Source organism: Gopherus evgoodei, chromosome 1, assembly GCF_007399415.2.
Source record: "Gopherus evgoodei ecotype Sinaloan lineage chromosome 1, rGopEvg1_v1.p, whole genome shotgun sequence".
In the NCBI taxonomy this organism is placed as follows: Eukaryota; Metazoa; Chordata; order Testudines; family Testudinidae; genus Gopherus; species Gopherus evgoodei.
This window is the reverse complement of record NC_044322.1, coordinates 221,391,104-221,463,192: the sequence shown is the minus strand read 5'-3', so window position 1 is coordinate 221,463,192 and position 72,089 is coordinate 221,391,104. Positions and strand designations below refer to the sequence as shown.

The window sequence follows — 72,089 nt, the reverse complement described above, 5'->3', positions numbered from 1 at the left end:
GAGGTTCAGGGTGCAGAAGCAGGCTCTGGGTTGTAGCAGGGAGTTGGGATGCAGAAGGGGGTGAGGATTCTGGCTGGAGGTGCAGGCTCAGGACTGGGGCTGGGGATGAGGAGTTTGGGGTGCAGGAGAGGGCTCTGGGCTGGGGCCAAGGAGTTTGGAGTGTGGGAGGGGGCTCAGGGCTGGGGCAGAAGGTTGGGGTGAGTGGGAGTGTAGGGCCTGGGAGGGATTTAGGGTGCAGGGGATTCAAACTGGGGAAGGGGGTTGAGGTGTGAGAGGGGGAGGGGGAGAGGGCTCTGGGAAGGAGTTAGGGTGTAGAGGGGTTAGAACCAGGGCAGGAGGTTGGGGTATGGATAGGGGTGCAGGATCTGGGAGAGAGTTTGGGTGCAGGAGGGGGCTCGGGGCTGGGGGTTAGGGTGCAGTTAGGGGTGCAGGGTCTGGGAGAGAGTTAGGGTGCAGGCCGGCAGTGGGTTCTGACCTGGAGTAGGATGTTCGGGATGTGGACTCGGGGCAGGTGGTGCTTACCGGAGGTGGCTCCCCGTCAGCAGCACAGTGGGGCTAAGGAAGGCTCCCTACCTTCCCTGGCTCCACACTGCTCCCGGAAGCGGCCTGCATGTCTGGCCCCTAGGCAGAGTGGAGGCCAAGGGGCTCTGCATGGTGCGTGCTACCCGTGCCTGCAGGCACTGCCTCTGCAGCTCCGACTGGTGCAGTTCCCAGCCAATCGGAGCTGCAGAGCTGGTGCTGGGGCAGCACCTGAAGCTTCCCTGATTGCCCCTCCACCCAGGAGCTGCAGGGGGAGCGGGGATAGCGCTGAATCTCGGGCCTTCCAGCCTGCTGCACAGATACTTGCTGTGGGCTGGATTAAATTAAGCAGCGGGCTGGATCAAGCCCGCGGGCAAGAGGTTCCCCTGCTCTAGAGCTAAAAGGAAAGGGATTCTACCCCCAATATTTCTTAATACCGAAGGCCAAAGGGAGACTCAGGTCCATCTTAGACCTGCGTCACCTCAACAAGTATCACAAAAAGTTGAAGCTCCGCATGGTCTCTCTGGCCTCCATTATCACCCTCTCTGGATCCAAGAGACTGGTACACCGTCCTCGACTTGAAAGACGCCTAGTTCCGTATTTCCATTTTCTGCAGACACAGGAGATTCCTCCAATTTATAGTAGGCCAGAGCCATTATTGGTTCACAGCCATACCCTTCAGCCTCTTAGCAACTCTGAGAGTATTCACAAAGTAGATGGCAATGGTAGCAGTTTACCTGAGACGCTGAGGTGTCCCAATCTACCCTTACCTCGACTAGTGGCTTATCAGGGCAGGTCTCAAGTCCAAATCCAACACATCCCTGACAGTCCGAGCCACATGTCAAGAGCTAGGCCTGCTGATAAACAAACAATTATATTCTGACCCCAGTTCAGAGAATAGAGTTCATAGGCATGTGGGCAGATGATGGCTGCATGTGTGTTCATTTAGTGTGCTGTCCCAGCTCTGCGCAAATAACGGAGATAGCAGATCTCCCTGAACTGCCCATTAAATCCACAGATTTGGTTCATAGCAAAGGAACTTGGTCAGATATATTGTCAACAAAGGACAGTCCTAATGTCCTGGCTCAATGGTTACAGGACCACTAACGCTTGTATGCCCATTGCAATAGACTAGCTCAGTTAATAGTGAGACTTTTCATTCTCCCTTCAGCTAGCCAAAGACACTCTCTCTGTGATACATGTTTATACACTGATACAAACAAGTTATGTATTGCTTTTCTGATGTATCTAGGTGGCACCCTCTGATGTACTCGAGTGTCATCCTCTGATGTTTTCGGGTGCCACCCATTGCTTTGTACATGTTGGTTCGATCAAAACATCTCTATCCATCATGTTGTCACCCTGACCTTATCTTTATGATGGGTCAGTGTGTGTTCTTGTTATCTTTGGGGAATGTTTTTAATATTGAGGTGTTTTGGTACCACCTTTCTGGAATGTGTTTGCTTATATATTCTTATGCCTAGTACTACTTAAGAACACTAGGAATCTATTATCGACCACCTGACCAGGACAGTAATAGTGATGATGAAATGCTAAGGTAAATTAGAGAGGCTATCAAAATTAAGAACTCAATAATAGTGGGTGATTTCAATTATTCCCATATTGACTGGGAACATTTCACTTCAGGACGAAATGCAGAGATAAAATTTCTCAATACTTTAAATGACTGCTTCATGGAGCAGCTGGTACAGGAACCCACAAGGGGAGAGGCAACTCTAGATTTAATCCTGAGTGGAGCGCAGGAGCTGGTCCAAGAGGTAACTATAGCAGGACCGCTTGGAAATAGTGACCATAATACAATAGCATTCAACATCCCTGTGGTGGGAAGAACATCTCAACAGCCAAACACTGTGGCATTTACTTTCAAAAGGTGGAACTATGCAAAAATGAGGGGGTTAGTTAAACAGAAGTTAAAAGATACAGTGACTAAAGTGAAAAACCTGCAAGCTGCATGGGCGCTTTTTAAAGACACCATAATAGATGTCCAACTTCAATGTAGAACTCTTCAGCTTGGAAAAGAGGAGACTAAGGGGGGATATGATAGAGGTATATAAAATCATGAGTGATGTTGAGAAAGTGGATAAGCAAAAGTTATTTACTTATTCCCATAATACAAGAACTAGTGGTCACTAGATGAAATTAATAGGCAGCAGGTTTAAAACAAATAAAAGGAAGTTCTTCTTCACGCAGCGCACAGTCAATTTGTGGAACTCCTTACCTGAGAATGTTGTGAAGGTTAGGACTATAACTATAACTGGATAAATTCCTGGTGGTGAAGTCCATAAATGGCTATTAGCCAGGATGGGTAAGGAATGGTGTTCCTAGCCTCTGTCTGTCAGAGGATGGAGATGGATGGCAGGAGAGAGATCACTTGATCATTGCCTGTTAGGTTCACTCCCTCTGGGGCACCTGGCATTGGCCACTGTCGGTAGAAAGATACTGGGCTAGATGGACCTTTGGTCTGACCCAGTACGGCAGTTCTTATGTTCTTATGTAATGTGTATTTCTGCAATATTAGCCCTTTTCTTGCTAGATTACGTGAGCAGGGCCTGCCTCTGGCTCAGAACTTTAATTTTGCTTTATATTAGCAAGTTTTGACCACTACTTTAGTACAGGCTTCAAGTCTCATATCAGGCCTCTGATAAAAGTGCTTATGTTTCAGAGAGCTTAGGGCAATACATCTAGCCTGCCAAGCATCCTTTCCTTACTTAAAGGACTCAACAGTGCAAATCTTGATGGACAACGCCACCGCCATGTTTTACATCAACAAGCAGAGTGGAGTCCAATTATCTGCCCTGTGCCAAGAGGCTCTCAGGTTGAGGCATCGCACCTCCTGGGAGCTCAGAATTTGCTGGTCGATCTATTCAGCAGGTCCTTCTGATTTCCCCACAAGTGGTCACTCCACCCAGAGGTGGTCAACATGATCTTCCAAAGGTGGGGGACTTCCCAGGTGGACCTGTTTGTGTCCAGACTGAACAGGAAATGTCAGCAATTTTGCTCAATTCTCAGATTTGCCAGAGGCTCCCTGTCTGACGCCTTCCTGCTCACATGGACGGGACACATCTATATGTTTTCCCACTGATACTCCTGGTGCATAAGGTCCTCTTGAACATCAAAAGAAACAAGGTAAGAATCATCATAGTGGCAGCATTGGTTCAGCACAGCATGCTTGTGGATCTCTCCGTAGCACTTCACTGGAACTCCTGCACTGGCTGGACTTATTCTCACAGAACCAGGGACATCTGATCCACCTGAACCTAGCATCGCTTCATATCACATCATATCATAGCGTAGCTTCTGCGTGGCTCAATGCTGAGGAACAGGCCTGCTAGGCACAAGTCCAGCACATCATGCTGGGTAGCAGGAAGCCCTCCACTAGGATGACCTACCTGGCCAAGTGGAAAATGCTTTACCTGTTGGGCCTCGGGCCAAGGGGTTTCTCCCTCTAGGTCCTTGCTTCAAACCATCTTGGACTACCTGCTTTACCTCAGACTCCAAAGTTTGGCCATTTCATCAATTAAGGTGCACTTGGCAGCTATCTCAGCCCTTCATCCTCTGATTCAGGGCAGATTGGTCTTCTCTCATGAAATGACGCTCAGATTCCTGAGCTTGGAGAAAGGCTTGGAGAGGCTCTGCCCTCAAGTCTGCAGCCCGATCCCTCCATGGAACTTAAATCTGGTCCTCTCTCAGCTCACAGGTCCCTCTTTTAGACACTGGCATCCTGTTCCCCGCTTCTCTTCTCATGGAAGGTCACCTTCTTGATAGTGATCGCTTTGACCTGACGGGTCTCTGAGATCAAAGCTTTGATCCTCACATAGTTTTCTATAAGGATAAGGTCCAGCCATGCCTCCATCCAGCCTTCTTATCAAAGGTGGTGTCGCAGTTCCATTATAATTAGGATATCTTCCTCCTGGTCTTCTTACCAAAGCCCCACAGGTCTAACGAGGAGTGCAGGCTGCACTCTTTAGATGTTAGATGGGCCTTAGTGTTTTACAGTGAGAGGACTAAACTCTGCCTAAGTTGACTTAGCACTTCATTGCAGTGGCAGACAGGATGAAAGGCCTGCTGGTTTCCTCTCAGAGGATCTTGTAACATTCTGTACGTTGGGGGAGTGTCTTGTAACCCCCATATTCCTCATCTGTATAGAATTATGATCTTGCATATAAAGCATGCCATGTGAGGTATCAGGGAAAAGATTATGATCAGCTGAAAGTCACTGTTCTATCTATATATGTATATCTTTAGTGCATATGAAGTTATGAGATTGTGTTGTATGGTTGTCACTAAAATACACTGTAAGTTGGAGAATCAGATAAATATTAGCTCCTCAGAAACAACTGCAAGGAAAGTAACCAACGCCCAAGCAGGTTGTCAAACAATCACCAACAGCCATTGTCCAGCAACGGAGCTACAATTCAATGACCCACTTGCATGAGGCCACATCAGGGGAATTGCTCAACCTTCCCTGGGGACTGAGCAATGCCCACCAGACATGCCTGTACTTGTGTTCTCCAAGCACATGGGACTGAGGGTATAAAACAGAAAACAGGGGCCCCATGCTTGCCCTTTCTCCTGCCCACACCTATGATGCAAGCCACAAGCACATTGAGAAGATTTAAGACTCCAACAGAGCCCAGGTTTCAAGGGTGAAATCTATATACTATGAACTACAATATCCAGTGGGGTGAGAAAAACTACTTAATCTAGATGTTGCCCAGGCTAATAGGGTTGAGAGTTTAGACTGCATGCTTATATTTATTTGATTTGATTTGATTTTGGTAACTAACTCTGACTTTTTGCCTTTCACTTATAATCACTTAAAATCTATCTTTTGTAGTCAATATATTTGTTTAACTGTTTATCTTTACCAGTGAGTTTGCCTTAAGTGTGTAGCAAAACTGCTCAGGTTTGTAAAGGCTGGTGTATATCCATTTTCCATTGATGAAGTGATGAATCAATTAAAGATATCTGCAGAGCTTCCACCTGGTCTTGGATTCATATCTTCACATCCCACTACACCATCACCCACCAGGCCCAGGACAATGCCTGCTTCAGCAGAGCAGTGTTGCAAGTAGCACGACCATGAACTCTGAGCCCACCTCCAGGGATACAGATTCTGAGTCACCTAACTTGCAAGCATTCGAAGAAAAAACAGTTACTTACCTTTCGTAATTGTTGTTCTTCAAGATGGGTTGCTCATGTCCATTCCATGATCTGCCGTCTGTCCCCACTACTGGAGCTGACGTGAAAAAGGAACTGAGAGGGCATGGGGCCAGTGGCACCCCATATACTGGCACACGGATGCGGGGCTCCAGAGGGTGCCATAGCTGGCCCTACGGATAGCACTAAGGGAAACATTATCAGCAGCTGTGCACGTGGACACACATATACCTAGCATGGAATGCATATGAGCAACACATCTCAAAGAACAAGTTATGAAAGGTAAATACCCATTTTTCCCCAGAGGATTTCAATCCAAACCCACAAATCTCTTTATGTCCTGGGGGTCCTGGAAGGCACAGAGCATATGCACCAAGGGGATAAAATTACCAGCACCACTCAGCCCCTTAAGGAGCCAGGAGAAGAAGACTCAGGCTGGCACTCCTTCCCCTCAATAGGTCCAAGATTCCCCCTTCCCTTTCCATATCTTCTGGCCTAGTTCCTAGGTGGATTAGGAAGAGGCTCACACAGCTCTAGTAGTAGGCAGGAGAAACCACCACAGACAGAGAAATCACACACAGCAGGGGCAAAGGAGGACGCCAGTCAGCACACAAACAGGGATGACTAGATTAGCCCAGCTCATTACTTCTCCTCCACCCGAGGTGCTGCCAGTTCAGGTCTCCATGCCTGGCCTCAGCTATGAGCCTTTCCTGTTGATATGAAATGAAAAACACAACTTCATGTAGTGGAATCCTTTGTATCATCTTCAGAGAAATACTGAGACCCCAAATCTCACTTGTTTGTGCCAAAAATCCCCCAAGCCTTCCATTTGGGCACAACTACAGAACCAGGCCTTTGGGACCTATCTTTAAACCAGCATTAGAGTATATTGTGCAGTTTTCAATCCATCATGGCCAAATGCCAGGTGTTAGGTGGGGACAACATGCCCCCTGAGGCTCCTGGGAGCAGTCAATACACAGAATATGGATGACGTTCCAAACTCTAGCTTCCTCATGCTGCATCAGGCATTTGTGACCCAATCACCTACATACCCTTCTCCTTCTGTCCCTGAAGATGAGGTCCAGGCCCTGGATCTCCATGTTTCCCAGTAACTACTGGGCATCAGGAATATAAAGGGATCTCTTCCCATAGCACTGGCCTGGGATGCTGCAGGAGTTGACACAACAGGAAATGCAAAAGCATCCTGGATCCTAGGGAGAATGCCCAGGGGATGAAATGGGATTCCCAGACCTGGGGCTTAGCCAGCAATCTGGGAGGAACTCCCAACTCCTGTAAATGTCCACCAGAATCTTTATTTCCTGCAAATGGCCAGAACAATCAGCCCAGAGAGTTGTGTTTAGTTTCCCAAGTGGTGTAAATGTTTCTAGATGAGGGATGAGAATGGTGTGTGTGTGTGTGTGTGTGTGTGTGTGTGTGTGTGTGTGTGTGTGTGTGTTCCCAAGAGGTTGCCACGAGAACAGTGAGGTGGTCCATCAAAGCACCTTACTCAGGGGTGGGGAGGGCCAATGTTACTAAACTAATTTAATTGATGGTAAAACCAAAGCCGTACAGTCAGTCAGCAGCAAAGCCAACAATAGAATTGAAAAGTCCTGACTCTTAGGCCCTACTCTAACCACTAGATAGCCATGCTCCTATTCTTTATTGTATTTCTTGTTCTAAAACAATGATACAATAACCAATCAATCAGGATTGACCTGAAAATCATGAAAGGGATGACTAGGCAGATGAGGGAGCAACTGGGACCCTCCTGTCCCTGATATACCTCATCAAAGCAGATGATGAAACAAAGCTGTGACAGCAGTACCAACCCTCTGCTGCCTAGCAGCCCCATGACATGTTGGTGTAAAAGACCAGATCAGCCAGATTAGACTGGGGAAGTTGGTGTAAATTCATTCAAGTACTGGAGAGATCTCTCCATGGGAACACGCTGACAAAAAGAACATACAAACACTAGAGAGAAGAGTTCATGAAAACCACAAAAGGACCACACCAGGGAGACCTATGACACCAAGGGATGGCACTGGGGATCCCAAAGAATGGAATCAGGGAGACCCAGGATGCCAAGGGATGGCAACAGTGTGAGGATTCTAAGGGAATACTCCACAAAGAGCTAGGGCCAAGATACTATCCCAGGGAGACCAAAGATGCCAAGGAATCATTCCTCAGAGAGTGAGGAAACCCAGGGATGGCACCAGACAAGAGGTGTGGATGCCTGGGGATGGCATTGGTGACACCAAGGGAGATTGCTGGGCAGCCATGGGACACCAGGAGAGTGCACGCGGCAGATGGAGGACTCCGGGGAAGTGCGCCAACCCCTAGAACTTAGGAGTTGTACCATATGACTGGAGAACATCTAACATAGTTCCTATTTTTAAGAAAGGGAAAAAAAGGGATCTGCATGGTCTTGGAAAACATTTTGAAGGAGAAAGTAGTATGATAGACCCAGGCCATTTGGAAACAGCAAAGTATAGAATCATAGAATATCAGGGTTGGAAGGGACCTCAGGAAATCATCTAGTCCAACCCTTGCTCAAAGCAGGATCAATTCCCAACTAAATCATCCCAGTCAGGGTTTTGTCAAGCCTGACCTTAAAAACCTCTAAGGAAGGAGATTCCACCACCTCCCTAGGAAACCCATTCAGTGCTTCACCACCCTCCTAGTGAAAAAGTTTTTCCTAATATCCAACCTAAACCTCCCTCACTGCAACTTGAGACCATTACTCCTTGTTCTGTCTTCAGGTATCACTGAGAACAGTCTAGATCCATCCTCTTTGGAACTGCCTTTCATGTAGTTGAAAGCAGTTATCTAATCCCCCCTCATTCTTCTCTTCTGTAGACAAAACAATCCCAGTTTCCTCAGCTTCTCCTCATAAGTCATGTGCTCCAGCCCCCTAATCATTTTTGTTGCCCTCTGCTGGACTCTCTCCAATTTTTCCACATTCTTCTTGTAGTGTGGGGCCCAAAACTGGACACAGTACTCCAGATGAGGCCTCACCAATGTCATATAGAGGGGAATGATCACATCCCTCGATCTGCTGGCAATATCCTTACTTATACAGCCCAAAATACCGTTAGCCTTCTTGGCAACAAGGGAACACTATTGACTCATATCCAGCTTCTCGTCCACTGTAACCCCAGGTCCTTTTCTGCAGAATTGCTTCCTAGCCATTCGATCCCTAGTCTATAACAGTGAATGGGATTCTTCCATCCTAAGTGCAGGACTCTGCACTTGTCCTTATTGAACCTCATCAGGTTTTTTTTGGCCCAATCCTCTAATTTGTCTAGGTCCCTCTGTATCCTATCCCTACCCTCCAGGGTATCTACCACTCCTCTCTGTTTGGAGTCATCTGCAAACTTGCTGAGAGTGCAGTCCATGCCATCCTCCAGATCATTAATGAAGATATTGAACAAAACTGGCCCCAGAACCGACCCTTGGGGCACTCCGCTTGAAACCGGGTGCCAAGTAGACATGGAGCCATTGATCACTACCCACTGAGCCCGATGATCTAGCCAGCTTTCTATCCACCTTATAGTCCATTCATCCAGCCAATACTTCTTTAACTTGCTGGCAAGAATACTGTGGGAGACTGTATCAAAAGCTTTGCTAAAGTCAAGGAATAATACATTCACTTCTTTCCCCTTATCCACAGGCCCGGTTATCTCCTCATAGAAGGCAATTAGGTTAGTCAGGCAAGACTTGCCCTTGGTGAATCCATGCTGACTGTTTCTCATCACTTTCTTCTCCTCTAAGTGCTTCAGAACTGATTCCTTGAGAACCTGCTCCATGATTTTTCCAGGGATTGAGATGAGGCTGACTGGCCTGTAGTTCCCCAGATCCTCCATCTTCCCTTTTTTAAAGATGGGCACTATATCAGCCTTTTTCCAGTCATCCGGGACCTCCCCCGATCACCATGAGTTTTCAAAGATAATGGCCAATGGCTCTGCAATCACATCCGCCAACTCCTTTAGCACCCTTGGATGCAGCGCATCCGGCCCCATGGAATTGTGCTCGTCCAGTTTTTCTAAATAGTCCCGAACCACTTCTTTCTCCACAGAGGGCTGGTCCCCTTCTCCCCATAGTGTGCTGCCCAGTGCAGTAGTCTGGGAGCTGAGTACATTAGCTTCTTCCACATCCTCTGTCACTAGGTTGCCTCCTTCATTCAGTAAGGGACTCACACTTTCCTTGACTTTTTTCTTGTTGCTAACATACCTGAAGAAACCCTTCTTGTTACTCTTAACATCTCTTGCTAGCTGCAACTCCAAGTGTGATTTGGCCTTCCTGATTTCACTCCTGCATGCCTAAGCAATATTTTTATACTCCTCTCCAGTCATTTGTGCAATCTCCCACTTCTTATAAGCTTCTTTTTTGCGTTTAAGATCAGCACAGATTTCATTGTTAAGCCAAGTGAGTCGCCTGCCATATTTACTATTCTTTCTACACATTGGGATGGATTTTCCTGCAACCTCAATAAGGATTCTTTAAAATACAGCCAGCTCTCCTGGACTCCTTTCCCTCTCATGTTATTCTCCCAGGGGATCCTTCCCATCAGTTCCCTGAGGGAGTCAAAGTCTGCTTTTCTGAAATCTAAGGTCCATATTAATAAGTAGTCTTATTGGTAGCCAGGAAGTGGGTGGGCAAAGACCGCCCACTGCCAAAGGACCTCCCCGCAGCCTAAGGGGAGGATTCACAGGACCTGGGTCACCAAGTAATTCTGTGGGACAACAAATGAAATAACAGGGACAGGAGTATGGTCAAGCAGCTAAATGTAGGGAACCTAATGGGGACACCGAGCAGAAAATCCCAGACAGTGCCCACTGCTCCTCGAAGGCGTCAAGGGAGCCAGCGGACGCCGCCCAGAGGAACTCTGCCCAGAGGCATGAACGGATTGAGGAGCGGAAATAGGCCCCAGGGTCACAGGAAATCCCATTGGCCAACCTCCTTTCAGATGGCCAGTTTGGCCAGGGCCAAGAGGAGGTTGACAAGGAGGTCCTGTGACTTTGTGGGGCCTCAGATGGGGAGTGCGTAAATGAACAGGTGAGGGGAAAAGTGCAACCAAAAATGTAATAATATATCTAAGAGGAACTGGCATAGGGGCTGCAATCTGGTGCACTCCAAATAAATGTGTGCTAGGGTTTCCCTCACACCACAGAAGGGGCAGGTATCCGGGATTACGGTGAACCATGCCAAGTTCACACCCATGCTCAAGGCCCTGTGAAGGAGCCACCAAGTGATATCCCCGGCAGGCCTCAGAACCAGGATAGAGTATAGGCTGGCCCACCAGGGCTCCTCACCCTCGAGAGGTGGCAGGAGGTCCCGCCACTTTGTGTCAGGGCGGGACGCCAGGGTGAGGAAGTGAAGGGTGTGAAGCATGAGCGTGTACAGATGTTTTCTCGGTGCAGTCTGGAACTGAACCGGCTGCAAATCGTGCATCTGGCTCATGGTGAAAGGGCGGAGGGGCTGGTTGAATCCATGGGGCAAGGGCACGATGAAAAGGTCCAGAGAGCCTGGGGTGAAGCGTGGGTGGGGCGTTCCCTCTCACAGGACCCGGCTGAGATAGGTCCAAGCAGCAGACAGCAAAGCAGCCTTCACCTCCTGAAGTACGCGTTGGGGAGTACGAAGTCTGGAGAGCCCCATGCGCTGAGCGAGCGTCAGGGGATCCAGCCAATCTCCCCGGTCTTAGTCCAGGAGGTCTCCAATACTGGTGACTTCTGCCAGGACCAACCTCTGGCGTACCATGGGGGACTCTGCCACCTGCACACGGAGCTGGGGGTCGTGTAGCAGGGGCTCTGAGAGGAGATCAGCCCCCACGGCAGCCGCCACAGACTTGGTCATTGAAAACAGCTTCCAGGTCCAGAGGAGGTCTTGGTAGAAGACCGGCAGCCAGAAAAGGTTTCGTGGAAGACTTCTTGGATGGAGATAAAGGAGCTGCCAGTCATATTGGAGCCCTCGGAATTGGCGCAGGAAGGCGTGCGCCAGTACTTTCCACGCCGGAGTACCTGCACCATACAAGAGCCTCCACAGGGCCTGGAAGCAGAAGACATGGACCTGAGTGCATAAGCACTTCAGGCCCTGCCCTCCTTCCTCCAGGGGAAGGTGGAGGACCCCTGCAGGGACCAGTGCACTCCTGGCCAAAAGAACTCCAGAACCGACTTCCAGAGGTTGGCCAGGAACTCCAGAACCGACTTCCAGAGGTTGGCCGGGACCAGGGTGTTGAGCCGGTACCAGAGCATGGACAGCACTAGTTGATTGAGCATTAGTGCACACCCATGGAGGGAGAGGCATCAGAGTAGTCCTGTCCATTTCCGGAGCTGCTTCATCACCCTGCCCTCCAAGCAGTGCCAGCTCTCTGGCTGAGACGAATGCATGGCAGAAAGGTAAATGCCAAGATAGAGCAGCAGACCTGCGCTCCACTAGATAGCCTGAAGCGCAGGTGAGAGGGAGTTCACCTGCCACTCTTCCCCAACCACCCGGCCAGAGCTCTTGACCCAGTTGACTCGGGTGAAGGAGGCTGCCGAGTAGATGACCTGGCAAGCCTCCACCCACGCCAAGTTGCCTGGGTCCTGGACCACGAGGAGCATGTCGGCGGCGTACGCCAACAGGATCAGTCGCAGCTCTGGATCCTGGAGCACCAACTCCTTCAATCTCCGGCAGAGGAGACAGACGAAGGGCTCAATCGCCAGAGCGTACAGTTGGCCCGAGAGGGGGCACCCCTGCTGCACTCCTTGCCCGAAGCTGACTAGCTCTGTCAGGGTCCAGTTGAGCCTGACCAGACACTCTGCAGAAGCGTACAGCACCTGGAGAAAACCCACAAACTGGGGTCCGAAGCAAACGCTTACAGAGTGCTCAGGAGATACCCGTGGTCCACCCTGTCGAACGCCTTCTCCTGATCCAGGGACAGGAGGGCGAACAACAGACCATCCCTACACCCAAGCTCCAAGAGATCCTGGACCAGATACAGGTTATCAAAGATGGTGCGGCCTGGAATGGTATAGGTCTGGTCTGGGTGGACCACATCTGCCAGCACAGACCCTAGCCACAGCGAGATGGCCTTCACTATGACTTTGTAGTCCATGCTGAGGAGCGAGATGGGATGCCAATTCCAAAGGTCGCGGAGGTCCCCCTTCTTCGGCAATAAGGCAAGCATGGCTTGCGTGCACAAAACAGGGAGGACCCCGCTCTGCAAGGATTTGGCCCAGACGGTGACTAGGTCTGGGCCGAGGACGTCCCAGAACACACGGTAGAACTCTACGTTCAGCCCGTCCATGCCCGGAGATTTATTGGTGGGCGTGCGACGGACGGCTTCTGAGAACTCGGCCAGAGTGAGAGATAGCTCTAGCCAGTCATGGGCGCCCGCGCTGACCATCGGGAGTCCATCCCAGAGCACTCTGCAAGCGTTAGGATCGGTCAGATCCAGGGAGAAAAGATTTGCTTAGAAGGCCTTGGCCCTCCCGCACATCTCCTCCGGATCCGTGAGGGGGTGCCGTCCTCCACCAAGAGCCAGCTTCTTGGCCCCCCTCTTTTTCTCCAGGGTGTAGAAGAAGCGGGAGCCGTGATCCATCTCCCAAAGGAGGCATATGCAGGATCGAACAAAGGTACCCCGGGCTCGATGGTCTTCAAGGACCCGGAGCTCCTACCACTTCTTATGGCATGCTCCACAGAGGGATGGATCCTCGGGGCTGGCAGCCAGATGCCTCTCCAGCTCTAAGACAACCTGTTCCAACTGCCCTATCGCCGCATCCCTCCATTGGCTGGCGCCTCGGGTGTAGTCGCAGCAGAAGAGCCAGGTGCAAACCTTCCCCAGGTCTCACTACTGCCGCACCAAGGGAAAGGCGGGCCTCTGCCCTCGCCAGGACAGCCAGAACTCCTGGAAGGACATCACAAAGCCTACATCCTCCAACAAACTGTTACTGAAGTGCCAATAGGCCGGACCCACCTCTCCGTGCAGAGAGAGGCCATCACAGTGGCAAGATGATGATCTGAAAACAGGGCTGGCCGAATGCTAGAGGAGTGGGTCTGTGAGAGGTGGAAACGTGGCAAGTAGATGCTGTCCAACCAGGAGTGACACGACCGATGGGCCTTCACCCGGACAAAGGTGACTGTCAAGAAGTCATCCGGATAGTGGTCGTGCCAGACGTCCACCAGGGAGTGATGTTCGATAATCTCCCAGAGGACATCCACAGTGGCCGTGCACTGTTCGGTCCCCGACCGGTCCTGCTCCTTGAGGGTGGTGTTAAAGTTCCAGTCCAGGACCAGGCACTCACGAGGATCCAAAGAGCCGAGGAAGGTGGACACCTGCTGATAGAATTGCAATCATTCCAGGCCCGATGTCGGGGTGTAAACATTGACAAGATTCACCACAAGCCCATCCATGCGGATCCGGAGGTGCAGCAGGCGGTCCAGCACAGTCTCAGCAACCCCCAGCATCTCGGGCCATACATCAGGGGAGAACAGGGTTGCCACTCCAGTCGTATGAACTGTGAGATGGCTAAAGTAGACCCTGTCCCCGCTTTCCAGCCGCCAGCTAGCTTCAGCGGCCAGATCTGTATGGGTCTTCTGCAGGAAAACCACAGAGTACCCTCCCTCCCGAAGGAAGGAGAGCACCTGGCTCCTGTGGAGACCCATCCTACAGCCCCAGCTGTTCAATGTTGCAAAGATGAAAGGTGCCATAAGGAGGGCTGGGGGAATCCTTGCCCACAGAGTTGCCCACAGCCTCCATCGGGCCGTGCAGCAAACCGTGACCTACCCTGTAGGTGAGTAAGGAGTCACGGGAGAGGTGGACCTGCTGATAGGCCACGGAGGCCTGCTTCCCGGTCCTCTTACCCTCCCCCATGAGGGCCCTCGCGGCCCGGAGAATTTGATGAAAATCCCCCCATTGCTGGAGAGCGAGCTGCACCTTGTTGCGGGAGCCACGGGCATCTTCAAGGAACTCCCACAGCTTTTCTTGCAGCACATGGTGGGCCAGGGTCACTGGCCCCCGGCTATTCTCTGTAGGGGCCTCTGACACAGCCCTGTGGCCCACCAAGACAGGCAAGCAAGGGGCAGACCCCCGATGAGGTGCCCGATGGGCTGGCACCATGAGGTCTGCCTCAAACCCCAGCTAAACAGGGGGCAGTGGAGGGAAGATAGCCCCTGGTGAGTCAGGACAGGGAAATACAAAGGCCTCTCTCTTGGGGTCATCCTCTGGGATATGAAAGGAGTCGGCCTGAGGAGCAGCGATGGCATCACGGGAGGTGGAGGGGATAAGGACGGGACTGCCATCAGGGGCAGGACAGGGATCAAGAGTAGGGGCAGGATAGGAATCAAGAGCAGAGTTGGGGAGGGGGACAGAGACAGGATCCAGAGCCCCAGGAGTTGGGTCGCTGGAAGGTGGCCCCTCTTGGTTCAGCTGAGGGATCTGGGGGGTGCGAGGGGGACCCTCAATGATGCCTGGCTCAGATTCCATGGCTGGTGTGGCAGCCACGGCATTGGGAGATGGACAAACTTCAGTGGGGTCCCCACCCAAGAAGGAGGTCGGGTGCCCCACACCTAAGAGGTGTATCCCATGGGAATCGGGTCCTGGCCACGTGGCACCGGCCATCGCCTCAGAAGGCTCGGCAGCCATCAGCGGGGTGCCACCTGTGGCCGGGTAGATGGAAAAGCCCTGGGGACCCTCGGAGGTGGGAGCAGAAGTAGCAGTTAGGGGGATGAAGCACGGGGAAAGAGGGGGCTGGAGTGAGATCGCCTATATCGAGATCCACTGGCAGAGGGTCGTCCTCCCCCAAGGTGACCAAAGTCAGACCCAGGGTCTCGATTTCCTCATAAATAAAGGGGAGATCACTTTCCACCACCCCAGGATTCACCCTGCCAGGACCCGAAGTGATGCTCACTTTGAGGCTCTCTGGGTCCTCAACTGTGAAGTGGCAGGAAGGGTTCCATCTGGGGCCTCTGATGGGAGAGACACCAGGGGAGGGACGGTGCTACCCTCCGATGCTGCCACGTCTTCCCCAGCTGGCACTATTAAATGGGAGATGCCAGAGAGCAAAGAGGAAGGCTCGGCATTGGTGCCCCCCTTCAACATTGGTAGAAAGGAGTGGAGCTTGAGCCTTCCACTTGCCCCACTTCCCCTGTAGTAGGGACCAGCCTTTCATGGCATCGTCTGGGGGCTGGTTAACAGGGGTCGGATCAGGGAGCAAGGGCGATGGCTCGGGGAAGCAATGGTGAGGCAGCATGAGGAAGGGAGGATTCTCCCTGGGGCAGGCCCTCTCCCATGCCCGGCAGTATCCCCGCCGCACCCTCCTCCACAAGCCCCGCCAAATCGCAGACAGTGGAGGCGGGGGTCTCCCACTCATCCAGGCGTGTTCCGGGCAGTACCCCTCGGGCCCGAGCGGGATCAATGATGGACTGGGAAGGAGGAGAGGCAGCTCCGGGTGCCTGGCAGCCAGGGGTGCCAGCAATGATGGGGCAGGCACCCTGCCGGGCCTCGGGGGTCCCAGATGCACCCTGCCGAGCCAAGGGGCAGTCCCTCCGGACGTGTCCCATCGGCTGGCAGAGGTAGCACGGGGCCTCCCACGAAGAATAATGTACCTGGTAGAGGACTCCCTGATAGGGGACCAGGAAAGACCCCTCGAGCGCCTCACTGTCACGCACCGCTGGTGACAGTTGAAGCTGCACTTGCCAGCAGAACAAGAGGACATGATGGAGGGTGGGATCATTGCAGCCCAGCAGGAGAGGGCTGATAACAGAGATTGGTCGCCCCAGGGTAGAAAGGGAGGGCAGCAGGGTGGCATTGAGAAAGAAGGGAGGGACGGAGGTCAGGACTAACCGGACACCCAGGTCTTCTAATGGCTCCAGGGGGACAAACACGCCCCCTACTGCCAGGCCCTTCTCCACTGCCTCCTGAGCGGTGGCATCCAAAGCTAGGAAGAAGATGACTTTTCCATACATTTTGGAGGCAGCCACAATGGCCGTGGGCCCCACGACCCTCACTAAGACCCGCACGTAGGTCTCCACGTGGGGCAAGGCAGGCACTAGGAGGCAATGGACACCGTGCTTTCTGGGCAAGGTGAGAAAGGGGCCCCAGTCGCTATAGATGGTGGCGGAGGCGGTGGTCGGGAGAGATGACATTGCGGCAGGCAAGGGGGCTGCCGTCACCTGGGGGAGGGGCACCCGTAGAGCTTGTGGAAGGAACAGCAGGGAGGGCTGCGGCAGCGAAGGTTGCCTCTGCCATGGAGGGCCCGGCCTTTTTAGTGGGGCCCTTACCCTTCTTCTTTCCCTGACCTTTCCTGCTGGCTGGAGGGACTCCACCAGACTCAGAAGGGACGAAGGACCTGGCAGCAGCGGAGGTCTCCCCAGTACTCACCGCTGCCGGTGCTTCAGCGGGGGAGATGGCAGGCGGTTAGGCGGCAGCTGTTGAGGTAGAGGCTAGGGGGATGGATGCAGGGGCAGGTAAAGGAGGGGCGGCGGGGTCTACTTGAGGGGTCTCTCCCTCTGTGTCCCCTGCCACAGCAAAGGGGAGGGGAGGGAAGGGAGGCAACCACTCCTCCTTGCTAGGCTGCAGGCAGGGGAGGAGGGCTCCAGAAGGGGAGTTCTAAATGGGTGGGAGGAGGGGCAATCAAGAACTTAGGTGGTGTCAGTCACCGACTCGAGGCGGAAAACCGGCTCCTATAGCTGCACTAGGTGATTGGGGGATACAACAACATGGGACGGGTGGCAGTGAACAGGGGTAAACTCAAACAGGGGAGGGGCACAAGCACATGGGAGGGGGCATGGGTGTATAAGGGGAGGGGCTAATCAGGGCTGGGAGACCACGAGGGTAGGGGAAACAGCCGGGCTGGAAATGAGGCAAAGGAAACAAGGGGCTGGCTTCAGGACTGGGGCGGGACAATCAAGGCTGCAGAGGGAAATGAGTAGGGCAGATAAAATGAAGCTGGGGCTGCGAGGGCCAAAGGCTGCAGGGGTAAATAAAGTAGGTAACAAGGGGTAAAGCTGGGGGACCTATTGCAAAGGGAAAGGGGGTCAGTTCAAGGGGGGAGGTGCACCCACAAGCGCTTGCACTTAAAGTCAGTGTTCGGCTGCTGCAAGCCCAAACAGTGGAAACGGGCGTGGCTAGCCAAGCGAGCAACGCAGTCCCAGAGGCAGGAGCTCAAGGCAGATGGAAACAGCCAGTGAGGGTGGTGGAGGAGGCAGCAGTGGTAGTGGTGGGGGGGGGGCAAAGGGGGACATGGATGGACCAGGGGGCAGGCTCCACACCACACCCCTGGTGTCCCCACAAACACAGTCCAGATCCCCACCACAAGAGCACAGTTCAAAAATTACTCAGTCCTTAAGTGCCCCATCCATGGTGGTCTTCAGAGTCTCTTTGCGGTCCCCCAGCAGCAGACAGTTCTCTTCTTCTCCTCCTCGGGGCTCCAGCAGCTACCCAGCAGCAAACACAGCAGCTCCAGCAGCTCCAGGTGGTGGTCTGGTGGCCAGGCAGGAGGGACTCCACTCAGATGGTGGTGGTGGTGATGGTGGTGTCCTCAGCAACAAGGGCTGGAGCTGGGGTCCCGCACTCCCCTCCTCTGGGGAGAAGGCCAGCAGCCTCCCCGCCCCCCGGGGCTGTAGTTGGAGTAACAACAGCAACCGAGGGTGGGCGGGGTCCACTAGCCAGCCAGCAAGCAGGTAGCAGAGAAAAGGGGTGGGTGGTGGTGTCTAGCTCAGCCTGGGGAGCAGCTGGAGCAGCAGCAACAACGGCAGCAGGCTGTTAAGCACCTGACTCTAATTAAGGCCCCTCTGATGCTATAAAAGGGCTCACTCCAGTCAGGCCAAAGAGAGCCAGGGACCAGAGGAGAGGAAGTGTGTGTGAGGAACTGGGAGCAAGAGGCGTGCAAGAAGCTGAGAGTGAGTAGGCATACTGCTGGAGGACTGAGAAATACAAGCGTTATTTCTTGTATTTAAGAAGGTCCATTGGTGAGGACATAGAAGGTGTTGGGAGGAGGCCTTGGGGAAGTAGCCCAGGGAGTTGTAGCTGTTGTGAAACTGTACCAGGAGGCACTCTAGGCAGCTGCAGTCCACAGGGCCCTGGGCTGGAACCCAGAGTAGAGGGCAGGCTCGGGTTCCTCCCAAACCTCTCAACTCCTGATCAAACACAGGAGGAATTGACCTGGACTATGGCTTCTACCAGAGGGTAAGGTGTCTGGGCTGTTTCCCGACCCACAGGGTGAATCTGTGAGGTGAGCAAATCTGCCAATAAGCACAGGAACCACCAAGGTAGAGGAGGAACTATGTCACAGTAGTTAAGGACATTGAGGTCAATGGTAATTGGGACAAAATACAACAAGGTTTTACAAAAGGTAGATCGTGCCAAACCAACCCGATCTCCTTCTTTGAGAAGGTAACATCTTTTAGAAAAAGGAAACGCAGTCGATCTAGTTTACCTTGATTTCAGTAAGGCATTTGATACAGTTCCACATGGGGAATTATTAGTTAAATTGGAAAAGATGGGGGTCAATATGAAAATTGAAAGGTGAATAAGGAACTAGTTAAAGGGGAGACTATAACAGGTCATACTGAAAGGTGAACTGTCAGGCTGGAGGGAGGTTACTAGTGGAGTTCCTCAGGGACTGGTTTTGGGACCAATCTTATTTAATCTTTTTATTACTGACCTTGGCACAAAATGTAGGAGTGTGCTAATAAAGTTTATGGATGACACAAAGCTGAGAGGTATTGCCGATAGAGAGAAGGATTGGGATATGATACAAGAAGATCTGGATGACCTTGTAAACTGGAGTAAAAGTAATAGGATGAAATTTAATAGTGAAAAGTGCAAGGTCATGCATTTAGGGATTAATAACAAGAATCTTTGTTATAAGCTGGGGACACATCAGTTGGAAGTAACAGATGAGGAGAAGGACCTTGGAGTATTGGTTGATCACAGGATGACTATGAGTTGCCAATGTGATATGGCTGTGAAAAAAGCTGTTGTGGTCTTGGGATGCATCAGGCGGAGTATTTCCAGTAGAGATAAGGAGGTGTTAATACCGTTATTCCAGGCACTGGTGAGACCTCATCTGGAATATTGTGTGCATCTCTGGTCTCCCATGTTTAAGAAAGATGAATTCAAACTGGAACAGGTAAAGAGAACGGCTACTAGGATGACCTGAGGAATGGAAAACCTGTTTTATGAACGGAGACTCAAAGAGCTCGGCTTGTTTAGCCTAACCAAAAGAAGGCTGAGGGGGGGATATGATTGCTCTTTATAAATATATCAGACGGATAAATACCAGGGAGGGAGAGGAATTATTTAAGCTAAGTACCAATGTGGACACAAGAACAAATGGATATAAACTGGCCATCAGGAAGTTTAGACTTGAAATTAGATGAAGGTTTCTAACCATCAGAGGAGTGAAGTTCTGGAACAGCCTTCCAAGGGGAGCAGTGAAGGCAAGAGACATATCTGGTTTCAAGACTAAGCTTGATAAGTTTATGGATGGGATGGTACAATAGGATAGCCTATATTTTGGCAATTAATTGATCTTTGACGATTATCGATAAATATGCCCAATGGCCTGTGATGGGATATTAGATGGGGTGGGAACTGAGTTACTACAGAGAATTCTTTCCTGAGTGTCTGACTGGTGAGTCTTACCCACATGCTCAGGGTTTAGCTGATTGCCATATTTGGCTTCGGGAAGGAATTTTCCTTCAGGGCAGATTGGCAGAGGTCCTGGGGCTTTTCAACTTCCTCTGCAACGTGGGACACAGGTCACTTGCTGGAGGATTCTCTGCACCTTGAACTCTTTAAACCATGATTTGAGGATTCCAATAGCTCAGACATAGGTTAGGGGTTTGTTACAGGAGTGAGTAGGTGAGATTCTGTGGCCTGTGTTGTGCAGGAGGTGGGACTAGATAATCATAGTGGTCCCTTCTGACCTTAAAGTCTATGATTCTGTGATCTCTCCCTCTCTCTCTCCTGCCCCTCTTCGGAGTCCTCTTCATCACTCAGATTGATCCCTCTTCATGGCTTGGCCCTCTGGCCAGGTCACTATAGTCCTCCCCTTCTAGGGTATCAAAGTCCTACTGGACAAACTGTCTCAGGCAGTCTTCTGCTCCACTGCCTAGTCTATGCCACTTCGTCAGTGGATGGTAGGGGATCTTCCACTACTCTGGGTTTCATCTCAGGGGACCCTCTGCCCAACAACCATAGTCTGCTCAAGCTCTGACCATGTTGCTGTTTCCCTGGTCTTCTTCCTACATTTTCTTCCTATATTCTGGCCCCTTTCTAGGTTACCACTGAATCTTCCTCTGCTCCCTGTGGCTATTTCATCTCCTCTCAGGTTCTTGCCAGAGTCTGTATTCTAAGGCAATATTCTAGGACTTATTCCCTGCTAGAACTCCTCCTGGTCTGTTGCCAACTCCCATCTTCTCTAGAGAATGACTGCAGGGTTCCTCTCTGAAGTCCTTTCTTACCACCAACTTCCCCTCTTTTTGCCTTTTCCAACTCTTCTCCCAGCTGGACTTCATCAACCATTAGGCCTTATCAGCCCTGACTCTCCTCCAGGTGCAGTCTGTAACAGAGTTAATTGGTCCTTTTCCCCTAGTCAGGGCTTGTGTGGGGTAGATGCCCCATCACACCATCTAAGGATGGTGTTGTTCTGCCTATTCTTGTCCATGGGGGAAGAATGATCCAGTGATGAAATGATGAGCTCTGCAATGGATCCTTCTCCTCTTTGTTCTCATGATTTAGAGTAGCAGGGAGCAGTTGTGAAAACTAATGATAAACTGGAGTGAATTGCCCAGTCAGATCCATTGCAATCTCTGGTCTTCTAGAATGAAGGAGACCAAGTCAGTTCCCTCCATTCTGGAAGCACAGTCAGCAACGGAGACATGTATCCGCATGTTACCAGAGTGCGAATCAGGCTTGTTCCCTGCACTGAGGAGCCCTCCTTCATGACCAAGAGAACCTTCTACTCTTATGGCACTGACAATGAAGAATTCATCTCAGTCCATTCCTTGTTCCAGATCTAGAAGCTTTTGTCACTGAGGCTCTGGAATTATCATTTTGATCCCTGAAGAGGGCCTTGCAGTAGAGGATTTAGCTGCTAAAACATTTTTCAAGAGAAGGCCCTGTAAGTGGTTCTTCCTTTCTTTCTTGGAGTCTGGTGGGAAAGATCTACAAACAAAGCACTGGAAAGGGGAATGTCCCTCCCCAAAGCAGCTGGGAAGGCCAGGATAGAATAGGAGATGCAATGCCTGAACTCCAGATTCTGGATGGTCTTCCATACTAGATCCAACTGGGAACTGCTTGCAAAAGGCTCCAGTGATCCTGCAGCACCACAAGGGATCCATCCAGACTGAGAATGTGCAGAACTCACCCTAGAAAAACTGCAGTTACTGATAAAATGTCCCCCCAAAACTCTCCTTCATTTCCATCCCCATCTCCACTGCTTAGCCCAAAAGCCTCAAAGCAGCCAAACACCAGACCAGCTTCTCAAGGGAATGCATCCTCCTTCTCCTCCTCCTGGTGCTGAATGAACCAACTGAACTGAAAGATGCAGTTCCAGTTTCACAGCAATCCCAGTGCTTCCAGCCTCAAGAGAGCAAAAGTCATGAGATTTGGCCTCAAATTTATAACATTTTTAAAAAATCACTTTCTGGTTTTAGACTGTCATCTGCCTTTAAACTCTCCTCTATTCCTCTACCAAAGTGTATGTGAGAATTTCAGTTTGAAAAGTCAACATTTAGTGCACACAAAATGGACACCTCCCACTGGCTACTCAGATGGCGACTCTCCTAGAAGATTGGAAAATTTCCATCCATTTCCTATTACTGACTTGACTGGACTGTCTTCCCTCCTAGTTTGATCCCTTTTATAGAAGGGCTGGCTGGTAAATAGTTTATGACGGTTCACACTTGCACATAGAACTTACATTACTTTTTAGGGTTGAAGAGTTCCAGATATAGATATTAAAGAACTTCAAACTTATATCTTTCCTTGACTCCACCCCACACCTTGTCTGTCTGCATTCCTCCCCTGGTTTCCTTGGTTCTAGACCCCTTTCTCCCCTCCTGCCCCTCACATTCCCCTGAATGCCATTTCCCTGCAACCATTACATCTGCCTCCTGCCCCCGAAGGTCTCTGCTGCTCCTCACAATCCTTGAGTCCTGATCAGCCCTCTGAGTGATACAGGGGAGCCATGTTGCTGTGGGCTTCAGACTCAGAACAGCGGAAAGCAGAAGCCAACTTTAATAAGGGTGCCCTAACTACCACTTGCTGACAGACTGTAGGTTGATGGCAGCATCTTGCTGGCTTCAACCCCATTGACAGTAACAAGAGATGGTGGCAGTTTTGAATAAGGGAAAATCAGTGAGTTGGCGCCTTTCATCGTGCAGTATTGCCAACCACAAAAGATCAGAAATTGTGAGTTGGATACCTCAGAATCATGAGATTGGCCTAAAAAATAAGGTGTTTTTTCCAAACATTCTTCTGCAATATTGGTGTATTTTCACTGTTGAATGCCCCCCTACCCCAGCGTGTAGCAACTAGTAATGTGGCCCACTTTCACCAGTGTATTGGGTAAGATGATTTTGGCCTCAGCTGTGGGAGCTGTTGCACCCACATCTGCCATAAATATCCTACCCCCAGCCCCCAATCAGTTATTTCCCCCGCAGCTTCGCCTAGTCTCACCTCTGCTCCTCCACAGGCTCTTCACCCCCTCTGCCCTTTCCCAGGTTGGGTACTGTAGGGGAAGGGCGAGGAGCAATGATGCCATCCTATCTGTGTGGCTCACAGGAGGGGTGGAAGTGGGGTGGGGGCAAAGCCACCGAGCTCTTTGCTCCCCTCCTCCCTTGCTGGGAGAATGGTCAGTGGATGGGAGACTTTGCCAGCTTCTGGCATTGCTAAACTTCACAAAGGGCTGGACTTCTTTGTGTCATTGTGAGATGAGCTCCAGCCACCTCTGAAAACCAGCAACTGCACATTACACAACAAAAACACTAACCCAGGAACCAATCCCTGCAACAAACCCCATTGCCAACTCTGTCCGCATATCTATTCAAGGAACACCATCATAGGACCTAACCACATCAGCTACACCATCAGGCGCTTGCTCACCTGCACATTTGCCAACCATTTGCCCGTTTGGCTGATGTACATGGCAGAAAGGCATTGTGCCAGCAATGCCTCTCTGCCATGTACATCGGCCAAACTGGACAGTCTCTACACAAAAGAATAAACAGATACAAATCAGACAGCAAGAATTATAACATTCAGAAACCATTTGACACTGGCACTTTACAGCATTGAAACTTGCAGAGCTCAGGGGAGTGTTTTTTCAGTGATCGATCCAGCGGTATAGACACAATAAATCAACTGCTGAGCACTCTCCCAGTACTCCACCAGAATGAGAAGCGTAAGCAAAGTCGATGGGAGAGTGTCAGCTATTGGTAAGTAGATCTAAGTACTTCAACTTCAGCTACGCTATTCATGTAGCTGAAGTTGAATATCTTAGATTGACCCCACATCGTGCTGTAGTCAAGCCCTAAGATTCCTGACCCCTGATGTTTTACCTTCTCTGAGCTTTTGGTTTTAGAGTCCATCTGAACCCCCAGATTTATTGTTGTCTTTCCTACACATTAAGCAAAAAGATACTCTATGGGAAGGGAAGAAAAACAAAAGGAGCAACTAGAAAGTCTGTGTGCATTCTAACAAGCTGTACTAGCAACTCTACCTCTCAAAATGGCTGTTTCAGCAGAGTTCTTAACAATTAAATGGTGCAGTACACAGAAAGCAAAGGTATGACAGCTACATAGCTACATTCTTTGGTTATTTTTAAAACTAATGGGTAGGTTGTTAATAAAACAGTGGTGTAACAAACATCCTGTTTTGTTCTAGTCTGAGAATCATATTTGGTTTGGCACTTTGAATTACATAAACTGGTTTGCACCTCTAAACAAGCCAGCTGTAGGTTGCAAAAAGGAAGGCCAGACCACCACAAACACCTACAGCCCACGTACCCCAGCACATCAGTTAAAGTTTTATGATTCATGCCTGATAATTTATTTTAACGTGTTTTTTTTAAATATAGAAAATTAATGGTGAACTTAAATATTTCTGCCCACCCTCCCTTTACTGCCTGATTTTTTACATTAGAAGTTTTAGGTCTTCAGATACCTTTCTTTGCTGAAGAACTTTGACATAACAAGAAAAAATTAAAAATAAGTATAAAGATGTCTTTATATATCATAAATAAGCACTAAAGTACTGTTCACCTTCAACAGCACTTTCTGAATAGTCCCCTCCTTAAACTGTTTTGCAAAAGAACTGTAATGTAAGCAAATAAGAATTCAGAAATTATCACTTAATATTGTCAATATTAATACATTAACTAAAATTCCTTTAAAATGCAGTTCTACTTTGAAAATGGTCTTTGTGAAAATAACATTTTCTTGCCCATCAAACCTGTTGTCACCTGTTTTTTTGGATAGCATTGATAACCCAGAAAGATATAGAGGAACTTGTCAGAGACCTAAATGAGATTCTGGCAAGGGTTCTGAATTCCTAGTGTGCACCCTTGCTCTCTCTCAACTCTTTGCCCTCTTTCCTTCTGTGTAAAAATCCTCAGTAGGAGTGAATAGTAGCAGGTGGTTATAAAAATGGTAAGATCTTAGAAATTCCATAAAGGAGTTCAGAATAAGAGCCTTTACTCCAAAATTAAGTATTAGATCTCCCCTAAAATACCCCAGAGCCCTAGGTCTCATGGAGGACAGATGCATTAAACAACTCTAGAGATTCAAGTCAAAAACATCTTGAAGATATTTCAAAAACTAAACAAAATCTTTCAGAATGTGATAAAATCTCAGTATTGTAAATTCCACAAGTGAAATCCTGGCTCCAATGAAATCAATGGTAAAACTCCCATTCACTTAAATGGCGTTTAGGATTCAGCTTGTCTCTCTAAAATATTTTGATTCATGTGAAAATTTGTACACTCTCAAAAACCCAACCACTCCTTGTGGCCAGAGATTGTGAGTGAGAAATGTCAGGCAGGTTGGTTTTGATCTGAGGAATTCAAGAAGAGGGCTTCAAATCTAGCATATATTGGAAAGCTAGATATCATAAATGTTTGATCAGTTGATTGATTTTGGTTGGTTTGTTTGTGAGTTGTATACTTCTTTTCATAAGAACTTGCTAATGCGTGAAATCAAAAATTAAATAGAATGACTAGTTAGACTCTATGAAGCCACATATGAAAGATGTAAGACAGTTTCCTTCCTTTTAAAAGAATGACCCTTCTCTAGAGCTATAGCAGTAACTGGGGTAGGGGGTAGGCAGGCGCATCATAGATACATCCCTCAACCCTATGAAACCAGTTTGCTTTCAAAACTCAGAAGAGACTAATCAAAAATGGCAAACAAGATTATATACGTAGACAAAGATTTTACCAAAGGCAAGAGAGTCTCCAACTTCAGATTCAGGTAAAGAACATCTTAATACTATTTTTTTATAAAGGCAAAAATTAAAAAGCTTTCATTATTTGTTGAAAGGGGTTTTCATTTTGTCATTAGAAGTATTGCATAGTTAAATAATTTCGGATACACATGAGACTGTGGTAAGTAGCAGCAATACATTTGCAGCCAAAATGCTACCCAGCATTTCTAGTAACAGATTGAAAATCACTTTTCAACTAAGGTTAAAAAATTACAAACACAACAACTTTTCTGACCATAATTGCCACTCTGATCTGAGATCACAGCTGAAGTCAAGAGCAACCTCCGGTCTTTTGGATTAGTTTGTTAAGCTCCAATATTGTATTCAAATTCAGTGTTGTGTCTCCATATTTCTAGCCAAAAAGACACTAACAGCAGCTAAAGGTGTGGATGATGTCTTTACAAAGAAGGCACTGAATGAAGAAAATTGTTTGTTTCTTTTTAATATTAAGTTTTTAACCAGGGGGATTTAAAAATAGCACAATGTTAAAAGGTCTTTCAATATCCTTCTCCTTGTAATAATCAACAAAGCACCAACTGTATAGCTTTTAAAAAAATCCAGCACTGAGATTATTATATTATGAATATTAATGATAGCATTTGAAATATGACATTTCCCTTGTGTTGATGTGTTTTAGCGTGTGATAGTCCCTGTATATATGGGACAAGATTTTCAAAAATAGAAGTGTAAAGTTAGGGTCTCCAGCTAGGGTTTTCAAGGTGGCCTATGGGATTTGGGCACCCTACTCCTATTAAATGTCAGTGGAAAAAGGACATTTAATTTCCAAAGGCTCCTTTGGAAATTCCAGGCCAAATTCCATATTTAAGCATCTAAATAAGTGGCCTCATTTTCAAAAGAGCTGCTCCCTGCAGCTGCCATTGACTTTAGCAACTGCTACTGAGTGATAAGCACTATTGAAAACGAGGTCACTTTCTCAGCAGTGGCACCAATTAGCAGTCACTGGGGAATGCTCCCCACACTACAAGATTCTTACACTTGCTCAACGTTCCAGAAGAAGGCTACTATCTGCAGGCCCAGATTAACCAGTATGTACTTGGTGCATGTATTTAGGGCCCCCATCTCAGGACTGGGCCAGACTTGAGTGGCAAAGGGCTATTTACAGTTCTTAATTTGTGCCCGGGCTCACCCAGGCTGAGCCCTGGCACCTGTACGCTTGGCAGTTCATAGCCCCAGCATCTCTGGACTTGCTGTGTCTGTTATGAAAGTAAAAAAATTGCTTGAACTCTAGCATCTAATTGCTTGAGCCCCAGCTCCTCTTTCATTACAAATTAAGCACTGTCTTTGTGTGGGGTGGGCAGCCAGGATCAGGATTGCTGGTGAGTGGCCAGGAGGGTTCTGAGGATGGTGGGTGAGGGGAGGGGGGTGAATGAGGGATATTGGGGTGGTGGGACTTGGGGCTGAGATGTTGGGGGGCAGGGAGTGGCAAATGTTAGGAGCTGTGGCCAGTGGAGCTGAGATGTTGGGGGCTGCAGCAAGCACAATGTATGTCAGGGCTGCTGGTGTGTGTGTGGGTGCAGTCAGGATAAGTGGGGTCTGGGGAAGCGCTGTTGGGGATGGCAGGGCATTTGGGGGTGAATGTGTGTGGTGAGGTGAGGGACCATTCGGGGGTCAGATCAAAAACTATTACCCTCAAGAAATATCTGAATTGGTGCCACTGTTGCTTAGGTGCATAAATACAGTTTTAAAAGCCTAACATTACTCTTATTTATGAAAAACTTAGTCATATTTTTTTCATTTTTGTTTGGAGCTGGGGACTGTACATTTGTGAAACTATAAATTATAAAACCCTTTTGTGCCACATTGTGGGTGACTGGGATAAAATGAATAATAGCAAACCAACTTTCATGGATCAGAAAATGTACCATGGGTAAATGTATCAGATCCATAAATCCAGATGGTATCAGCAGAGCCTGACAAGATTGTTTTCTAAAAGAGTAGCCCCAGATTATTGGAGATAAGGGCATAAGTGTCCCTTTGAGTATCACAAACCAGCTTCTAACTCTTTTAATAATTAAAATCTTTATCGTTATCAGCATTCTTTCTTCTTTCAGGAGACAGGAACACATATGCAGCCTCAGAACTTGGATAGCCCATCCGAGACTTCCCCATCTGGTAACTCTGCAGAGATATACATTTAGTTCAACTTCATTTCATCTGGGGCAGATCTTGAAGTCTTTACACAAGGGGAAATCCTGACCCATTTTTGCATGCACAGATGGCCCTGAAACATGGCAAAATGTATCCAGTGCCACAGGGCAGTGTGGGGTAGGAGTCTGAGAAAGTGTGTAAAGTGTCTGCACCTAGTGGAGCATGGAGCACAACTTCATGGGGGTATCAGAGTGGAGGAAGGTTTTGGAGTGGTTGTGGGGACAGGGCTGGTGAAGTCATACAGCCATAGAGCTCCCTCTCACACTCACTATTCATGTGTGTAAGTATCTGCGTCTACAGGGGCTACTGCAGACCCACCTGAGGCTGTAGTAACAACCCCAAAGTAGTTCTGCTACTGCTCTGCAAACTGGGCGGGGGCGGATTCCGTCACTGTTGAAGGCTCCATTGCACAACCCAAGTTCATGAGCTTAGCATGAGTTAAGGCTGCAGGATTGCTGTTTTGTAATTATCTTCACATAGTATAATTTTAACTGCAAATACAAGCAGTTTCCAGATGGTGTGGGATCCCATTGTAGATGAGTATTTCACTGAGAAAATGTTTAGCTTTCTGACTGCTTCTACAAGGTGAAGGAGCGTTGAGTAAAATTTATCTATCCCAGAGACAAGCATATGAGACTAAATGAGGATTATTTATTAGAATAAAATATAGATTTATGTTATTCATTTTATCCCTAGTCAGCCACTATGAGGCTAGGTCCTGGCTTCTGTGTCCCAGCACAACCCACTACAGGCTCCTAGTCTAGGGCCTAGACACCTCAAACTTTCTGGGGGAAATGAAGACAGATTCATTCTAGCAGCCTTTCCCCACTGGAGGCTAGATACTCTTTACAAGCACCTTTCTTCATATTGCAGCATGACTGCTGTTGGAGACTCAGGCTCCAAAGGGATCCTGGCATCCTGTCTCAAATCCCAAGGAATTCCCCTGGGTCCTAGCCTCTCCTGGAGCACTCCTCTTCCAGAAACCAGTCTGAGGGCAACTCTTTTTCTTAAAGAAACTGGGCTGGGTATGCATGAGGATTATGAGGACCCCAACATGTCTTTACTGCTTGTCACACAGTCCCAGGAAAAAATCCCAGAGAAGCAGGGAAATGTCCAAGGAAACTCTGTGGGGTTGGGATCACAGGCAGAGACTTTCAAAGCCAACTAGTAGATATACCCAGGCAACTCCCATTTTTAAAAAGTGAGTTACATGGCTAAATCCCCATGTCAGCCTTGAAAGTCTCAGCCACAGCATTTCAGCTGGACATTCTCTCCAAGGGGTTTTTCCCTTATGAGGCCCTGTGGACCATGCAGGAGGAAAGACCTCCAAAGGATCCTTAGGTCTGTCTTGTGTATCCCAGGGTCTCTGTTCAGGAAGCTGGCATATGTGTGGTGCTTTCTGTTCTCACCCATGGCAACACAGCATCTGTATGGCAGCAGCTTCTTTCTATTAAAATCCAACCATTTCTTTATTATTTGCAGGCCCTGGCTCTCAGTGTTCAGGCTGACTCTATGTTACTCTAGTCCTGGGAATTATTGCACTGAGTCTGCTGCATGCATTGATCTTCTTGTCTATGCAGGTGAGTGCCATCACTGTCTGGATAACACTCAGCCCATGATTCTATAAGTTCTTGTGCTGCACGATGCAGCAGGATGTGCAAGATTGTAACTCTACATCCTATGGAACTAAAGGATATTTAGATCTCTCTTGTGTACCCCAAATATGACCTGTTGGCACAAAGTAAGGTTAAGGTGTAAGAATAGTATCAGAGGGGTAGCCGTGTTAGTCTGGATCTGTAAAAGCAGCAAAGAGTCCTGTGGCACCTTATAGACTAACAGGCGTATTAGAGCATGAGCTTTCGTGGGTGAATATCCACTTCGTTGGATGCATCCGGTGAAATGAGTATTCACCCACGAAAGCTCATGCTCTAATATGTCTGTTAGTCTATAAAGTGCCACAAGACTCTTTGCTGCTGGTGTAAGAATAGTCTTTCAGCACTGAGGGGCAATAAGTCTCAGCCCCCTATGTACACATATATTTTTCACAAAAGTGCTGGGTAAAAGAAAGCTGGATTATGGGCAGGTGAAGAATGGGTGTATGTGAGTAGACAAGGCTCTAGTATAGTCCATATGTGCTATTTGAGTGTCTATCTGTGTGTTCTTCTTAGGCCTAATTCATGCTGTTAGGCAGAAATAATTTGGTGACTACCCAGCAGCCCTCTCGTTAATGATAGATTTGGTTCCTCTTCATTCCCTGCCCATCATCTTTTACCTTGTGCACAACACTCATTTGTACTGTGCAGAATCAAGCCCACCCTGCTGGATTCATTTTATCCTATGGTTTATTTGTTCTATCCTGGAAATGTACTTTCCTGGGCCATTATAGTAGGGGATTCCATATCATCCAATTTTGTTAAAATTACCTTTCAACTCCCCAGCATTGTCACTAGTAGTAATGTGGCTTTGTGTAAGGCCTGTGCCCTGATGCCTATGACAGAATGGAGGTAACTGAGTGAGCTCTCTGCTGGCATCTGCTGGAGGCAAGGGGAGTTGACTGAGTGAAGCAGGTATCTCAGTTAAACCTCAACTATGTTATTTGCTTGTATCTGCTGGAGAGCAAGGAGAGTCAACTGAATGATGCAGTACCCCATTTACATATTAATCGCAGATAGTTTGGGGACACTGGGGTATTATTCAGCTAAATTTTGTACTTGGAGACAATATTTTAGAGAGCATCCTGTTGGGAAGCACCTAGGCAAGGCCGGAACAATGACTAGGTTCAGGGTCACCCTGATAACTACTGATGGTTGCTGAGATTGGATAAAAGGCCCTAGACAGTCCTCTCTTTCAAGAAAAGAGAAATTGTACATTTGTGGTTTATTTGCAGGGCATGCATAAAATTTTGCAGTTAGAGACTTTGGGGTTCCCCTTGTATCTAAAAGAGCTGAGAGTTGCAATTGCTTTATGTGGTCATAGCTTAGTAGCAGTGGTCAGCAGAGGACAGATCCCAGCAGCAGTTCCAGTCACCTGGCCACCAGTGAGCTACGCAAAGTAGTAGTTGGGCCCATCTATAGCCTCCAGGAGGAGAGCAACAAATTGTGAACAGTTGTGTGGACTATGGTGGGAGCAGAGGAATTTACAGCATCCGTCTATACTGACCTAAAGACTCTGGTGATGCCTCCCTGTTCTTGCTGCTGAAATAATTCTAGCAGGAGAAGTGCTAGAGCCCAGAGCTTCCTAAGAAACAGTGCCCCTGATTTTGCTGGGACTCCTGGAACCACAAACTATGAGCAGGGAAGTTGAGGATCCACTGCTGGGGGGAGTGGCAGTGCTGGGAGATAGAAACCTGCATCAGCCACTCAGGGTCCAATTGTTCGGAATGGTAAATCTTGCATCCTTAGGAGGTAGTTCACTCTGTTCTGTCTCTTTCTTTTCCCCAATAAAAATTAAACCTCTGTTGAATGTGCTTGCAAATGTGTACTGATTTGCCTACCAAAGATGCCAGAAGTGTTGATTCATTCCCAGATACTGGGTGGGGGATTGACCCAAAGTGAAGCAAATTCTAGAGAATCCCCTAGAAAGATGGACCTTTTTGCTGCCAACGCCATTGGCAGAAGGGTTACATCTGTAATAAAGTTTTTGTATCACTTTGAGATGTCCCTTAAAATACCTTAACTTGGTGACTGGGTAAGATTTATAGCAAGTCTATTCTTAATAAAGAGGAAGAGTTTGGTCTGCTACTTTCCAAAGAACATCCAGCTTCAAAGAATATGAATTAAGTTCCATAGGTTGTTATTAATTCCACAGAAATTGTTCTAATTAATTATCTTTGCTTTCAATAGCTTATAAAGGGGTGAAATAAATGTTGCTGCTGAGTCTGTATTGGGTAAAGCTGAGTCTTGCTTAGGGTGTGGTTTAATTAATTCCTGATAATTATTTTCTGTAAGCCATCAGCAGTAGTAACTTTTAGTTCTTTTTTTCCATCCTCCTCTACCAATAGTTTTAATTCATACATGTTGTCAGTTGTTGGCTGCAGGGGCGATGGAAGCTTCCTAAAATTGGGGGAGGCCACCAGCACCCCAACTGTGGTGCCGCCACCCCATGCCGCCCCTGTTCCCCTCCCCTCCTGCCCTTGTACTGCCCCTTCTCCCCGAGCTCTCATGCTGCCCCTTCTCTCTGAGTCCCCTCTCTCACGCTCCTGAGGCCCACCCTCATACCATCCGTTCTCCATAAGCCCCTGTCCTCACACCACCCTTTCCCCTGAGACCCTGCCCCCATGCCATCTGTTCTCCCAAGGCCCCAGTCCTTTACCATCTCTTCCCCACAAGACCCTGAACCCCGCTCACTTTTCTCCACGCCCTCCCCCAGCTTTCACTCACCCTTATGGCCTGTAAAAAGTGGGAGGGCATACTCCTTCCACTTTTAAAAGGGATGCGGCCATTGCCCACTGGCCGCCCTGTTCTAGTGGCCCTGGTTTTCTGCACTTGTGTTCTCTCTGTCTGTTGCACCAGCTCTGCACAGATAGCTGATGCAGTGGGCCTCAGTCAAACTGCTCAAGAAGACCACAGACTTGGTTCAGTAGGGAAGGATATATGGACATTTCAATCATTGTTTATGTCATGGTGGGAATCTGGTACTAAACAGACTTTAGAGATGGATTTGGTAGCGATCCCTAACACTTGCCATTATAAAAAATTCTGGAGAGCTTTCTTTGAGCAGCTGTCGGACCTCCATTGTTTGAAGCAGGGCTTTGGAATTCGGTAGCCATTTTCCTCCCTTCATTTCTGTTCCTCAGGAGAATTTTGGCATTGTGCTCAAACAATGACTGAACATGAACAAGGTAAAGAACTGGGCCCCCACTGTCATAGCAGCAGCAACACACACTGCTCCCAGGAGTGCATGGGATCTGCCAGGGCAGTAAAAGGGGCAAAGTCAGGCTCTTCACTCCCAGTTGTCCATCCTACCCTCTGGGGACACCACAGAGGCACTCTCCTAACTTCTGGTGTGGAGTGAGAGGGAGAGCACCACAAGCCAGACTTCTCTCATCCAGCACATGGTTCTAGTCTCACACCTTCTGCTACCAAATAATGTAGCTAATCCTGTAGCTCAAGTGCTAGCAGTGTGTGTTTGTTGCTAAAATCTTGAGGTGCATATAGGAGGAGGGGTTTCTACAGGGACATCTAATAAAGTTTGTTTTTAACTTTTTCTTTAGTAAAAATAGGAATCTACGTGTAACAAAATGACAGTAAAAGAAAGTTATTGAGGTTGCAAAGCCAAGCTCTTAAAAGTTGGGAAGTGCCAGATTTAAAGTTGCTTGTGAAATCTTAATTCTTCTTCTTTGTGCATATGTATTATGATACAGTCTTTAATTACATGATCAGAGCCCTTTCCCACAGAATCCCTGCCTCATTCAGTGCCCAGGATGGACACACAAGGAGGCAGAATGGGGATTGCATAGGCAACCTTAAATCTGGCATTTGCTAACATTCAAGTGCTTGCTTTTGCAACTTAAATGAAGTTTAGCAACCTAACTAATTTTTCAGTTTTAATGTAATAATATTGACACTAACAAACTAGTGCACTAAATAGCCACATCCCATTATTCATTTTATAATACTAGTAGTAAAATACCTTCTTATACCAGCTCTAAATGTGTCCTTATTAACCATGCTCCTTTCCATCAAGGTATTCTCTCCTTAGACTGTCACATAGTGACAATGACCCTTTAAAAGGGAGCAAGGCCAGTGCACCTGTGCTGGTCAGTTGACCCCAGTTGATCTCTAAAAGAGGGCACTTGGGCTTGGTGAGAGACAGTCTAGATGAGTCAGGCTAGGAACCAGTCAGGAAAGGGGTAGAGAGTAGATGTGGCTCTCACTGCCTGCTTCCTGGGAACAAGGAGCCCTAGAAGTGGAAGCAGGGAAACCCAAGCAGCAGGACTGCTAGAGTCCCTTGGGAGGGTAGGCAGAAGAAACCTGAGAACTGAAAGAGGAAATAACAGGGTGAGTTTCAAAACTGTGTTTCTGTTGATTTGACCTAAGCTTGTGTTATGCAGGATTTTCAGAACCCAAAGCAGTGGTAACTTAACTGTTTCTCTGCAAGCACTGTCAGGAATAAATCTTCTATTTTCACAGTACATTAACTTCTTGATCCATCCTCCCACTCTGATTAGCGGAACTGCAAACATACAGCTGCACCAAAATATACAGCTGCATCATCTTGCCTCTCAGGGTCCTAAAAATTATTCCTAGCTATGTGATATTTGGGTTTCAGCTAGCAGTGGCTGAACGCACAAAAGGGCTGACTTGCAGTACTGTCAAGTTCTGGGCTAACATGCAGGAATATCAAATTCTGGGTTACATTTGGATAATAAAACTGCATAAAAAAGACTGTGGGTATGGCAGTGAGCCCTTACCAATCTGGAGAGAAGTCCTACTGTGTTAGTCTCCATGCTAGTCCCCTACATGAACTGTTATGTTACACACCTCTTGTGAGCCCTACTGTAAATTCAAAACTGTTGTTTCATTCAGCACCAACTTTCAATTTAGCCATTTGTGTGCAACAGATTCAACAGGGGAAGACATGTAAAAGAACGTTAAGATGGCAATCCAAAACACCCCAGAGCTGGGTATGCTTAAGGTTGCCATCACAACTTTAATTGTGTAGACATAATGCTAGTCTTTAACAGTCATGACTGTTCTGTTTTTCTCCCCTGAACTCCTGTTTCACTCAGTATGCATTACTACCACATGATGGAATGTGTTTGGATATTTTATTTTTATTTCGGGGAAAAAATAGAAAATTTTCATTAAAAGAAGGTTAGTCTTAATTCTTTCTCCTTGTATGTATGCATTATAATAAGTCTCTAATTACTTTATCACATATTTCCCACACAATTCCTGTCTCATTCAATGCATATTTTTTCTCTAGGGAATATCCTAAATTTTCTTTCAGGTTCCTACTGCCTCATGCTGAGGTATATGAGCTGCTCTAGAAAGGTCTCACTTAAAAATGCACTTTCCCCATTATATTTTTTGATCATTCTCTTCATCTTGAAGGAGCTGAAACACTTTTCCTGAAACTTTCAAAATCAGAAAGGGAAAAAAAGATCCCAAGCTAAGAAGAAATGTACATATTTTCATCCCCCCCAAATAAAAATGACAGTTATAAGCATCTGAAAATTACACTTTAGAATGAAGAGATCTGCATCCTTAACTATAGATATTCTGTGTGCTCTGCCTGTAATACAGATAGGAAAGTACATTTTCCATGTATTTTTTCCCCTACAATCAGATTTCAGCTGTCCTGATAATACCCAAAATTCATTCAAAGAACTCCATGTAAATGCTTCAATGATGCTGACCAAATTAAAAGAAAACTTGTGTGGAAAGGAAGAGAGCAGGAAAGCAGGTAACCAGTTATCATAGAATATTAGGGTTGGAAGGGACCTCCAGAGATCATCCACTCCAACCCCCTGCTCAAAGCCAAATGGCCCCCTCAAGGGTTGAGTTCACAACCCTGGGTTTAGCAGGCCAATGCTCAAACCACTGAGCTATCCCTCCCCCTTCTTAAGTCATGCTCTCTTTTATAATAGTTATTTATCTTATGGTAATGTCCAGATGCCAAATTGGAATTGGGCCCCAATGAGCTATGTGCTGTACAAATTGAGGTGGAAAGTCCCAGATCTGAAGAGTTTACAGTCTCAGAAAAAGTATATAATCATTACTGCCTTGGAGGCAAGAACGGTGTACTAAAGAGAGAAACAGTTTAGAACAGGATAAACAAAGAGATGGAATGATAGGAGGGCGAGATGTCACCATGAGATGCTCTGTTGATCTCTTTCTTTACTCTGTAGAACATGCCCGATGTGAGTACTGCCCATTCGGCTGGGTTCTGCATGAGAGGAAATGCTACTACTTCTCTGAGAAGAAGAAAACTTGGAGTGATAGTGAGAAGTACTGCGGCTCCCAGACAGCTAGCCTGGCTGTGATTGACAGTGAGGAGGAGAAGGTGAGGAAACAACTGGTTCACACTTCTAATGGAGTGAAGTCAGCAATATGTATTTATCAGGGTGAAGGGGTTCCTTCGATTTCCAAGACAAATCCCTGAAAATCGCTTTTCCCTCAGTTTATTAACTTGCAGAACAAGAAGTGCATTAGACCACTATCTATCTGCCCTTGTGCATTAAGACATCATGTTCAGGTGTGTTATATCACTTAGCTATGCTCTTGTCAGCTCTTATAAACTGGATGAGGTTATGATGGGTTAGCTCTTGGATGGGAAACTGGGTGCCCATGGATTTGTTGTTGGCAATAAGTGGTAGTACTGAGTCAGTACTATACCAATGCCCCAGCTCAGTGTTACCATTCTGATGGAGGGACCATCTTTTTTCATAAGATGTAAAAACAAGACTACAGACCAAGAGTCAGTTCAAACTTATTTCCTTTTAGAAGTATCGCCTCTCTCCCTCCAGTCCAAACCCTTCTCCACTTACATAAAAATGTCCCTGTTATGATGGCTGTGCTATATTTTTATGCCCAAACTGCAACTCTATACTTTAATTTGAAGTGACTTTTATTTTAGGTTATGGAAAACAATAAGAACGAACCAAAGTAAAATCTCCATGACAGAGTAGATTGTGGGTTTCTCTTTAACAATCTAAAACAACTCTGAGAACCAGATACGAGCTGTCTCTGCATACAGGCAGAAAACTTCAGAACTGTTAACACAGAAAACAAAGGTATCACAGTTTCATAGCTACACATACACCAGAGACTTTCCCCTCCTTGAACAACTTCATTCACACTTTCATATTGCCCTGACACCCTGTTTCTTTATTACTGTTATTGTCATGATGTATTTGTATAGTGCCATAAGTATACATGGTACAGTGTTTGCACTGTATCTTCTCCAGAACTTTATAACAACCGTGCTGACAAAAGCACATGGCTATAGCTGGCCTGGATTCACTAAGGAGAACAATAGATGGATATGGGTGACTGAAGATGTATTACTACCAAAAATATATGTTTTCTTTTTACTATTAGAAAAGTGTTAAAAAGAAAATTAATTGTCATGTTTATGCAGCTACTGTCTAAAGTATTTATATGGCCCCATGTTACAGCTGGGGAACTGAAGCAAAGAGAATAAGTGACTTGTCCAAGGTCACACAGGAAGCCTGTGGCAAAAAGGCTAATTGACTCCAGGTCTTCCAAATGCCAGGTTGGCATCTCAACCACTGGGCCATCCTTCCTCTCAAAGCATAGGACCTGTCTCTCAAGGCCTGGGTCCTTACTTCACTAGCAACCACCTGAGTCTGTGCCTGGAGAAGAAAGGCAGAGAAGATAGTGTTGAAACTTTCTTGTTATAGAGGAAAGGCTCAGTCAAAGAAGATGATTTTGTAACATCAATTAAATACTATGTAAAGTAGTTCAAAATATTTGTTGTAAATACATCATACTGCAAGTGAAATTTTCCCATAAGTTGGTATAAACTATGTTCTTCCAAGAACTAAATATTTAACTGAATTTAATAGTATTTATGATGGGCCAAATCTTGCTTTCCCATCTTTAGTCAGTTTCTCTTCAAGCAAAATCTCCATTGATGTCAGTGGGGATTTTGCCAAGAAAGAACTGTACTATTTCATGAAGCACAAGTATCACAATATCTGGTGTTTATGTGTGTGTATTTTTTACAAAAAGCTCCAAGTCATTTTTAAGCCCCTCATGGTTTCAGAGAAAACCTTGAGCACTTAAGGTTCACAGAGTGTTATATCCTTGGGGGCAGCCAGTTTAGCAAGAAATCACTTGAGGCCAGACAGCAGACAGCTAACAAAACTACCATTTATTTACACACACAGAGCTCACCTAACCGGCTGAAGCAGGCTAGGCTATCCCCTAATAATCTAACTCAGTTGCCATGGGAACAAAAACCACGACAACCAAATACACAACATATTCCTCTCCCCCTAATAAGAACATCCCCTAAATAAAACACACACTAGACTAGAGAAGGAGGGTAGACTGCCTCCATTCCCAGCTAAACCCTGGGGATTATTTTGCCCCATAACCGTGGGTTTGCCCTAGCTAAAGATCCAGCCGATGAGGAGGCCTTCTGTCTCTAGGTGGATTATGGCAAACTCCTGGTGTTGTTGCACCCGAAAGTACCATGGGCTCCGGGTCCACAGCACGAACAGGTGAGGAGGTGGTATCAGCTCGTGCTGGGCAAAGAGGAATCTCAGCCGCTAGCAGTAATGGAGGAGAACAGTCAGAAACAGGTGATTCGTGATTCAGTGTCTCACCAGAAGAGATGAAGTCAGACCACTCAACTGCAGATGTGTCCTGAGGACTGGCATGACCTGGCAACAGCTGATCTACATGTCGCTGCCAGGTAAGATTCTCTGCAGTCCGGACTGTGTAGGAAACAGGTCCTGTTTGAGTGATGATCGTGGCAGGGACCCATTTAGCTCTGGAAGTATAATTCCAAGCCAAAACTGGCTGTCCCGGGCTAAAGGTTCGGTCTTTTGCTCTGGGTGCCCATCTGATGACTTGATATTACTGCTGATGTTGCACAATTTGTCGGGGTTCAGAAGGTTTCAGCAGATCAAAGCAAGTGCGCAGCTGTCGTCCCATCATTAGAAAGGCCGGGGATGCCTGGGTCGTATCATGAGGTGTGTTTCTGTAGGAAAGTAAGAAGGTATCCAGACGCTTTTGAATGAAGTGTTGTCCCCTTGCTGATTTCAAAGCGTGTTTCATTGTCTACACAAATCTTTCAGCTAATCCATTGGTGGATGGATGATATGGTGCTGACGTGATGTGGTGTATCCCATTTGCCTTCATAAAATTTTGAAACTCCTGAGAGACAAACTGCGGTCCGTTGTCGCTCACAAGTTGTTCTGGCAGACCGAAACGACTAAAGAGTTCCCGTAGTTTTTGGATAGTACTCTCTGCAGTAGTGGACTGCATTATAGAGACTTCTGGCCATTTAGAATGGGCATCTACTGCCACCAAGAACATGCTTCCTTCAAGGGGGCCAGCGAAGTCAATGTGAATACGTTGCCACGGGTTTTCAGGCCAGTCCCATGGGTGTAGGGGCACCCACTGGGGTGCATTCATCACACCCTGACATGACAGACAAGCTTTTGCCTTCTCTTCAATAGCACTGTCCAATCCAGGCCACCAAAAATAGCTTCGTGCAATTTCCTTCATGCACACTATTCCACAGTGACCGGAATGTAGCTGTTTTAACATCTGTGATCTCAGTGGTGGTGGAATAATGACACGTCTCCCCCACAGCAAACAACCAGATTGGACCGATACCTCTGTCCTCCTGGACATGTAGGTAACAAGGTCGGGTGAGACCGGAGAGGTTTGTCGAGATTTTCCATGCATCACCAGGTCCCTAACTTGGGACAATACTGGGTCAACGCAAGTTGCCTTCTTTATCTGAGCAGCAGTGATGGGTGTATTCTCTACCTGTTCAAAGTAGAAGATTTCCTTTTGGGCACTATCTTGATGTTTGACTGGCAAAGGCAACCTTGAGAGGCCATCTGCATTGCCGTGCAGAGTGGATTTCCGATATTTGATTTCATATGTGTGTTCTGAAAGTAACAATGCCCAACGTTGCATATGACTAGCAGCTAATGGGGGAATGCCTGTGTAGGGTCCAAAAATTGATGTCAGAGGTTGATGTTCTGTGAGAAGAGTAAACTTTTGCCCAAACAGGTACTGATGAAACTTCCGAATTCCAAAAACAATTTCTAATGCCTCACATTCTATTTGGGCGTAGTTAGTTTCTGCTTTGCTTAGAGTGCATGATGCAAAAGCAATAGGTCTCTCTTCTCCCGAAGGCATAATGTGTGGCACGACTGCTCCCACTCCATAAGGGGAGGCATCACAAGCCAATTGTAGGGGTAAGGATGGTTCAAAGTGCATTAGAACTTCAGAATTTAGCAATGCATCCTTAGCTTTGTTAAATGCAACATCACAGCTTCAGTCCACTTCCAGGCCTTGTTCTGCCCAAGGAGCTCATGAAGTGGTTTTAGCAGTGTGGCTAACTGTGAGATGAACTTTCCATAATAGTTCAGTAGTCCTAGAAACGAGCGCAGCTGGCTTACATTTCGAGGTGGAGGAGCCTCCACAATAGCTTTAACTTTTGCAGGGGCCTTATGAAGACCTGCAGAATCAATGATGTGTCCCAAATATTCAACAGAGGGCTTGAAGAATTCATACTTGTCTTTGTGAACTCGTAGGCCATACTCTTCCAGTCTTTGTAGAGTAGCCTCTAATCTTTAAGTGATCCTCTTCATTCCTTCCAGTGACCAGGATATCATCCAGATAGCACTGAACTCCTGACAAGCCACACAAGATCTGGTCCATACCCCTCTGGAACAGGGCGGGAGCAGACATTATTCCAAAGGGTAGGCGACAGTATCGATAAAGCTCCTTATGAGTCACAATAGTCAACAGCTCTTGGGACTTTTCATTGATGTGCATCTGTAAATATGCTTGACTCAGATCAATCTTACTGAACTTTTGTCCTCCAGCCAGGCCTGCGAAGAGGTCATCGATGCGGGGAAGCGGGTATTGCTCTGCACACAACACTGGGTTGACAGTGACTTTAAAATCATTGCAAATCCGGAGAGAGCCATCTTTCTTCACTATTGGGATGATAGGAATGGCCCATGAGCTATGGGTAACTGGTATTAGGACTCCATCGGTGACCAGGCGCTCCAGGTCTGCTTCAACTTTTGGCCTGATGGCATATGGCACAGTTTGGGCTTTCAGATATTTTGGTGGACCGTCAGGTTTAATGTTCAATGTCACAGTGATTCCCTTTATACTTCCCAAATCATCTCCAAAAACAGCAGCATGTTTCCTTAGTATAGGGGTTAGACTGGTTTCTTCTTTAGTCATCCAGTGCACTTCTGCCCAGTTCAGCTGAATCTTCCCAAGCCAAGACCTACCCATTAAGGCTGGGTAGTTACCTCTCACCACAAACAGTGGCAATTTAGCAGCCTTAACATTGAGCTCCACCTTAACATCAATAGTGCCCAACATGGGCACAGCTTCTCCCGTATACGTCTTCAGAACAGTTTTTGTTGCCTTAAGCGGAAGATGCTGTAGCTTTTCTTTATACACAGTCTCGGAGACCAGCAAGACAGCTGCACCGGTGTCCAATTCCATGCGTATAGGTTTGCCATCCAACAACGGGGTTACCCAGTATTCATGTGAGCCCACTGCCAAAGACAAAACATGCAGTGGCACTTCCGCTTGCGATGAGGTCACCTTGATCATCCTGGGTTTGCTCTAGGGTATGCAGGGTTCCTCTTTTTGTCGGCCAGACCACAGGCCTCTTTTCCTTTGGTTTACAGGCACACTCAATGTGTCCCTTTTTGCCACAGTGTCGACACACCAGGTCCTTACACCAGCATTCTGATGCCTGATGACCCGGCTTACCACAGCGGTAACATTCTTGACTCTGCACAGTTTTGTGGGTAGGTTCTTGTGACACTTTTTGCACCCTAGGGGATGCACCGATGTATTGCGCCTCCCTTGTAGCCAGTTCCATAGAGACAGCAATATCAACAGCCTTCTGTAATGTAAGCTGAGCCTCTGTCAGTAGGCGCTTCCATATAGCTTCCCTGTACAGGCCACACACTAACCTGTCATGCAGAGCATCATTTAACATCTCTTTAAATTCACAGTGTTCTGCTAGATTTTTTAAAATTGCTATAGATTGTACAACTGTTTCATCTTCTTTTTGATCTCTTTTGTGGAACCTATATCTTTCAGCAATTACCAGTGGTTTTGGGGAAAAATGGGACCCCAGGATTTCCACAATGTCATTGTAAGATTTAGTCTCAGGCTTAACAGGGTGTAGTAAGCTGCATAGCAGGGAGTAGGTTTTAGTCCCTACAACACTTAAGAATATTGGCACCTTCTTCACTTCTGTAATGTCATTTGCAATAACAAAAAGCTCAAAACCCTCAGTATACACATGCCACTGCTCTATATTCTCATCAAAAGGTTCCAGTGGCCTGGTCAGAGTAGCCATGATTTTTAGTTTCACTTTCACAGTCAGTGCAAACAAGCAGGTTTTTTTTGTTTGTTTGTTTTTTTACCTTGACTTCTACTTCCTTCCGGAATCCCATCCATCGTCGCCACTTGTTATATCCTTGGGGGCAGCCGGTTTAGGAAGAAATCACTTGAGCCCAGACAGCAGACAGCTAACAAAACTACCATTTACTTACACACAGAGAGCTCACCTAACCGGCTGAAGCAGGCTAGGCTATCCCCTAATAATCTAACTCAGTTGCCATGGGAACAAAAACCATGACAACCAAATACACAACACAGAGGTAATATTTTCAAAGAAGAATTGCTCTGTGCAGACTTGAAAGCATATCTTTCTCACCAATAAAAGTTGGTCCAATAAAAGATATTACCTCACCCACCTTGTCTTTCTAATATCCTGGAACTGACACAGCTGCACCAATACTGCATAGACTCAAATAAAAGAACACAAGATGTATTAAGCTTTTAAAATATCTCATGATTGTGGTTCATGATTTCTGAGTGCTTGGGGATGGCAACACTGAGTATTAACAATTATGCTAACACTGTCCCAACTAAGCACCAGTCACTATAATTCACTTTAATCACTAAACTAAGTCCATTTCCTGGTAGATGTCCCAATAATACAGCCATCCCAATACAGCTTGTCCCAGATGCTGGTGGCAACTTGGAGAATTTTTGTTCGCTTCTCTGAGACAGGGTAGTACCTCAGTCTCCGTTTTACAGTTCTATTTTTTACTCCCTTAGGTTTCATATGAAAGAGGGCAGCAGCAGTAACTCCACCTGTGCAGTTTTCCATGTGACTGGTATTCAGGCTGAGAAGTGCTTCAATCCCAACAAATGGGTCTATGAGAAAAACACCATGGAATTTCCAACCCTATTTGAAAGCCTGCAGGACTGAAATTCCCCTGATACCACTGCTTTTCCCATGACAGACACATTCCATTATGCATGCAGGCCTGAGTGCTTATCAAGGACTGAACTGAAAAAAGTAATTTCCTCTGCCCATTACATTAACTGCTCATATTCACTCGTGCCTGTCTGTGCAGTGCTCAGAAAGCACAGGTCACTTCAGCAATGTTTTGGCTACACATTAAAAAGAGAAGTGATCCTTGTTAGGACAAGACTAGGAGCGGTCTTATGGTGCACCCTGTAAGGCCTGCATTTGTTGATGTCCACTGTGAGTAGCAGAGCACATGGTTGGATACCAATGCACATGACTGAATGAACACCTCTTTTATGAATACTCTAGAACAGGGGTGGGCAACCTTTCAGAAGTGGTGTGCCGAGTCTTCATTTAGTCACTCTAGTTTAAGGTTTCGTGTGTCAATAATACATTTTAACATTTTTAGAAGGTCTCTTTCTATAAGTCTATAATATATAACTAAACTATTGTTGTATGTAAAGTAAATAAAGTTTTTAAAATGTCTAAGAAGCTTCATTTAAAATTAAATTAAAATGCAGAGCCCCCGTGTGAGTGCCACTGAAAATCAGCTTGCATGCCGCCTTCGGCATGCATGCCATAGGTTGCCTACCCCTGCTCTAGAACTTAGTCTGAAGAAAGAATGCATGTGTATGCACTCCCTGATACTGGGGGGTTGGGCCCCTTCAAAAAGCTCATGATAGTATATAAATTATATCTAGTTAATAAGCTTCTGTCTCATCTAAGAATATTCAAACTGCATAGTTTCATAGATGGCCTGTCACTGCTTTTTGAAAAGTTGTGTACTTGCTCTTTCCTATTAAAATGGATTTTTGTATTTGCAAAGGCAAAATAAATAAATAAATAAAATAAAATAAAAGAATAATCACTGCACCCAATTTCATGAGAATAAATAGGGATTTCAAATGTGCAAAAAATCACATACTACAAATGCACGAAACTGTGAGGAAAATTGTGGGGAAATGTTTTAAACAGCATTAACAAAAATAAAACTATTGTAGGACATGGATTCTGTGTAATAAGATAACAATGACACTATAAGAAGGACGTGGAGTGGAAAGAGTCAAGCAGAGGGCAACAAAAAAGATTAGGAGGCTGGAGCACGTGACTTACCAGGAGAGGCTGAGGGAACTGGGATTGTTTAGTCTGCAGAAGAGAAGGATGAGGGGGGATTTGATAGCAGCCTTAAATTACCTGAAGGGCAGTTCCAAAGAGGATGGATGTAGACTGTTCTCAGTGGTACCAGATGACAGAACAAGGAGTAATGGTCTCAAGTTGCAGTGGGGGAAGTTTAGGTTGGATATTAGGAAAAACTTTTTCACTAGGAGGGTGGTGAAACACTGGAATAGGTTATATAGGGAGGTGGTGGAATCTCCTTCCTTAGAGGTTTTTAAGGTCAGGCTTGACAAAGCCCTGGCTGGGATGATTTAGTTGGGAACCGGTCCTGCTTTGAGCAGAGAGTTGGACTAGATGACCTCCTGAGGTCCCTTCCAACCCTGATATTCCATGATTCTATTGGGGAGTAGGTGGAGGGTGTGCAGGGTTTCATAAATGATATTATTTGTAACTTTGAAAAATTTATTTAATAGGTATCATAGTAGTTATGCCATTAGTAAAGGTTCCTAATATCTTCCATTATAACGGTGTGTTATCATTTTCCATTGTAATGTAACCCTTCTGCCAGGTGAAATCAGCAACAATAAGGGCCAGGTTCAATAGCTAGGGGCCCTTCTTAACAATACAATACAGAACTGGCTCGAGCCCCCACCTATCTGGGAAAAATCCACGTGCCCCCTGAGAGCATCTAAGAGGTAATACTTCCCCTCTCAGAAGCACAAAGCCTGAGTGTAGAAAATAAACTTTTAATGAAAGGAGGGAAGTAGCTCAGCATTAATTTGGGAAAACACCACAAGCTGTATTCACAAACATAAAACTATGAGCAGAGTATTTTGGGCAGTGCCCCTCCCTTCTCCCTCCATCACACCCCACTGAGAGGTGTTGTCATTAGTCAGCAAAGACCTTGAGTTCACTTCTCACCTTGGGGGTGGAGGGGAAGGCATCCTGCTCATTCTGCCATCCAGGCACTTGCTTTGGCATCAGCTACCTCACTGGATGCTCCGCTAAGTCCGCTGACCGTCCTGCTGGCCATCACCAATGCACACCGTCACCTTCTGCTGCCTCCTGCCTCTCTACTGTGACCTTGGTGGGTCAGTCTCCAGGGGTTCTACCCAGCTCTCAGTGATTTTCTGCACTTAGTGGGGAAACCTCACTGCTGAAGCAGGCTGGGCAGAAGCACTATCTCACAACAGATGATTTCAGCTCTAGTGATCACTTAACAAAACAGAAAGACTCCTAATATAGCCTTAATTAGCTCTATCTTTGAACAGTGGGGGGCAAGTTAAACAATGCCTAGGACTCTTAGGCAGAGCCATGGCCCTAGAAGGAGGAGAGGAAGAGACAGGGGGTGGAGAGGAGGTGGAGAGGAGCGAGTAAGGTGTTGGGGGAGAGGCAGTGTGGAGATGGGGCCTCAGGGCAAGGGGCAGCACAAGAGTGGGTCCTTGGGGGAATAGCCAACACTAGAGCAGGTGCTCAGGGAGAAATAATGGCATGGGGGGGCATGGTTTGGGTGCAAGTGGCCCCCACACTTTTAAGGAGCTTCTGGCACTCCTGGGCAGAACCCTCCAGGCAGGAACACCTGTCCCCACTCCTCTTCTCCATCAAGAGGTCTGGCATCTGAGCCCCCTGCTAGCGAGTTCAGTTAAGTTGAGGGTGACCCCCTTAGTCAGGACAGACGAAGTATAATTATGCTGCCTTTTACTCATACAATACAGATAACAGCATTTCATTTCATTTAAAAATTTGTATTAAAGCTAATGTTAAAATTATATAATACACAGGTTAAGGAAAGAGTGTTTGTACATCTGGGTAGAGTGCTTAAATTATCCCAAAGCACAAAGTTTGATTTAAAAGTCATAAAATACATATCATACATAATATGCAATAACCCAAATTTAGGTTAATAAAATTAATGATACAGTTTAGATATTAGCATCCAAATATTCAGGTACATCACTCATAAAAGGTTAAACTAAACGTATGTCTACACTACCCGCCGGATCTGTGGGCAGCAATTGATCCAGCAGGAATCGATTTATCGTGTCTAGTCTAGACACGATAAAGCAACCCCCGAGCCCTCTCCCGTTGACTTCTGTACTCCAGCACTGTGAGAGGAGCAAGCAGAGTTGATGGGGAAGCGGCAGCAGTCGACTCACTGCAGTGAAGACACCATGATTTGATTTCAGTTACATTATTCAGCTACGTAGCTGAAGTTGAGTAACTTAGATCAATCCCCCTCTCCCCGCCCAGTGTAGAAGAGGGCTAAGAGTTGGTTGTGGAAAACAAATATAGCAATGAGTGTAGATTGTCCCTCAGTAATTGAGCATTTAGGATAGGTTGTCCCTCAGTAGATAAAATCCATCAGAGAAGTATTCCAGTTACTTTCCTGATTTCGCTTCTCAACAGCACTCCTGGTCATCTCTCTTGGTATTGCCAATGTCCAGTGATGTGTTCTAAATAGATTTCCCTCGACCACCTGATGGCGTCTGATACCATGAGTTGCCACATCAAATAAGCATAATGCTGACCAATTCCGCATTCCCGTAACACTTGCTCATTACTGGGGTCCCATGCACCCACGGCTCAAACAATCAGCCTGTGTGTTTGAACCTCATAACCCCTAGCTCTCAAGGCATCAGCCAAAAGGGCCTCTTAAGCGTGGGCATCACAGAAGGCCGGGTCCTGTTTTCAAAGGGCACTGTAACATCCATCATAATGATCTTGATTTGTAAACCAACACTAAAGTGATTCATAACCCAACACCAGTCAAAATTGGTCACTTTGCCAACACAGCTCTGTACCCTCATACTTAGGCTGAATGGATGTGTTCATGTAAATACAGTCTGGTCCCAAAGCTTTTTCCCATCCCCAGCTCATCACTAGCTGTCAGTGGAGAGTTCATTTAGACCCTGCTTATAATAACTTCGATAAACTGTAACCATTTGGGCTGAAATTTTCCATTGTTGGGCTCTGTCTCTGGCTGAATTTTTGCCAGGGAATATTTCTTAATAGTCCCTTTTGCTATCCCCTCAAAAGTGGCCCACATTTGACAGTTTCATGCATCTGCCAAATTCCACTTCTGCATGTGCAGTAAATTTGGTAGATGATTGGTCCTTAATTTACTGAACAGTTCAATTATACAGAGCAAAATCTGAAGCCTGACAGCCCCCTACATGTGCACTGCACCAGCCATGCTACCACATCTTCCATAACATTATTACATGGTAGACTGTGCATTCTAATCTCACTTCTTCCACTGATTGGTGTTAATTCTATCCACTTTACAGACCTTAGTGAGTAAGTGTCACAACCACTATCCTAGTAGGGAGACCCCTTCATTTTACAGATGGGGTAACTAAGACATTGCAAAAGTCACACCCAGCAATGCTGGAAATAGACCATAGTTCTCCAAAAGATGTGATACAGCATGGCCAGAGGACAGCAGGAGGTTAGAAGGGAGCCTTATTCCCTGTAGAGGGAAGAAAGTTTGCTGTAGATTAACTGAAGCACCTGATAAAAAACCCTGCTTCAATCAGACAAGGGAAGGTGTGGGAGCAGAGAGCAGTTTGGAGGAGTTGGAGCAGAGTGGATTGGTATTGGAGCAGAGAACAGTTTGGAGGGAAGCAGAGGAAAGTTTGGAGAAGGGCTGCAGTAGACTAAGAAGACCAAGAGCCTAGGTAAAGGGATACCTGGCTTGTGCAGAGGGAGGGCAGGAAGCCCCCCACAAACTGAAGGGCAGGAGAGGGAAGTAGCTCAGGGGTAGGAACTGCTAGTTCAAGTGGTTTACCGCTATCTCTAGGTGCCATGGGCTGGGACTCGGAGTAGAGGGTGCGCCCAGGTCCCTCCCTCTCCACTCTCCTCCTCTAGGATACTAGTGGGGCAGTTAATATCCCACTTCAGAGGCAAGAAATGGCACCCTGAACCATCCCACCTCCAGAAGAGAAAGCGCGAGACCCATCATAGTAGTGTCAGCAATTTGCCACATATGATGTTGTTAGTGGGATCTATGCGCTGGGGACTTCAACCAGGGTTAGCCAAAACCTTCCCATCCTTAAGATGGACAATGTGGTCAAGGCCATAATACAAGCCACAGTGGCCCAGCAGAAGTCTACCCGGGTCCAAGCAACTGCCCAACAGGTGGCGACTCAGATACAGCAGGAGACTAATCATCTGTTGATGAGTCAGGCTGCCCAGGACCAAGGCCTGCAGCAAGAGCTGGTGAACCAGATGAAGGCCCTTATGGAGCTGAACCACAACTTCAAAGGGACCTGGACCATATGGGCCAGCCATTCCATACAGAAAATGACACGGGAGGATGGTGTGGAGGCATACCTCCTGGGTTTTGAAAGAGCAGCCCTGCGGGAGGCCTGGCCCCAAGATCAGTGGTCTGGTATCCTTGCCCCGTTCCTGTGTGGGGAGGCCCAGAAGGTCTACTATGATATGGCCGCAGAGACTGCAGCAGATTATGCCCAGCTAAAGGCAGAGATCCTGGCCAGATCTGGAGTAACAACAGCATTGCGAGCCCAGAGGTTCCATGAGTAGCAGTATACAGAGGACAAGACATCCCGATCACAATTGTTTGACCTGATCCACCTGACCTGAAAATGGCTGTGCCCTGAGGCCCTCAGTTCTGAGAAGATAATGGAGTTCCTGGTACTGGACTGGTATATGAGGGGGCTACCACCAGGCCTCTGGGCTTGGTTGGCCAGAATGACCCCTCCACCTATGAGGAGTTGGTCTCCCTCGTGGAAAGACAGCTGGCAGCCCGTGAACTGTTCCAGACCCCAGGCAGGGAGACATGGCAATCCAGGAAGCCAACCCCAAAACCAAGGCCCTGGACTGTTGAGAACTACAGGAGAACTGTAATGGGGAGGAAAGACACTGAGGAATGGCCCAAGGCCAAGAAGGGACCTGGGGGGTTGAGAAGAGAGGACTGGAGGGGCCGGCCAAATAGCCCCAGGCAGAGAGTGGCAACCGGAATAAGGGGGCGGTGTTATGAGTGTGGGGAATTGGGACACATAGCAGCCCAATGCCCCAACAGGGAAAAGCCTATGCAGTGTAATCTGGGGGATCACAGGGAGCAATGTGGCCTAATTGGCCTGGTAGGGGTCACAATGACCTCGCATGGGTATACAAGATCAGTAAAAATGAATGGTATTAAGACCATACCACTAATAGATTCCAGGAGTGCTGTCACGCTGTTCTCGGGGAAGTTGGTGGGGTAAGACCAACTAACTCAAGCCAAAAACACAGGAGTAACATGCGTTCATGGCACCGTAAATTTCTACCCCAAAATCCCAGTACAGATTGAGATCCAGGGGAATACTACCACGGTGACTGCAGGGGTGGCCACCAAGCTCCCCTACCCTGTCTTAATTAGTAGGGACTTCCCTGGGTTTGAGACCTCACTCCCCACAATAGAGCCAGGAGAGGGTAGCAACCCCCGATCTGAGACAGAGGCACCTACAGATAGCCTCACCCCAATGCTTGCCAAGTTTGCCCCAGCGTTATTCTCATCCCCTGGGAAACCTCAAAAGTCTAGGGGTTTGGCTACACTTGCAGCTGTACAGCACTGGGAGTTACAGCTGTCTTCGTACAGCTGTGTAGGGAAAGCGCTGCAGTGTGGCCATACTGACAGCTACCAGTGCTGCAGTGTGGCCACATTTGCATCATTTGCAGCAGTGTTGGGAGTGGTGCATTATGGGCAGCTATCCCAGCATTCAAGTGGCTGCAATGTGCTTTTCAAAAGAGAGGGGTGGGATGGAATGTGACAGGGAGTGTGGGGGAGAGAGAGAGAGTGGATTTTTGGAGCTGACACTGTGTCAGCTCCCTGTCTTGCAAGTTCTAAGGACTTGAAGATACACAGCACCAACCTTCAATCATTTTAAAAGTTCTGACTCCTTCCCCCACCCCTCTCTCATTCACTAAATGCAAATAGCCTTCAGACCAGATAAGCAGCTGCTCCAAAACAGACCCCTCTCCCCCACTCCGGGCTGCTTCTCTCCTCAAGCAAACACTAGGGGATCCCCCCTCCCTGCCTCTGCTCAAGCAAACAGTAGCTGTGTTTGTTTTCTAGATTAGCAGCTCCAGGAGCTCCAAGTTCACAACAAAACAAAGAGTGTTATCTTTTATTAAAAAGCATTATGGGAAGGTTCCGGAGGTCAGTTACAGCATAATAAGATTAATCACTGTTTACACTGACACCCCAGGGCTGCAAGAGCAGTGCTATAGTCGTTATTCCCCAGGCCGAGGTGGAGGACAGCCAGCACTGTAGCCAGGGAGATACAGCGCTGTATGTGCCTTGCCAGTGTGGACGGGGAGTAAGTTACAGCGCTGTAAAGCCACCACCAGTGCTGTAACTCTCAAGTGTAGCCAAGCCCTAAGCAGGAAAGTAGGGCAGATAAAAGATTAGGGACAGGATTCTAGCAGAGAACCAAAAAACCTCCCTTGTGGGTAGGCAAACCCGATCAGGAGGCCAGGAGTTAATTCAGGCCAGTGAGGACTTGGAGGCAGTTCCTAGCCCAAGTAGGAGCAATCCACAGAGCGGAATAGCTATTTCTATTTGATCCCTAGAATTAGGTCGGATCAGTACCGCATGTGAGAATTTCAGGCAGGACCAAGCCAATGACCTGCTGTGAGCATGCAGGACTTACCCCATGTGGTGCCCCCTGCTGGTCCCTCCCAGAATTAGCTCTCCAGCCTCTGGAGCACACTCTTTAGGCCGGTGTCCCACTGCCCTTTGGCCCCCATGTCCCTCCCAGGATCCAGTTCCCCTTTATCTGGGGTGCTGCTCCATAGCAGTAACCCCTCAGTCTTAGGGTCTCCCCTTCCCGGGGAACTCCCACTCACTATCCCCACCTTGCCTCAGTATATGGCTACTGCCAGTCATTGTCTAGCCCCCGCACCCTAGGGCAGACTTCAGTATCAGCCTATTCACCACTGCGTCCTTTGCCTACCCTGGGCTGCCCTCTGCAACCCCCAGTACCTATTAGTCCAATGCTAGGCCACAGTTCCCCAGCTCCTCTGCCTCTCCCTCTTCCAGGCCGGAGCTCCCCAGCTCCTCTGCCTTTCCCCAGCCCTGCTCCACTGAGGTACCCTGTCTCTAGCTCCCTGCAGCCAGGCCCATCTCCCTCTACAGCCAGAGAGAGACTGCCTGGGCTTCTGGCTCACAGCCTCTTATAGGGGCCAGCTGAGCCTGATTGGGGCATGGCCACAGCTAAGCCTACTTTCCCCAATCAACCCAGGCTTCTTGCCCAGCCACAGCCCTCTCCTGGGCTGCTTTAAGCCCTTCATGGTAGGAGCGGGGTAAGCACCCCGCTACACTTGCTCTATGCGAATGTGAGGGAGGAGGTAGTGGAAGTAAATGGCATACCCATGGAAGGAAAGATCAAAGGCCCAAGGCCATATTACGTGCTCATACATGATCTGTTGTACAGGATAGAGCAAATACGAGGGGAAGAAATAGGGCAACTCTTAGTCCCCAGGAAACACACAAGGGCAGTACTAGAATTAGCTCACAGTCATCTATTTGGGAGACATCTATGAGTAGACAAGACACTGGATAGAGTCCCAAGAAGGTTTTATTGGCCAGAAATACATGCAGAGGTCCAGCGCTATTGTACCTCCTGCCCTGAATGCCAGTTGCATAGCCCCCGATCTTACTTGCGGGACCCATTAGTACCTTTTGCCTATTATTGAAGTCCCTTTCAAGAGGATAGCCATGGACACAGTGGGCCCACTGGAAAGATCAGCACAGGGCCACCGAAACATACTAGTCATCCTTGACTACGCCATGCGGTATCCAGAAGCCATTCCTTTAAGAAACCCCACATCCAAGGCAATGGCAAAAGAACTACTCCAGGTTTCTGCCAGAATGGGCATCCCTAAGGAGATCCTGACAGACCAAGGAACCCCTTTCATGTCAAAATTAATGAAGGACTTATGTACTCTACTCCACATCCAGGCCATATGGACCTCAGTCTACCGTCCACAAACAGATGGACTGGTCGAGCGGTTTAACCATACCCTTAAAAGTATGATCCTGAAGGTGGTAGTACAGGACGGGAAAAGACTGAGATACCCTTCTACTGTATCTAATGTTTGCTATACGGTAAGTTCCCCAGGCATCCACTGGTTTCTCTCTCTCTGAACTACTATACGGAAGCCCCCTAGGCGGAATATTAGATATCACGAAGGAAGATTGGGAAGAACAACCCAACCCAAGAAAAAATGTCATTGAGCACATGACACAGATGAGAGAGCGAATTACTCGAGTATCCCCTATAGTACGAGAACATTTGGAAAAAGTACGAGAGGCCCAACAGACATATTACAACTATTGGGCGAAAGTACAGAGATTTCAGCCAGGGGAACAGGTGATGGTGCTGGTGCCTACAGCAGAAAGCAAACTCCTAGCCAGCTGGCTATGAGATAGTGGAAGCCATTGGGGAGGTGGACTATAAGGTCAGACAACCAGACCGCCGAAAGCCAGAGCAAATCTACCACATCAACTTACTGAAGCCCTGGTGTGACCAAGAGACGTACCTGGTCATTCAGGGAGCTCCACCCCAGACAGACAGCCCACAGGGGCAGGTGAAGATATCTCCTGAGTTAACCCCAGAACAATGAACAGAGGTCATTGATATGATCCAACGGAACCAGGACCTATTCTGTACACAGCTGGCTGTACGACTCTGGTCCAACATCATATTGTCACCAGCCCCAGAGTAAGGGTGACAATAAGACCGTACCGAATAGCGGAAACTAAAAAGGAAGAAATTAGGATGGAAGTGAAGAAGACGCTGGAACTCGGGGTTATTAAAGAATCCCAGAGTCAGTGATCCAGCCCTATCATCCTAGTCCCCAAGCCTGACGGCACCCTGAGGTTTTCCAACAACTTCCAGAAGTTGAATGAAGTATCCCAGTTAGATGCCTATCCAATACCATGCACTGACAAACTAGTTGATCAGTTAGGCAAGGCCCGATACCTAACCACCCTGGACCTGACCAAAGGATAGTGATGTCGGAGAAAAACTCAGTTCTCGCTTTTAGTTTGGGTGCAGCAAAATCAAATACTTTATTATTTCTCAAGCAATTGTAATTGAGGGAGGGAGTGCCCTAGGACACTGGGTTGTCCCAGTCCCGGACAGGTCTCTCAACAGGTAAACAATTACAGCAAGCATTTATACCTTTGTTACAGACAATAGCAAGCAATATTACAGACAATGATGAGCAACAGATGCATTTTGTTTATGCATAGGCCATCCTGCTATCTTATTTTTCTCAGCTTCTGGGCGCCAGCCTACGTATTTAATTATCAGTGCAAGGTCGTAATAACTTCTCACACAGTTCTTTTCTGCTCGCCTCACACAATCCTCGTTTCTACAAGTCTCATGTCATCAGGGTTACAGCTGGCCTAACTCTTGTCAACAAACTGACATGCATTGAGATCCCCTACAAATCCTTGTCAATTCTTTCCCTTCTTCCACAGTGATCCTGGGAGATCCAACATACCCCTTACTCCCCTGGCTCATAAAGCCTTACACAGAAAACCTGGACAGCAGCAAGGAGTGATTCAACAATAGGCTGAGTAGGTGCAGAGTGACCCTGGAATGTGTGTTTGACAGATTAAAAGCACACGGGCAATGCCTTTATGGCAGATTAGATCTAAGTGAGGAAAACATTCCCATGGTCATAGCTGCCTGCTGCATGCTCCATAACACTGCTCTACAGCCAAAATGCTTCTGAAATAAATGTAGTCCAACTTTACTAATTCTGGGTCACTGAGAATGAAAATGATGCTTAAAATTGTTGATTGGCTCTAGTTTTCAAGATATGCTATTGGGTCAGTATATACGACTTGGGAATGGCGGAGGATAAGTGAGTTATAAAGGGAAGGGATCTCAATTTGAACCAGAAATGACTAAAATACATCTTTGACTGGATCTATGAATAAATCTATGACTGGGTTTGGACAGTACTTGCTTTTTAGGCAAAACAATGAATGATGCAATCTGAAGCTGGCATTGTGTCATACATGATATGAATTGCATCATGTTATTCCTAGAAGTCATGGATGATGCAATCATAACGAAGCTTACATCACTCTGCTGAACAAATTGCCCTATATCAGCTCTAGAAATCATACAGTGTCATGCTATCTTATTTGTCAGTGTTTGATTTTGCAAAGGGACACATTTCTGTTTAGCCAAAGTGAGCAGAGATGCCTTGTACTTGTGTGAACAGTGCAGATAACTTCTGCTATGTTTGTGGTGAAGTGACTTTTGCATCACAAAAGCACAGTGTAACCACTATGGTTAAGAAAACCTATCACCTTTATTTTGGCTGCAAAATTGGAGATCAGGACATGAGGTGGGCCCCACACATATGCTGCAACACTTGTGTAACAAATCTTCGCCAGTGGTTGAACAGGAAAAGGAAATCTATGGGCTTGGCTACACTGGAGAGTTGCAGCGCTGGTGAGGGGGTTACAGCGCTGCAACTCAGGCCGTGGCCACGCTTGCAAAGCACAGCCAGCACTGCAACTCCCCTGGTTGCAGCGCTGGCTGTACACCCAGTCGTGCCTCGGGTGTAGCGATTCCAGCGCTGGTGATTCCAGCGCTGGTCAGCAAGTGTGGACCCCACCAGCGCTTTTATTGGCCTCCGGGGTATAAGGAGGTATCCCAGCATACCTTTTAAGCCTCTCTGGTAATCCTTCACACTCCACTGCCCTGGGCTCAGCTGATCCCCCCTTTAAATGCCCCGGGAATTTTAAAAATCCCATTCCTGTTTGCTCAGCCAGGTGTGGAGTGCAATCAATCAATCAATCAGCGAACATGCGTCCACACCCCAAACGAGCCCCAGCATGGAACAGTTCCGAGCTGCAGGACCTCATCAGTGTTTGGGGTGAGGAAGCTGTGCAAGCACAGCTGCGCTCCAGCCGGAGAAATTATGATACTTATGGGCAGATATCAAAGTCCTTGCTGATAAGGGGCCATGAACGGCACGCGTTGCAGTGCAGGGTAAAAATTAAGGAGCTGTGCAGTGCTTATTGCAAAGCCCGTGAGGGAAATCGCCGCTCAGGAGCTGCCCCCACGACCTGCCGTTTTTACAAGAAGCTGGATGCCATACTTGGGTGTGACCCCACTGCCAATCCGAGGAGCACAATGGAGAGTTCAGAGCAGGGAGAAGTGGGGGAGGGTGTAGAGGAGGCCGAGAGTGAGGCTACTGGGGTGGAGGGAGACACCCCGGAGTCCCAGGAGGCATGCAGGCAGGAGCTCTTCTTAAGCCAGGAGGTGGCTAGCCAGTCGCAGCAGCGGGAAGTTGCTGGTGAAGAAGAAGCAGAGGAGCGTGCTCGGGATAAGCAGATTTAATGTTTTGGGAGAGGACGGTTTGGGTTATGGCTGCCTGCATGCATGCCTAAACGTGGAATAGTCCATTGATTTGCTCTATCACATCTCTGTAATCGGCCTCGGTAATCTCTTGAAAAGTTGCAGCCAGAGCATGGGCAATGTGCTTTTGCAAGTTTATAGGGAGAGCCACTGTGGTCCTTGTCCCGGTCAGGCTCTCTCGTCCAATCCACTGTGCAGCGAGGGGTGGGGGGACCATGGCTGCACACAGGCAAGCTGCATAGGGGCCAGGGCGGAATCCACATTGCTGTAGAAGATCCTCCCTCTCTTCCCAGGTAACACGCAGCAGTGGTATATCTGGCAGTAGGAAACCCTGTTGATAATGTAAGGATACTACTCATTGCAGGGCTCCAGGTTCACGGTACCCCCCCCCCGCCAGCAAGTCGCCAGCACCGCGTTCCGGCCCCCCCCCCCAGCAGGTCGCCAGCACCGCGGTCCGCCCCCCCCAAGCAGGCCGGCAGTTCCGCGGTCCGCCCCCCCCCAAGCAGGCCAGCAGCTCCGCGGTCAGGCCCCCCCCCCTGCCAGCAGGTCGCCAGCTCCGCGTTCCGCCCCCCCCGCCAGCAGGTCGCCAGATGCGCGTTCTGCCCCCCCCGCCAGCAGGTCGGCAGCTTCCTGTTCCCTAATGTCCCCTGTGCAGGCCACCAGCTCTCTCCTCTACCCAGTGCAGATAAACCCCAGTGAGCCATCAGTCAGTTCCCCTTCCCAGGTGAAGTCGGGGCAGAAACACTCACCCCATTGCTCGCTATGCCTTCGCTTCCCTCGCCTCTCTGTGCTATGTTAGGTATGTGGGAATGATGCTACAAAAAGTCTACAAACTCCTTCAATGTGTGATAATAAACAATGTAGCCTCTGTGTATTACATGTTTCTATCTATGTTTTTTTTAGTGACCTTGACTTATGCAGCCAGATCACCGGACTCCCGTCGGTTGCAGAACTTGAGAAAAAATCCGCCAAAATCAAAAGAAGAATTGATCAAAGCAGTTATGAATCACTACACCAGAGAAAGTAGGAAGACGCAGGAATGGAGAGAGAAAATGTATGAGTGGAGGCAAACACGAAGCAGGAGAAAGGAATTGGCTACCAAAAAAACCTCAAAGCAGCTGATAAGCCTCCTGGCTCACCAAACGACTCTTTCGAGTCTCTCGTAGCCATGCAGGCAGATCTGTACCATGGTAATCTACACCCCTCCCAAAGCTCTCTTTCTTGTTCCCCAGTATTTGCACAAAACACCTTTCTCCAGCAGCCTGTTTCTTACTACCCCCAGCTGCCCCCAACACCTGTACGATCACCTACCAGCCCTGATAACTACAATCCTTACCTGTGCACTCCACCCCCATTACTCTGCAGCATAGTAATCCTGAAGTGCAGCAGACATTGAACAGCAATCCAAACAGGACATATTCAAACCTCTCAATGTACAGTCCACCACCCTACCCCCCCTGCCCTTTTATGTACTGTATTTTGAATAAAGGATTTTATAGTTTTTACAATAGTTTTTATTATTGCAGAAAGTGGTAAATACTGTACCCCAAGGTAGAAAGGAGCACAGCAAAGGCACCAAACATTACTGTTCGCTCTCAGCATCAAATTGCTCCCTTAAGGCATCCCTAATCCTTGAAGTCCTTTGCTGGGCCTCTCTAGTAGCCCTGCTCTCTGGCTGTGCAAATTCAGCCTCTAGGCATCGAACCTCGGAGGTCCATTCCTCACTGAATCTTTCACCCTTCCCTTCACAAATATTATGGAGGGTACAGCACGCGGATATAACAGCAGAGATGCTGCTTTCCCCCAAATCTAGCTTCCCATAAAGACAACGCCAGCGGGCTTTCAAACGGCCAAAAGCACACTCCAGTCATTCTGCACCGGCTCAGCCTGTAGTTGAACCGGTCCTTGCACCTGTCAAGCTTCCCTGTATATGGTTTCATGAGCCAAGGCATTAAGGGGTAAGCGGGGTCTCCAAGGATCACAGTGGGCATTTCGACGTCCCCTACTGTGATCTTGCGGTCTGGGAAAAAAGTCCCGGCCATTAGCTTCCTGAACAGGGCACTGTTCCGAAAGATGCATGCATCATGCACCTTTCCAGGCCATCCTGAGTAAAAGTCAGTGAAACGCCCACAGTGATCCACAAGCGCTTGGAGAACCACAGAGAAATACCCCTTGCGATTAATGTACTCTGACGCCAGGTGGGGTGGTGACAGAATAGGAATATGCGTCCCATCTATTGCCCCTCCACAGTTAGGGAAACCCATTTGTGCAAAGCCATCCACAATGTCCTGCACGTTCCCCAGAGTCACAGTTCTTCTTAGCAGGGTGCGATTAATGGCTGTGCAAACTTGCATCAGCACCATTCCAACGGTGGACTTTCCCACTCCAAACTGGTTCGCCACCGATCGGTAGCTGTCTGGAGTTGCCAGTTTCCAGATTGCAATAGCCACCCGCTTCTCCACTGGCAGGGCAGCTCTCAATCTCGTGTCCCTGCGCCGCAGGGTAGGAGCGAGCTCAGCACACAGTCCCATGAAAGTGGTTTTTCTCATCCGAAAGTTCTGCAGCCACTGCTCGTCATCCCAGACTTGCAGGACGATGTGATCCCACCACTCAGTGCTCGTTTCCCGAGCCCAAAAGCGCCGTTCCACGGTGCTGAGCACGTCTGTTACTGCCACAAGCAATTGAGTGTCTTGAGCATCAGATGATTCAATATCATCATCTGACTCCTCACTGTCACTTTGCAGCTGAAGGAATAGCTCCACTGCCATGTGTGATGTGCTGGCAACATTAATCAGCAAGGTCCTCAGCAGCTCGGGCTCCATTTGTAACAGAAATCTCATAAATCGCGCTGCAGACTCACAATGCCGCCAAACTGCTCGGAATGTGTAGCAAAGCACCACAGGGCGTTGGAACAGGAAGTGGAAAGACCCGCACCCTTCCGTCCCCTTCCCACAAGCCACAGCGCCAAAATGGGACGAGGTGCGCTGTGGGATAGCTGCCCACAATGCACCACTCCCAACAGCAATTGCCTAGGCCGCCTAAATGGAAGCGCCGGCCCTGGCTCCAGCCCTGGAAGGGTTAAAGCCAGCCCTGGAAGAGGGCTGAGGCTGTGAAGCAAAGCCTGGGCTGATTGAAGAAGGCAGTAACAGCTGGGGCCATGCCCCAGTTTAGCCCAGCTGGTCCCTATAAGAGGCTGCGAGCCAGAAGCCCAAACACTCTCTCTCTGCTGGTAGAGAAGGGCCTGGCTGCTAGGGAGCCGAGCAGGGGACCAGGAGTTGAGTAGGGCTGGGGGAGGGCTAGAGGAGCTGGGGAGCTCCTGCCTGGAAAACCCCCAGGCTGCAGGTCTAACTGAGGGCCTAAGACAAGTACTGGGGTTGCAAAGGGGCAGCCCAGCAATAGGTAGAGGCAGCAGGTCCAGACCCAACCTATGATGAGTGGCTTACACTGCAGTCTGCCTCAGTGTGCAAGGGCGAGTTGGGGACTGGCAGTAGCCTACAACTGAGGTGAGGTGGGGGTAGTAGGTGGGGGTTCCCCTGAGTGGGGTGACCTGGAGAAACTGTAGGGATACTGCCAGGGGGCAGCACCCAGTGAAAGAGTCACCTGGGCTCCAGGAGGAACACGGGGGCCAGCAGTAGCGCAACACCGGCCCACAGGGGATGCTCCGGGGGCTGGAAGCTAATTCCCCGAGACAACCAGCAGGAGGCACCATGGTGGTGAGTCATGCCCCATTCCAGGCCACATCTGCAGAAGCACATGAAACAATACACAGAAGCATGATTGTTAGTTCATGCATAGCATTGAATTGTTACAGTAAAATACACCTCTTTTAACATACCAATCACTTTTCACTGACCCTTGGCAAGCACACATCTTGGCAAATACCCTAAATGTGGTAAGTTCGGCCTGGGTAGGTGGTGGGCATTCAAGCTGAGACAAAGAGTGTAGGTGAGCAGGGACAATACTGAAAATTCTGCCAACTTTTTCCTTAGGTGAGGTCATTGAAGCAGATATTTCACTCCTGAGGGTAAGTAAGGATGCAAGAGTGCATCCCTTCACACATATGGCTTCAGACTTGGTCCCTATGTTGCTCACCTGTGTGCTGCTTTGGTCTCTGCACATGTGATTGCCAAGTCATGCAGGAAAGTTTCCTACAATGGGAGAAGGAACAAAGCAGCTCTGCCAAGGAACCTTCGGCAGAGGATTGGCAAGTACCTCCAGGCTAGTTTCCTAGAGATCTCTCTGGAGGATTCCCATGAAATCTTGGTGTGCATGAACACACTATTTTGCTGCACTGCTTAGTTGCACAGGGGAACATGGAGCACATTCAAACACAGTTAGTCTTTCATACTTCTATACCTTCACCCCCTTCTTCAGTATACAGAGCAAAAGATACCTGTACATCGTATACCCAAGCAGCATCAACTCAAAAAGATCACTTACCAGGGGTCTCTTCTCCTGCATCTTGCTTGCTAGAGACTGACTGCTGGAACTGGCTAGATAACTCCGGAGTGGAGGGTTCCTGACTTGCCACGCCACCAGACTACCCTGTTGTGGGCTCCACGTTGTCCTCCAAATCCACTTCTTCATCCACAACTTCATCCTCGCAGTTAGGTCCATTGTACACCACCTCCAGACCCACCAAAATATCCATGGGGCTCTGGGTGGTGGAAGTGGGGAGGCCACTGAGGATGGCATCCATCTCCTCATAGAAGCGGACGGTCTTCAGCACAGCACTGGAACAAAGGTCTGCCTCCCTTGTCTTCTGGTATGCCTGCCTCAACTCCTTTATCTCTGCTCACCACTACACCATGTTGTGATCATAGCCCCTACCACACAAGACACGAGAAATCTGCCCTTGGTGTCAAAGTACCTATGGCTGGAGTGCAGCTCGAACTGCACAGCCTCCTCTTCCATATACTGAGCAGATACAACAGCTCCACTGTGGCCCACGCAGGAGAGCATTTGCCGTATGGAGCCACCATGGTCAGCTGGGAAGATGAGATGTGAGTTCTCCACACCAAACAGGAACTGGAATTTCAAAAATTCCTGGGCCTTTAAAGGGCAAGCAGTGGATGCTTGCGCAGGGCAGGGGAGTTTGATCTGCTGACCAGAGCAGTCAGAATTGACATTGTGAGACACCTCTTGGAAGCCATTTACAGCAACAAAACCAAGCATGATGTCTACACTGATTCTTTGTCACTAAAACTTTGCTGCAAAAAGCCCTATGCTTCTCATAGAGGTGGTTTTATTTTGTTGCCAAAATAGAAGAATTTTGTTGGCAAAAGTGACATGCCTTTCATCAACAAAACTGTAGTGTAAACTAGTTCAAACAGGCACTGCTCCTCCCAGCTCCCATTGGCTGGTTCCTGGCCAATGGGATTGCAGAGCTGGTGCTCAGGGCGAGGGGGGGGGGCAGCAAGCAGAGCCCTGTGGCAGGAGCCAGACCTGCTGTTGGCTGCTTTGTGGTGTCAGAACAGGTAGGAACTAGCCAGCATTAGCCAGGCAGCACTGCTGACAGGACTTTTAATGGCCCAGTTGGCAGTGCTGACCAGAGGTGTTGTGACGCAGTGCCTTCCATTCCACAATCCAGTACTGGGTCATGACCTACAGGTTGAAAACAACTGGTGTAGACAAGACCTTAGTTGATCTAGGGTTTTAACTAATTACAACTGTAAACCTCTGATGAGTTTGCCTTGGTGGCTCTGTTTTGCTTAGCAATAAGACAGCAAGGCCTACTGAAGAAAAAAAATATACTAGCTGAAACAGTCAGGCGCTTGCCTGGTTGCTGATTGTATGACCTTGTTAAATAAGACAGTGCATGCAGAGTCTGGGAAAAATGCTTGAAGAAGCTTTTTGAAGTAACCGTACTTTTTTGTACTATGAAGATAATGAAGAAATAACAGTTCTTTGTTTTGTATGCTGGGAAAGTATAACTGGAAAGATACAGTGATGATGCAACATAAGTGATGATGCAACAGAGCAGCTAATAAAACACAGTTTGAATCTGCAGAAGGGAGGGCTGGTTCTGTGTGGAGAAAGGGCTTGTTCTTCCTTGATGTGTGCATGCATTAATAAAGAACTTGGTATCAGGATTTTGCTGGTGTTGCCTGTCTCTCACGGTCAGACAACGAACCTGAAAAGTCTGGGATAGAGATAACCCGGACACCTCCATCCCTCAATTTAACTGATAGTTAATCTAATTACATACAGTTAGTTGATCTAGGGTTAACTAATTACAGGAATATATATATTATAATGTAATGCTACAGGTTATAGATAAGTGAAGACAATACCATTACTATTGCCTTTGAACTAAACTAACACACAAGTGAATTGGCCTCATTAAAATACAAGACCTTTTGACACTTCTTTGCTTTCTATTAGCAAATGAGAGAATTAGCCTGCAGCCCTGTCCTGAACTGGCACCTAGGTAAACAGAATCACCCTGTTAACACGATGAAAGGAAAGAAGCACAGGGCGTGGAAAGCTACTTACACTGGTGTCTAAATGATCTCAGGATCCGTGCTGCATTCAAGGGGTAAGGGCTCTGAGTGTGGGTATGTTGGGGACGGATTATCCCACTGTATTGTTTAAGGCTGCGAGTCTTTCATGGAGGTCAGGGATTCCTGCCTTCCACAGCTGCAACCGGTGGTGCGGCGGCTCCCAGGGCTGCCTGAGCGGCCTCAGGATCAGTCGCACCTGACGTAGCTCTGGCGGCCCCAGGCTGATCCCTGTGCTGCCCCGGAGCCGTGGTCGGGGCGCCAATCAGGGGCGGCCAATTATTTTGAGGCGATCCTGGGCGGGAGATTTGAATGAGGGCGCGGGCGGGACACTGGCGGCCGCTGGCGCGGCAGCCGGATGCGATGGGGAGCCTGGGTTCACTTCCACTCCGCTTGCTGGCGCGAGAGAAGGGCGATTCGGCGCCTGACTCGGACCCGGCAGGGGAACAGGCTTTGCCTGGCCCGCAGCTCCCACCAGGGGCTGCCACGCACGTGGCGGTGCCGCCAGCGAGATACCCAGACCTCACCGGGAGTACTGGGGCTGCGGCTCCGCTGGTCCCGGCCGGGCAGCAGCTCCAGGCAGTCCCACTGCCGAGCTCCCCAGGGAGCTGGGAGACCCGAGGAAGAGCTGCCGATACTAGCGCAGTGAGAGCAACAGGGCTGGGGGGGATTTGCTGGGATCTCCCTGCCGGGAGCTTGACAGTCAGGCCTCGGTAATTAGGCAGTTAGAGTAATCACCACCGAAACCAAACAGTATCATACATTAATTTGATATAATTTGGTCTGGATAAATTATATTGCAGGAATTATTTACTGCCTGGCTTATTGGCTGCTAAAGAGAACATCTTAAAAATCTGATTCCACTGTATGTTGTCTGGTCACTCAGTCTGTTTGTTTCATTGCAATAGACTATTAATTTCCTCTCCGGGTTCTCGTGTCCCAATACAATAATAATGCAATTTGCATTGCAAATACCAGAAGAATTTTTGTCAGTTAATAGTGTCGCTTCTGTGCTAGTTCAAATGGATTTCAGTCTAACTCTAAACCTAAATGTGAAGCCAAATTAAACCCAATGCTTTCTTTAAGTATTGGTTTTTATTTTCCCATAACATTCTATGTTTTGTCTGCTTTAGACTAGAAGCAGAACTACCCAATGTACCTTTATTTTCCATGTAATGTTTATGTGTACTTATGTAACTCTTCTTAGTTTCAGAGCTGTGTTCAAACATCTGGATCTGGAAAGGTCTAGCCTGTATGGCTATAGTTACAGTCATCTTGATTACAGTCTTATTGGTTAAAATCACCCAAGAGCTCAGAGGTAAATACTTTAAGATTGAAGAGGAAAGGGTCTCCGGGGAAATGCATTGCCACAAAACTTACAAATTACTTTTAATGCTTACTAATGTGTTAATTTTTTTATTAATTAACATTGTTGTAATCATTTCTAACTTTGCCATGATCCAATGACAAATATTTGTAGCAAATATATAGATTGCCGCAGGGATGCTTCAGAATGTAAGCTTTCATTTTAAAAAATAATTGATCCATCCATCATTGTTCAGAAGAGAACTTCAATTATACCTGATTCACTTTTTCAAGGCTTCAAAACCAGAAAGACTAGAAACATAAGAGCAACTACGGCTGTTGCTTTGTACCTGGTGTAAGTCACTTGCTTTGAGGCAAGGTACATATAGAACACTATCAAATCAACATGGTAATGTTTTACACTACTTAAAATCAGTAGTTTTCAAACTAGAGGTTGCAATTCAGTACTGGGTTGCAGAATGTGTGAAGCGCTGGGTCACCACATCTCTGGTCAGCATGCCGACCCGGCTGTTAAAAGTCCTTTCGGTGGTGCTGCTCAGCTAAGATAGGCTAGTCCCTACCTGTCCTGGCTCCACACTGCGCCCCAGAAGCAGCCAGCAGCAGGTCCAGCTCCTACGTGGGGGGGCCATGGGGCTCTGTGTGCTGCCTAAGCACTGGCTCCACGTTCCCATTGGCCGGGAACCAGCCGATCGGAGCTGGGGGGAGGGGGCAGTGCCTGAGGGCGAGGGCCATGCAGAGCTGCTTGCGAGCCTTTGCCTAGGAGCTGGACCTGCTGCTGGTGACTTCTGGGGTGCAGCATGGTCTGCAGTGCCAGGAGAGGCAGGAAGCCTGCCGTAGCACTGCTGCTGCGCTGCTGACCTGGAGCCGACCGAGGTAAGCCCATGCCCCAATCCCATGCCCCAGCTCTGAACCCCCCCAAAAGCCAGAGCCCCCTCCTGAACCCCAAATCCCTCATCCCCAGCCCCCACCCCAGAGCCTGCACCCCCCCAGGCCAGAGCCTGCACCCCCCACCCTCACCCCAACCCCCTGCTCCAGCCCAGAGCCCCCTCCTATACCCTGAACCCCTCATTCCCAGCTGCACCCCACAGCCCTCGCCCCTGCACCCCAACCCTCTGTCTCAGCCCTGAGTCCCTCCCACACCGTGAACCCCTCATCCCCAGCTCTGTTGGGTCATGGGCATCACCAATTTTCTTCAACTGGATTGCCAGAAAAAAAAAGTTTGAAAACCACTGCTCTAAATGACTACACAAAGTGCAGGGCAATGAATTGAGTGCATGGGGTTTTCAAGTGAGTTTAGATCAGAGGTCCCCAAACTGTGGGGCTCCCCCATAAGGGGCATGGAGGAATATCCGGGGGGGGCATGGACCAGCCCCTACAGGGGGCAGAAAGGGAGCTCCACCTAGTTCCTCCCCACCCCCAGCTCTGCTCCAGTCCCACCTCCAGTTGCAGCCCCAGCTCCTGGCTCCATCCCCACCTCAGTGGAGCTCTGTTCCTGACCCCAGCCTGGGCTGCTGACTGCGGCTCCATCCCCTGCCTGGGGCCAACAGTGGGGGAGCCTGGCTGCAGCTTCACCTGGCGCGGGGCCGTGGCCACCTGGCTGCGGAACCTGGCCACAGCCCCACCCCAGCTGCAGCCCCAGACTTAGCCCCCTTACTCCTGTCTGTGTCCCATCCCAACACTGCCAGAGTCGCAGCCTCACTCACAAGCCTGATTCAAGGGGCGGTGCGCAGCCCTCAAAAGTTTGAGGACCGCTGGTTTAGATCCTTGAGACTCAGCCATTGTGGTTTCATAATTTTTAATGTCCATCACCTATTGCTGGCAAACTTAGAGTTGGTTATTTCTAAAATTAATCATAGCTATGTAGGGCTGGAAGCAACCTTGAGCAGTCAGGTTCAGTAAACCTAGACCATCCCTGAGCAGATGTTTGTATAACTTGTTTGTCCAGCCAGCTCTTTAAAATCTGCAGTGATGGAGATTCTACAACCTCCCTTGCAAGCCTATTCCAGATCATAACTACCCTTCTAGTTGGAAAGTTTTTCCTAACAGCTAACCTAAATCTCCCATGCTTCAGAATAAGACCATTACTTTTTGTCCTATTGTAATGCCAACAGACCCCGGTCGTTGGCAGGCGGGATAGATTGTGGGGCCTTTGGAGCTTAGTGCATGAGCCTCTACTGCCTGAGCTAAAAGCCATACGGCTCCTAGATAAGGCTGTAGAGCAGATCTCAAACTCAAATCACCATGAGGGCCACATGAGGTCTAGTACATTGGCCCAAGGGCTGCATCACTGACACCTTTTCATACAAAGATACAAAAGCCTCCACCTCTGCCCGCGGCCCCACCCCCACTCCATCCCTTCCCCAAAGTCCCTGCCCCAACGCCGCCCCCTCCCTTCCCCTGTTCCAACCCCTTCCCCAAATCCCCGCCTCTTCTCTTCCTCCCCTGAGCACACCATATCCCTATACCTCCCCCCTTCCTCCTGGAAAGTCCTTAGCACTGCCAAACAGCTGTTTGACAGCAGAAAGCACTGGGAGGTAGGCAAAGGAGCGAGGATGCAGCATTCTCGGGGGAGGAGGGGAGCTATGGTAGGCCGCAGGAAATAAATCCACGGGCCACATGTTTGAGACCCCTGCAGTAGAGCAAACTCATTAATATCTCTCTCTCTAAGTGGTCTCGGTGCCACTAGATGGGACAGAACACCACACCCAGGAGGTGCGTGGGTTACATTACTGTCAGAGGTCATTTAAAACAATTGGTCACAGTCCTCTTTAACATGTTTGTTGAAGACTGTTATCAGGTCTCCACTCAGGGCTCGTCCAGACTAGGGGAGGAAAATCGATCTTAGATACGCAACTTCGTAACTACATAACGTAGCTGAAGTCGAATATCTAAGATCGAATTACTCACCCGTCCAGACGGCGCGGGATCGATGTCCGCGGCTCTCCGTGTCGATTCCGGAACTCCGTTGGGGTTGATGGAGTTCCGGAATTGATATAAGCGCGCTCGGGGATCGATATATTGCGTCTAGATTAGACGCGATATATCGATCCCCGAGCAATCGATTTTAACCCACCGATACGGCGGGGTAGTCTGGACGTGGGCTCAGTCTTCTTTTCTCAAGACCAAATATACTAAGTTTTTCAACCTTTCCTCATAGGTCAAGTTTTGTAAACCTTTTATCATTTTTTATTGCTCTCCTCTGGACTCTCTCCAATTTGTCTATTTCTTTTGTGAAAGGTGGCACCCAGAACTGGACACCAATATTCCAGTTGAGGCCTTGCTGGTGCTGAGTAGAGTGGGACACTTCCCCCCCCCCCCCCATCTTACATGACACTGCCGTTAATAGGCCTCAGAATGATATTAGCTTTTTTCACAAGCATAATCTTTTCATCTCCAGCCTCATCTCTGGGAGGAAAGAGGGTGCTTGGGGCCGGGGTGGGGGAGTAATTGAAAATGGTGATCACCATTTCAGACTACACAAAAGGTTGGAACTATTCCAGCCTTTTCATCAGGAATTTCTTTGTCTTTCAACTACAGATCGCAAGATAGTCCTCCTTGTAGTGTAATTAACACTTCACGTACAAACATAATCAATTCACCTTATCCCTGGGAGACAGGGAAAGGTAATTATCCCTATTTCTCAGACACAAAGACTGAAAAATTGAAAAGTAAAGCCAGGAATAGAACTCAAATGTTCAAGCCACCAGCCCTGAGCTTTTTTTTTTAAATATGCTGCTAAACTGTTTTTATGAGAGAGCTGTATCTTTCACTACAGCAGTTCCTGGAAGCTTCTCTGTACATTGAGTCTGGTGATTGTATTTTACATCTAATTTTTTTAATTTATAGTAGCACCGAATTTCCCAACTAATTAGGGCCCTATTTTGCTAGGCTCTGTTCACACACATAATAAGAGGCAGTCCCTGCCCCATAGACCTTACAGTCTACATTGATAATACAAAGGGTTGGTGTGCCCTCCCAGACACAAAGAGGTAAAGTGACTTGCCCAAAGGCCATGCAGCAGGTCAGTGGCTGAACTTGCAATAGAACTCTAAGTATCCTGATTGCTGGACTAGTGCCATCCACTAGACATACTGCCTCACTGTACTTGTACAGCTCTAAACTCATCATTTTATCTACTGGTTAATGTTCTTGTCCAAACAGCAACAAAAATTAGAATTGGTTGGAAAGTGTGACCTTTGGAAATTTTTATCTTTTAATTTCTTTGAAACATAATATCTTTTGTGGACAGTTGACACTTTCTGTGAAAATTTTTGTGGTAAAAACTTCAGACCAATATATGACCTCTTTAAAAAGTTATGAGCCGCTTCGAATAGAAATACAAAGACAGCCTTAACTATAGTTGTTGCTGCAGTTAGAATATTGCATTTTATTTAGTGACTTATACGTAGGGCACATCAAATTCATGGCTATGAAAAACATGTCATGGACAGTGAAACCAAATCTCTCCAATGAAATCTAGCTGAGGGAGAGGAGGGACAAGGATGGGGATGCCCCAGCTGGGGGCTGCTACTGGGCTCCTGGCTCCAGCTGCTAGTCCCCTCTGGGCTGTGGAGGGATGGGATTTACTCTTCCCCTGCACAGCCACTCTTGGAGGGGGATGATCAGACCCACTTCTCCAGGTACCTACCCAAGACTGGGCAGCAGCCCCAGAGCTTCCTGCAGCCACAGGAGGTAGCCAGAAGTGGAGATGGGCCTGATCTCCCCTCCCCCCCCCAAGTGTGGTCATGCCAGAGAAGAGCAAGTCCTGTGCCTCCCCAGCCTAGCTGGGACTAGCAGCTAGGAGCTCCTGGGTGGGATGCTCCCAGAAACACAGAGGAGATCAGACCCACCTCCACCTCTGGTAACCTCCAGCGGTAGGAAGCGCCAGGAGTACTGCCTTCAGAGCCCAGCCCAGAAGTGAGGGTGGCAATACCATGACCCCCCTACAACACCATTGACCCATGCACACACTATCCCATTTTGGGTCAGAACCCCTGCATATATAATACCATGAAATTTCAGATGTAAACATCTGAAAATGTGAAATTTTCAAATCCTGTGGCTGTGAAATTGACCAGAATGGATCGTAAATTTGGTGGGGCCCTACTTACATGAAAGCAGTTTATAAAGTACAGATGCATGAACAAGTTTCCCTTACCACACTTTAGTGGTGTGACATGGATGTTTGCACCACAAAGTAACACTGCCCAACAGTTTAGGACAAGAAATTAAGAATACAGTAACCCACTGAAACTGTAAGGAGAATCTAGGTAGATAGAATGTAGTTAACCTTCATGTTCTGCCTAACCTCTGGTTTAGGTAACACCTCAGATGGAGCATCTCTATATTGGCTGTTACATTCAGCAGCTCAGAATATAAAGTATAAGGAGAAAGTGTTATGGTCACAGCATGCACAGAAAAAATATATAAAAAATCATAAAATACTCTTGCTGGAAGAAGAACAGGAGTTCTTGTGGCACCTTAGAGACTAACAAATTTATTTGAGCATAAGCTTTCATGGGCTACAGCCCACTTCATTGAAAGCTTATGCTCAAATAAATTTGTTAGTCTCTAAGGTGCCACAAGTACTCCTGTTCTTTTTACGGATACAGACTAACACGGCTGCTACTCTGAAACCTGTCATCTTGCTGGAAGGTTGCAGTGTAACACTACTTTTATTTTAGATTTCAGAACGATAACACGCAGTAACTAAAATCAGAGAGATAAAGCAGGGTGCTGCCAAAGGCAGAGAAGCACAACTTGTCCCATCTTAGGCAGGCTGGTTGGCTGGCTTTAGACTGACTGCTGCTAGGCCCAGATTGCACACTTCCCTAAGAGCCCCCTGCCTGCGATCAGGACCAGGAAACCTCCACAGGAGATTTAAAGTGACCACTTACAATTTTAACAGTGTTCAATACACAAACCACCGCCCCACCTCCCCATAGAAAGAAAGAAAATGTCTGCTGATTGTCTTCTGTTTGCTAGCCATAGAGCATGTCCCTGCTGTGACTGGAAAGTGCATACTCTGCCCAGGAGGCTGGATGTGGTTCAGAGGGCAATGTTACTATTTTTCCAGAGAAATCCAGGACTAGGATGCCAGTAAGGAGTTTTGCAGTTCACATAATGCCACACTTGCTGTGATAAAAGAACAATCACAACCGGTAAGAATAAGAAATTTCATCTGATTCTCTCCTAGCAAAGATCATGGAATTACATAATATGGCTGGATCACTTGTGTAAACATAGATGGTGCTGCAGACGTGGGCATTGGTGGGGGAATGACAAGATTCTTGAAAATAAGAGACTGGTCAGATTATTTGAAAATTGGACACTCAAAAATATAACTTTCAAAACCCTACCTGTTGTGGAACCTTGCTTTGGAATTTCATAGTAAAGTTCAGTCTAATGCTAGCAGGAACATACCAAGATGTGCTCTCTATGCAAGCATTCTTTGGCTTCTCTGCTGAGACTACCATGGTGCCAGTTCTGATGGTAGTGCTTTTGGTAATGAGAGGGCAGCCTGTCTTTCTGAAGTGGACAGAAGTCCATAAAAAGTATTCCATTAGGCCATCAAGCAGATAAGTGGTAACTTCTGCTCGCTTTGGGTGATCTGTCCTGGATTTACATGTGCGAGATAGAGGTTAGATGGTATCCTGATGCCTGAACCATACCGTCTTAAAGCTTGAAAAATAATGTTATAGGGTTTACCATGACGGTCCTTTTTCAAAGTGCAGTTCTGTCTTGAAAAGCGACAGTAAAAATATCAAACCTGGTCTCTCCGGTTATTGTCTCTCAGTATCTACAAGATGTTTGTTCTGCCTGCCAACCCAAAAAATTCTCCTGGGCTCTTTACATCTTTCTGCAGGCCAAATCATGCCCTTGCTAACACCTTGGCAACACCATTGGCCCTAACAGGTTTGCACAAATGTAACTAGCTGCCTCTGCTTTTCAGTTTCTTCCTGAGCATCTGTCCTGTCTGGCACATCTCCCCACTTCCTCTAAACACCATTGCCCTCCTTCCACAGCACTTCCAAACAATGTTACTTTCATTCTTTCCCATGTTGCTCTATAGAACAGCACTATCTACGGATGCAGCAGAGGTGGAAGGGGGAGACAGCGGTCCCTGCTGCCCATTCTCACCATTAGCAGCGTTAGCTTCAGGAATGCACCCTAGTATATCCACTATCCTATTCATAATCTAAATCTATAGAGCATAATAGGTACTGATAAGAATATGTTTCCCCCACATTACAGGAGACTATTAACTCCTGTAAAGGAAATGAGGATTACTGGCTTGGACTAAGCAAAGGAGGAGAGGGATGGCAGTGGGTGAATGGATCTCCATTTACTAATACCATGTAAGTTTTTTCAGCTGTGACTGGCAGGTGTGGGGGATATCGGCATACCTGACTGGTCAAACCCAGAAAAAAAAATTGAATTGCTCCCAAAGCAGAGTTGAGGAAGTGTCTGCATGGAATCTTGTTGAAAATTGGTCAACAGATTTGAAAACAATCAAAAGACTATGTTGTGGTTGCTGGTTAGTTTTGATTTGTTGTGAGGTCTGTGTGTGTACATGTGAAGAAGGGTAGAGCCTACTGTTGGTCCTGTTGCTTATTTGAAATGCCAGATTCACAATGGAATCAACTTTATTCCCATGTTTTCATTCTCTCCAGAATTCAGTTGGAAAATAATGGCCAAAACTTGAACTGTGCTTTCCTTATCATGAAGCAAATTGCTACTGCACATCTCTAAGATACTGGATCTGTATCAAAGAGTCCAGATGAGTTTTCTCAATTATCAATGAAAGGTTTGTTTGATGCAAGTTGCAAATGAAATTTGTTTTCTGTGCTATGTTGGAAGCATATCTTCTGGAACGGTGGCTGAAGTATGAAGGAGCATACAAATGTTTAGTATATCTGGCACATAAATACCTTGCAATGCAAGCTACAGAAGTACCATGCAAACACCTGTTCTCTCTTTCAGGTGATGTGGTAAACAAGAAGTGGGCAGCATTATCTCCTGAAAATGTAAATAAACTTATTTGTCTGAGTGATTGGCTGAACAAGAAGTAGGACTGAGTGGACCTGTAGGCGCTAAAGTTTTACATTGTTTTATTTTTTAATGCAGTTATTTTTTGTACATAATTCTACATTTGTAAGTTGAGCTTTCATGATAAAGAGATTACACTACAGTACTTGTGTTAGGTGAATTGAAAAATACTATTTCTTCTGTTTTTTTACAGTGCAAACGTTTGTAATAAAAATAATATGAAGTGAGCACTGTACACTTTGTAATCTGTATAGTAATGAAAATCAATATATTTGAAAGTGTAAAAACATCCTAAAATATTTAAATTGTATTCTTTTATTAACAGTGTGATTAATTGCATGCTTATATTTTTAGTCA

The 72,089-nt window shown here is 47.6% G+C and overlaps 1 pseudogene; it reads left to right on the top strand.

The window, feature by feature from the left end:
• The first annotated feature begins 62,720 nt into the window (after window positions 1-62,720).
• On the top strand, window positions 62,721-71,467 carry LOC115636704 (annotated as a pseudogene).
• Window positions 71,468-72,089: the final 622 nt, after the last annotated feature.